Genomic DNA, 72,089 nt, shown 5'->3' with positions numbered 1-72,089 from the left:
ATGCTAAAGAGGATAACGTCGCCGATACGTTTACATGGCACTTGGCGTCAAAACAGGGTGTTTCAGCCCCGCGTCATATATTCATAGCGCTGCAGAATAGGGAACGATTGGGCAGTCAAGAACGCAGCCATATGATATTTGATCAATTAGGAGTCAGGGATGTTTCGCTGAGAATAAACGGACAACAGGAACCATCCGAGGATATACAGCTTAATTACGGCGACAACCATATCGCACGTGTGTACCATCGATTGCTGTCATATATGGGCCGTGATCAAAACGTCGACACTGGTTTGCAAATTTCACAACTTGATTTTAAAAACCTGTATCCGATTTATTACTTTTCGTTGGAACATCTTGATTTAACGAGACAATCCGTCGTTGATATACACTTCCGAGCTCGTATAGCCCCGGCTGGTGCCAATTATAGAGCGGTTGCTGTCATTCTCAGCGATAAATCAATGCTGCTAGAAGGTGTTGGTGGACGAATGAGAATCGTTGATGCGCCAGTGGAAAACATGTAATTGAAAACACAAACGCGTTTACAATAAAATGTCGTATAGTGTCGTCAGTGTAGAGTTGACTGATGGTCAAGTCAAGAAATTACGATCAAAGTCGGCTAAACAATGCGGGACCACAATAACGCTGAAGCCGTCACAGATGGCGGGTGGTAATCATAAGATATCGTTGACGGCGCGTCAAATAAAACATTTCAATGATGCGATGAAGAATAAAAAGGGTGTTCAAATAGATTTTTCCGCCGCAGCAATTAAAAACATGGAAAAGACCGGTGGGATATTTCCGCTGTTAGCTGCGATTCCGGCATTGATTGCCGCGGCGGCCCCAGCAGTGGCGAAGGCGGCGGCGTTAGGAGCCGTTGGTACCGCGGCGGGGATGGCATTGAAGAAGGCAACCGGGAAAGGCTACAAAAAAAAACGACCCGTAGCCGGAAAGGGTCTAAGACTACCGGGAACCCCGTATTCATGGTACTCGGGGAAGGGTCTAAGACTACCGGGAACCGTTTATTGACTCGGGGGTCAATGACTCCTGAGTCTATAACTCCAATGTCTAATTTTGATTTAATAGACGCCGCAAACGCGTTAGCGATAAAAAACTTCAGAGGTGTTTTTATGAGGGATCAATTACCGGCGGCACCAAGGAATATTGAAACCGGTATAATTAACCTCGATGGGTCCTCCGGAGCGGGAACTCATTGGGTTGCGTACGCGATTGATCCGCGTGCGATCGTCTATTTTGATTCATACGGGTTAGCCCCGCCGAAAGAGTTCATGCGGTATATCCGGGCGTGTTCAGCCCGGGTTTTTTATTCCACGCTGCCAACACAGCAGTTAAGCGACCCGCCGATATGCGGCCGTGAGGTATTGAACGTACTCGCGGCGATTTCATCATCGCGAAAACCACCTCATGTGGTTGTAAACGAATACACTAGTGGGGTCGTAGAGGCCCGGCGGGTTAATTAGAAACGCTGGTTTTTTTTACAATAACGATGATTGATATTTGGGGACGACCGGTTTCGGCGCTGAAAAAGCCCACGGAAACGCCCGCCACCGATGACATAAAAAAACTAATCGAGGATGAAATCGCTGATACGTTGAATTTAACAAGTGTTGACCCAGGCGAAATAGTTGTATTTCAAGACCGCCAGGGTAAATTGAAATCCAGTAATGTGTCGCTGGATGACGTTTTAATACGACAGCGTGATGCCGCCGAGGACGCTATCGCGTTGTATACCGGCGACGGACGACTCAAACCGGCTGAACATCTATCGACGATAACATTAATCCGAGACGGTTTTACAAGGTTGGATAAATCGGTGACCAAACTTGACGCGCAGGTGAAAAAATCTATCACCGATATACATCTCACTACCGCTAGTTTTTTCGGGACCCCGACGGTAACCGAACCGAATCTTGCGGGGATAAAAACTACTATTTCGGAGTTTACAACGCTGTCGGGTCAATTTTACACGTTGCGAAAAAATTTTAACAGGATCGATAACAACTTTGATAAATTCTTTGGTAAAAAAAATACCAAGCTGGATGAGATTACAACAACTATAAATGATATCACTGCGTATGGACAGGAAATAGTAACGCTCAAAACCGAGGTTGAAGCGAACAAAAAAAGTATAGACTCGCATGGACGGGAAATAGAAATACTCGCTGTTGGTACTGCAGTGAGCAAACAAAATATCGACGGGCACACACAGGAAATAAATACACTCATTACTAAGGTTACAGCGAACAAAAAAAGTATAGACGTGCATGAAGGAAAAATAGAAATACTCAAAATTTTTATTGAAGCGATTAAAGACGGACTACCGAGAGTAGAAGAGCAATTCAAAAAAATAAAAATCCCTCATAAGAACACCATCAACACAGTATACACAATTCAGCATGGATCATTCGATTGGACTCCTACACATAATACAGTAGATATCACCGCAACTGTTAAGGGCATTTATCGATTGACATTGATTTCGGCGATGCAGTTTAGTATATCATCGTCGAGTTCATCCGGGTTTAACAATACAGTGTCAACAATCATTGACAAGGACACAATTGAACGGTTTGTGATTAAGGCCGTTGATAGCAGTCTATTTAGGACAAACATCACATGGTATGTGGAATTTGTAGCGGATCTAAGTAATTAAAAACACTAGCTCTTTTAAAATAAAAATGACCACCAAGGAAGTTGAATCAGAGGTATCACCGACGTCACATCAATATCGATTCGATACCGCAAAAGAATTCTCCGCGAATTTGAAAACGCTTTCCGAACAATACCGCACAAAAATAAAAAAATACCGCAGAAAAATAACCACCATCGACGCGGTCGTGTACTCGGTATCGGGTATAGTAGCCGGTACCGGTGTTATTTTATCCACGGTAACCACGATAGCCCCGATCGCTGTTCCAATCGCTGTCTCCGCGATGACAACAGTTGCTGGAGTCGCCAACGCAATCACTAGGAAGATATCATCGTGTTTTCAGAAAAAACTCGACGAGTACACAGTAAAACATCAAATAGTATCCGACGCGTACTCGAAATTATCCGGGTTGATCTCGTTATTGATTGATAATTTGTTCGTATCCGATGTTGAATTCTCCACGATGGTCCAGTTGTATAGCTCCGCGATGTCAAAAATCGAGGATTTTCAACTGGAAGCCGGAACCACCTGGTTGTTGAAATTAGACACTAAAAACAACGAATAATAATAATGTCGCTGAACCCCGAAGGGTCTTAATTACTTCAGCGGATCGCGGAGAATACCACTCCGGTACAAACAAATATGATATCGATAACGTCAACGAAGCCAGAATTCAGTGTGAACTTCCCGTCGCCGGTTCCAGTGAAGGAAATAGCGCTGGCAAAATTGCGAGTATATCACAGTTGGCCTAATATCTGAGCGGACGCATTTAACGGACAACAATCTAATAACTCGCTGGCTTTTGCATGGACAAATAAGCCCGATGGGACCCCAGACTGGAATGAGGTTACAATACCAACTGGGTCATACCAAATAGAACAAATCAATAAGGAATTTCAACGCAGGATAAAATCGATCACAGGAAAGGAATCAAAAATCGCTATTATGGTTCATGAACCGACGTTATCGTCGACGATCGAAATAAGCACACCGGGGTATATGGTTGATATTTATAACAGTTCAATAAGAACCATACTAGGATGGCCTAAGGAAAACCCCGCGGACTTGCACACGAATGAGAAATCGTATCATGAAATTATTACCAGTTATCGAGATAAATTATTTATTATAAAAAGCACGTTATTACCCAGTTGGTTTATATTTCAAGACGGAAATGCCATGAAGTGGGAGTTTCATCATGACAAAACCCCTGAATCGGTCGTCACATTGACAGTTAATTTAAATGATATCACTGATATTTTTAGCGAGATTAATCGTATTTACCAATCACAACTAGAACAGCTACGGGAGACAAAAGCACGAAAACACGTTGAGGTGTTAAATCAACTTATATCAGACATGGAATATATCAATGAACGATTAGTTAAAATGATATCCGATAGAAGCGATAATGATAAACAAAAATTCCTAACCGAGTATAATATCACAGAAGCCGATTTACCCGATTTCAGGTTTCCAGGATACAACGCGCCAGAACTAAGAAAGTCTCTTAATGATTTTCTCGGTCCATCAACTTATATCCTCAAACACGATAACGGAGATGGTGGTAGGCATATTGCCCCGTACAACGTAAATATCGCATCGGTGATAGCAATCAATCTAGTGTGCGATGTTATCGAAGGGAGTTACCAGGTAGATACCAAACAATCAAATCAAGCTCAACAGGGGTATATCCTTTATTCATTTTCACCAACAGCCCCTCCCGGATTTTTAATAGTTGAGAGTCCGATTAATCCGGTCTATATGAGATGCCATAATCGGTTTTTAACGAGAATTAATTTCAGACTCACCGATCAGTCAAATAACCTAATTGATCTACAAGAGGAGGAGTTAGTGGTTACTCTGTTTGTAAGATCATTGTAAGCAGCAGAGGGGGCGATGACATCGACGCGGTCGTCGATGTGCTTACCGGACGCTGACGATGCTGGGGATCGGCGCGCAGAAGGTGTTAATTAAACCAAATGACGATTGGACGATCCCCCAACGACGTCGTCGTTTTTTTTTTACCGGGCGCTGACGACACTAGATCGTTGAGTGCAGAAAGTATTAATTAAGCCAAATAACGATTGGACAAAATGTCCGATTCGCCCCCCCTGCTGCTGCTTATATTTTTAGGAGTGGAATTAGGTTTGGGTGTAAGCACTCTTGCCCCTTTTCAGGGTGATAGTATATTTTTTGAAATGTGAATACCGGAGCCTTATACTTCCTTTTGATGAAAAATAGAAATCTTAATCATTGATTTATTTAGCATGCAAACTTTCATTGCATTTATTTACTATTTATAATTTGTGTGTGGAGAAAAAGATATAATTTTCATATACTATTATATTACGGGCACCTGCTGATGTAGGAAATTATTTATGCTTTATGTCATTAAAAGGTTTCTTGTCGATGTTCACGAAATTTAAAATATAAGAAAACTTCATTTTACTTGTTATGTATATTTGATTTAATTAAATCTGATTTGATATATATTTATTTCAATTTAATTGTTTGTCAGTTTTAATTTTTTATATTTTTCATTGCATGATACTTTAATATAAATTTGTTCACTAGAGATGATACTTTTTTCAGAAAATAGTTTGACCTTGACTGTTTGTTTTATTGACACCAGTTGTTGATCTAGATCCTGACCTTGATTGAAAATTAGTAGCGACCACGTAAACAAGTTCTATTTTATTTTGAAATGATTGGTTGTTGTCAAGGTCATGACTGGACTTCGTGTTTAAGATATAAAACAATTATTTTTATTTCTTAGAATCAAATGATTGGTTTTCGTCAGGGTCGCACGTGACCTTTAACAAGTACATAATTCTATGAGCTTCCAGAACATGATCACGTGACCCACTTTTTACGTTTAGAAGACGATATAACCTCTTTTTTGGAAAATTATTCTCAGTAGAAGCTGGGCTGTTAAACTGGAAGTTGTATGTTGTGCTGTTTGGACTTATTTTAAATTACTTGGATTCAAAAGGATTAATTCTGTTGTTTTTTTTTCTTCAGGAAAATACATGTTCTCATGTGAGATTCTTAATCAAAGACAGTTCTTATAAGAAATTTATTTTAATTTCAAAAACCGGAGTGATAATTCTTGTTTCTACATTTTGTTATTAGGACTTTAAAAGTTTTATTCTTGAATTATTTTGGATTCGAATGTATAAAACCGTAAGTTCATATTTTTTCATTTTTACATAAATTTTCCAAGGAAATAAATTAATTTATTTTTCAGCGCTTGTTGTTTTCACTCCTTCTTGTGTTACTGTTTATTCCAGCCTGAACACGTGATATAAGATACTTCATTATAAAAATTGACTTTTACTTAGAACAAATTCTTCCTTACATCTTGAAACTCGTGATCGTCGCAGCGTATTCTTGGCTAAAGTGAAATTTGCAAACTTGTGGTTTCATTATTTGGGTTATTTCATAGAAATGGTTTCAGCTATTGAAAACTAATTGTTAAATGATGACAATTGCCGTCTTTCTTATTTACGCTTAAATACGCAATGTACCACATGAAGACTTTTAACAGAAACATAATCAAGTGACTTTGTTTTAGCATAAAAAGTATTGTGAAAAATGTTTAGTTTATAATTTGTGTTCGTTTCAGAGAAGACAGTAAAAGTGCATAGCGGCAGTTAGATTCCATATATTTTCTTAGCTCAAATTTAGGATTGATACAATTATGCAATAAGCATATTAAATAATTAAATTTAACTACTTAAATATACACTATTCGAGTAAAAATTTTGTAAATTGGGACCGTTACATTTTGTGTTGACGACTGACTTAACTTTTTGTCTATATGACCTAAACTAAAGTGAGATTATTGATATTATAATTTTACGTTTTTATATTAAAACACCTTGACTGAACATATGCATATCTATTAAAGTTGTTGTATTAGCTTATATAATACTACTTCGGCACCATACAAACATTTTTTGGGTAAATTGAAAATTTAAATACGTTAGAAAGCATAACTAATCCTATTACATGAGCTAAAGATATAGATTTCTCGTAGTTTATCTCACAAGTTATTACGTGGCTCTTTTGTAAGAAAGGAGTAATACCTTAACTCTAGACTGGTACAACGAAATATTACTTACTGTGTTTGTAAGAAAGGAATGATACCTTAACTCTAGACTGGTACAACGAAATATTACTTATGGTGTTTGTAAGAAAGGAGTGATACCTTAACTCTAGACTGGTACAACGAAATATTACTTAATGTGTTGTAAGAAAGGAATGATACCTTAACTCTAGACTGGTAAAACCAAATATTACTTATTGTGTTTGTAAAGTCATAAATCAAATGAAATCAAGTCATTTATATGAGGTGAAAATCTAGGCAATATTTTTGATATATGAAAGACCAGACAAGCAATATAGTCTCGACAGTATAGTCTTCTTTGAGGGGCTTCGTAGTCGGCTATTGCAAAGTGGCAAAGGTTGTCAAACACGGATTAATTGATTGCTTTAAGCATAAATCAAGATATGACTGACGTGAAAACCAACAATTTTTATTTCATAAGCTACTTAATTTTGCTGTAAAATACCACGTTTGTCTTGGTTGTATTGAAAATAAATTTATAAAACGTGATTTGAATAAATGACATGAGTCTATACATAATCTCATAAAGAGGTAGATACGATGAAATAGAAAAAGGTAATATGCTGTGTGAAATATGTGGGATGAGAAATATTGACGACATAACTTTTTAATGTTTTATTATGGCGTGTCCTAGTATACTCAAATGCATGAGAGATTTATTCAACGTATATTTATCTTTACCCTAATCTGTATAAATTAATAATGTTATGTATGTCTGAAAACCCATTGAAAGTATTAATCTCAGAAATATGTTTATTATGCATACAAGATGAGAACATTTGTATGCTTAATTAAATATGACGATATTCGTTTAATAAGAATGAAATGTACCATGGTTTTTCTAATGGGCTTAATAATTTATATATTCATACGTTTTGTAAACCAAAACAATCTCTAAAAGCTTTATATTATCCGATAAACCGATAACAAAATAGTTACTTTTTTGAGAGTCTACTGTTTATTTGTTTCTTTACATTTCCTTTGCTATATGGACGATATATTGTGTAATATAAATCAATAACTGAGCTTTTGATCGACCAGCATGAATGCTGAAAATTAAACTTAAAACATGATCCTAATAGTCAAATTCAAAATTTAAATTTCGATAAATAAATTTCATTTTCTTGCTTGATTGAAGACTTCTATAGTCAGTGTGTATGCCATGACGTTTTAATAAGCACACTTTTACCATTATCAGGGAATATAACAATTGAAGTTTCATGCCAGCATATATGAATAGATCAATAGACTTTTATTTTATCAACTGTTAAATCCTTCGTGCGTACCAAATTTCTTTCCTTGAAAACAGATTGATAAGTTCCATAATAAATATTCGAATCAAGCTTTTATGCAAAGATAACATTTAGTGCTGGCGTAATTGATCAAATCGACTTAATATGGAGGTATAATTTCAAACACCTGAAAATTAATTAGGTTAATTGTTCCCGACTTTTCTTTAAAGGTGACCGCTATAGGATGGGTCCTTGTATTCAGTCACTATACAAAGCCTGAAATATCTCAACAAGCAGTATCCCATCAAGTAGCAAAAGGGACATAGTGGTCATTTACAAATGGTCAGCTCCAAGGTGTCATTTCCAAGATATCAAACATATTATCTTTGCGAAATCCCTGGTACTTTTTGTGACTATAATAAGCAAAGCGGATTTTAATTTACCTAGTAAATGCTTACGATCTGTATGCTATGCCAGTTAAAGTCATCATTAATTATTAGTACTGCCTAGATTGTTCAGAGAAAAAAATGTATTTTCTCTCCAATTTATTTTAATTTTTAAAAAGATAAATGTATATGGTCTATCTTTTCTTAAAACACATTTTGGGGAATCACAGGATACTTTGTCAAATTGAAAGTTGCACCATGTAAGTTGAAACTGCAGTCCTTACACGCTTCAGAATGCAAAAACAAATATTCCACTTGGTTTAAATTGTTCTAACTCAAAAGCCAAGAACCACGGACCAAGGGTAATACGGTTTTAAGAATATTGAATAATCTTTCTTCGGTACGTTTCTGAACTTAAGAAAGCTCAATAGATTTATAAATTATGAGGAACATTTATTTGATCTCTTCCAGGTAAATTATTTGAAATCTTTCAAAACTGTTGTTCTTCTGTATCCGTAATGTTCTACGTTTGAATTGTGCCATATAATCTGTTTCGTACATGTTACTGTGAGGAGTCAGTGAATACAGTCAATGGTGCAGTCATTTTATATTCAGTACAATCCTGGTTTGATTAAAATTAAATGCAATGATTAAATACATGACTTTATTACATGTCACCGAAACTGCATTAGTAGACTTTAAATCAAGTAGGAAATTCGATGATACAAGGCTGCAAAAAATTAAACAATGTTAGCTAAATCGTTTCATAGTGTGTTAAATTAAGTGCGCATAGTTTACTACCTTAAACTTATAATATAACCACAAGGACACATTAGGTGTTAAATTCGACATGGTCAAAGGGTATCGTGATAAGATGCATTAATCAGATCACTAGTAGAATTCCAGTTACAAGGTGTTAGCTGAAGGGATTGCCAATAAAGATGGGTACTTTATATCATTGTGTCACTTTCTGTCTAATGGATCCTTGGCGGGTCAGTTGTTGGAATGGAAACGCCACGGATATTAGTTGCAGTATCACTGCCATCACCAGACAATTACTTCCTTTACAAGAAATAAAAATATTCTTACCAAAATATATTCAAGTTGATCAACAGTCCTCGCAGTGATCTGGCTGCATCTAGTGGCTGCAGAAGGTAAATAACGCCAGGAATGATATCAGCAACAGAACATAGGCAGAACATTTCATCACCAAACCCTTTCTCACTTATACAGATCGTAAACACAAATGGCTGTCCTTTGCAAGATGCCAGAAAGAAAGAAAAAAGATATTTGTCAGAGATATATATATATATATATATATATATATATATATATATATATATATATATATATATATATATATATATGCGTGGGGGGAGGTAAAAGATCGATGCAATTAGGTCGAATGAGTAATCGAACCAGTACATACCTCTTATGAACGTCTGTTTAATTCCTCTGTATTATATGATCTTTGTTGAGTTGCATGAAACTATCAACTGACACTGCTTTTACAGAATATAGCAAAATCAAAGGGTAGTAAAGTTCATGTGGCTTCGGGTAAAGGATGTAGCATATTTATTGCCTTTGTGTGATTGTTTTCGAAGGACGTGTCTAGGAACAAACATTTTTTATGTTTTTCCCTGTTCAATAAAAACAAAATGCTATTGTTTTACTTTGAATAAACATATGCATCTAGAATAAATTATTTTTGGCTCAGGCTAAGGGAGGTGATAATGGTTGATCCAATCACAGGTGTCGGTGAAGTAGTTTCCCGTTAAATATCTCTCTCCGTATTATTGTTGTTACAAATGCGGAGTAAAGTTTGGTTGGTTTGTTTGCTTATTTTGATTGTTTCGAAACCTATGTACAACATGTAATTAGGTCTAGTTACTTGTAAAATGAATTGGCCATACATCGTAATTAGTATCCGATCGACGAACGAATAATATCTCAGGAATTTTGTAAATTAATTTCCAATATTATAGGGGTATTAAATCTTTTTCCTTACACAAGCTTACCCGTGTATATCTCATCAATCGCATGCAACAAAGCAAGGATTTTATCAGTTTGATATCAAGCAAAGCTATATACTGAATCAACAGCATGAACGTTGTTTCAACATCAACATTTCATATTAGCAACGAAATAGTCAGCCTAAAATGGCGGACTTCAATATGTATGTAATATGAAAACCGAAAGATATCTGAAATATTTCGTATAATTATAGCAGCATAGTACCAGTAAACAAAATCTAGAATTATCTCAATCCGAGTAATTGTCATATATCACTCCAAATACGGTATGAAAGGCTCTAATCAACTTACTTTTTTAGAAAGATCTCCAAGATTAATACGTAGCTAAGGTCGACATTTACTTCATTTTAAAGTGAAAAGTAAGCATAGGCTAGCATCCAAAACACACACTATAATGCTGGCTTTCAATTCCAGTAACTATATCCGTATATAAGGATCTTCCTTGGACTATATTGGAATATCCTTTGATATAATAATTTCAGATCAATAAAAAAAATGTATCCACTACTTACACTCTATTTCCTTCCGGATTATAAAAGACAGAGTTGCCAGTCGAGTGTTAACACCCAAATAAATATATTAAGATTGATTTCGGATCGTGAAAGAGTAGAATTTGTTTTCATTTGTGAAATTGCAATCTACTTAAGAAATAGAAGCTTCTCTGTTTCTCTGCGGCATCAGGTCTGTTTATGTTTCATCGAATGCATAAACTCCTTATACGAGTTTTCTTCCCGCCATGTATTAATTAGTTGTGTTCCCTACGCCCATCATTAAAATCTGTTTCTCCTGGTATGTATTTGTTTTCTAAAGTAGCTTTAACAGTGTTACTGATAATTATACGATGCCTGCAATGTGGCAGTTTATAGTGATGTCTAGTACTGGGGCATCACGTCGCAGAAATGTAGCATTTTGACCCACTCAGCCAAGTGACACCAGTCCTAATACAACCTCTTAATGCTAAGAGATACGCGAGGCAGCTGCTAGTACCATTTTTAAAAGTCTTTGGAATGAATCGGCCAGGGTTCGAATCAGCGACCTCCCGCATCCGTTGCGGACAATCTAGCCGTTGGAAACAGCGTTGCCAAAATAAATTTACGGGTGATTGATTTTTGCTTTTGGATCATTGGCCACAGACTTCAGAGCACAAAATGACCTCAGTGTACAAAACTGAAGGAGACGTTTTGCATCTATAGCCTACCATCACAATACATACATGTATCCATAAGTAAACAAAAATAGATATACAAAGGACTCAAAGATTTGCATAAGAGATGAAAGTTTTTCTTTAGTATACTTGCAAGAAAACACAACCCGTAAACCCTGTCTGAGCAAACGCATTCATATAAACGACGCATGCTAACAGAGGTCACAAGTAATGAGCTAATTATCAACTTCACATTTGAATGTAACAATAATGTCAAGGATACATGTTAATAAAGCAGAAATTGTGTAGTCCCTTGAATGTCCTTTACAGACAGATGTCACTGAGGAGCTATTCAAACATTCGCATTTTACTTAGTCGACACAGCATTTCATTTCCAGTAAGTTTCGTCGCTCTCATGTCAGTTGTTAAACAAAATACGACATTTTCGAAATGACGCCTATGCGGTAAATACTAAGAGACACGCGCATTTCGAAACTGAGAACTGCCCTGTACTGATGATTCGCCAATGCGTTTTGAACCTTACTTAAAAGTTATATGCACTTAAATAGAAGGGGATAATATGTCACATGATCAGTATGAGAAATTATATACCTTAAGATAAAATATACTTAAATGTTTATTTGCATCATTCTGAGCTCCCCTGTTCATTGCTACTAAAGCACACACACGTGAAAATGATGCCAATATCTCGCCACTCATTTGACTAGAAAAAAACACTACAAACATTTGCTTTACTCAGTTATGATTTCCATTTGGAATTCTAAAGGAAAAGATGCATCCCACTCAAAATGCTTGTGTTTATATTATCCTCTTTATTACAATTTGAAAAAGTGAGGGTGGCTTTGCATACATTTCTGAAGCTGGTGGTGTGTTTGCTATCTATGACCAACTAATGCAAATGAAGCTCCCACCGTAAAGAAAAAGACATGTACCTATCATCAGCGCCTTTGCACCCACCATGATCAATCCAGATGCAATAAAAGACAAATTGTATGAAGATCTGGACTCTTTTATTGCAGAAGTACCAAAAGCAGACAAGCTCCTCATCCTTGGCAACTGCAATGCTAGAGCTGGCACATATCATCAGACATGTCCAGGTGTCATTGGCAAAAAATGGTGTTGACAAATGCAATAATGGACTCCAAGAACTGAGGAAATGTACTGAACACGAGTTCCTAATCACTAACACAGTATGCCAAATCCCAACAAGACGCTTTGATTATCCCACGCTACAAGCACTGGTATCTTATTGACTACGTCATCGTATCGTAAGCAGAAGAGACCGGTAGGAGATCCGAGTGACGAAGGCCATGAGAAGTGCAAAATGATGGACTGATCACAGGCTTATAATCTCAGATCGCAACATCTGGACTCAACCTAGCATACCACCACAAGGCAAAGGTGCCCAAAAACCTTGATGCTGCTAAATTGGAAAGAGAATTTGAAACGGACATTTGCCTAAGAACTATGCGGCTGGCTGTATAAAATTGTAGAAAACTCCGAGAATGTCGAGGAAAGATGAGTATCGATCAGACATTCTGTGTACTCAACTGCATCTAAAACCCTTAGTACAACCACATGTAAACATCATGATTGGATTTATGAGAACGGTGCTAACAAATGGAGACTTCAGAATGAGAAACATCGGCTACATAAGGCCTGCTTAGAAGACATTTCTTTATTATCTAGGAAGGCTACATTCGACAACATTTTCAAAGTGTATTTTGCAGATGGGGTATTCTAACATATAGCAATTTTAAATTGATATAAGCTATTTTTCCCAATTAAATCCGTGGCATGTTATTGACGCTAGTACTAGCTTGCATCTGTTTGAGACTTGATTGATTATTAATGAGGTTTCGTTTGATACCTATGTCAGGCGACACTAGACAGGGGTGAAGATTGGGTTATATTTATCAAAATGGTCATGGGTTGAAATGTTACAGAAACAACGTTTGTACTTATATCAATATTTGTCATAAGTTGAAACTTTGAAGAGACTGGATTATTATATGTAAGTGGGGCTATGTAGAATTTTCCAAACCATAGATGAACGTGCGTCAATAATGGCAGTTACCTGAACCTGAGATATGACGTCATAGTTTGTACTGGATGCAAGGTTATGACTTGAATCCATTTAGCATTGGAGTATCTGCTTTGAAATGGGACACAGTGTTATTCTGAGTGGAATGTATGTTCTGTTCAAAGAGTAAGAAATGAGCAAATAATAATGTCACATTAACTTTATAAGGAGCATGTAAACACAGCTAAATATAAGTGACTGAAGGGCCAGTATAACAGTCTATTCGACTTAGAGATGCCACTAAAGGAGGTGTGACGCATAGGTAGGATAAAGGGAACCCGATAGTGTTCCAGTTCATGTCGACATCAAACAACAAGCTATTTTGATTCTGAAGAGTAAAAAAACAGTTACCAGGTCATGAAAGATATGCCTGACAATTAAAATTCAAAATACTCGCTCTATTTTTGACGAAATTTGCCGTATAAATATAGAATGTACTGCTAATTTAATTTTAGAACTCTGAGTTAATTTATTTTTCTGGCGGAGGTGCATCTAGCAATTGGTCCTTTACAATTTTACTTTTATTATTTTTTAAAACTGATTAAATTGTTATATTTTCTATACAGGGGACTCGTGTCATTCTGTTCTTTATCTCTGCTCAGATTTCCATTTATTCCATCGTTAATTTCATTTTAGTATTTTCTCGATATGGGCTATAACACCGTATTTGATCATCCTCTGGACAACCACCCAAAAAACCCACGACAAACATCAAAAGGACTGTCAGACACAGATTCAAAGATCTGGAGGACTCGTGGTTGAGCAAGAAAATCAGATGCAATTCAGTCTTACACAGACAGGAGTACAAGGATCTATCCGTCGACCTCTTGTACAAGCGGAAAGGCAACTGACAACTCAGCAATAAGCAACAAGTCATCACGTTGCTGTCAATAGCCAGTAAAATACTTGCCAGAATTATGATGAGTTTTCCTGCGCTTCACAGCGATTAAGGGATCTTGCCAGATAGTCATTGTGACTTTAGAAAAGCTGTGAGATCACATATATGGTGTTTGCAGCAAGTCAACTGCAACTGAAATGAAAATAAAAAGAACTCCAACCTGTACAGGACAATCATCGACCTGACAAAAGCATTTGATACAGTCGACAATGGAGGCCTCTGGCAGGTCATGGTTATGTTGCCTTAAAATGTCAACATAATGGTTCGGAAGTTCCATGATGTCATCCTTGCTTGTGTTGTGGACGACGGTGAATCGTTTGAACCATTCGCAGCTATCAATGGAGTCACTCAGAGTTATGTATTTACCCAACACTCTTCCGTATGATAATATCTTCTGTGATTTATGATACCATGACTATGTTACTTGGATCGACATGAGATATATGAGTCTTCAATGTAACGAGACTAGAGACGAGAACAAGGTTACAGGAAGCGACGGTTCATGATCTTTATTTGACAACTGTTCGATGAATGCCACATCTGAGCTGACATGCAACATAGTATGGAAAGTCTCTTGATCTTGTCTGTCATAATTTTGGACTCACAAGCAGTATCAAGAAGACAAATGTGATACACCAACATGCACCAGGGAAGCCTTATATAGAGCCTACCATCAGAAAATGGCTAAATCCTCATAGCAGTAGACAAATTCACCTATCTGGGCAGCATGCTGTCACGTGCATTTCAAAATCGATGATGAAACCAATGCCAGATTTGCTAACGCAAGTGTGGCATTTAGTAGATTATGTGCAAACGTGTGGGGAGCATAGAGGGATCAGTCTACAAACAAATCTTAAAGTCTACAAAACCACTGTTTGTCGATTCTGTTGTATGCTTGCAAAACCTGAATAGATTTCGTTCGTTATTTCGAGACCCTGAACAGTTTTCACATGGGCTACCGAAGAAACTGTAAAGATAAGATGGCAGGACATTACATGCATTCACGTTCTGCTGATAAAATCACAGTTATGACTGGCAGGCCAAGTCAACCGGATGTTAGATAAGCAACTATAGAATATCTTCTACGGCGAGCTGAAGGGGGGGGGGGGGGTAAGCGATCTTAGGGTGATCAGAAGAAACGCTCAAAGATTCCCTCAAGTCTTCCCGGAAAAACTTAAGCATTGGCACTGAATCTTGGGAAAATCGCACACAGGATCGCTCCACCTGGCGGAGTCTCATTTATATTGAGATACAAACATTTAACGGAAGAGAAATGCAGAGGCAGAAAACGTGTAGGCATCGTAAATAAGTGCAATATGTCCGGTGCATAGGAAGCTACATGTAGCAATTGATGTTGTGAATGGGTTGCTTACTTTACCTCGAAAGCAAGAAGGCACACTTCCACTTTGCTTTTCTCTATACCATGGTTTTATAAACAGGTCGAGCGATAAGGAAAAGCTGGGTTCCAGTCAGGGAAACAAAGAAATGATGAGTAACGTGTGTTCGCATTAACAGCAGAGTAGGTATCACCTCATCAAAATCAAAGCTCTGAGCTTGTTAGGCAGAGGTTGTTCTTGCAGGATGTTGGATGTTTGGAACATGGAGGCAACGAAAACGGAGATTATACATAAAAAGCTGGATACGATTGTGGAATGTCCGTATCTGATTTCCAGTGATTTCTGAAAATCTAGTATTTCCTTTGCTAAACTATGGGTTAATCTGGGCGTGACTTGAAAATCGTAGTAACGGATTTGGACTGATATATTATTTTGATCGTAAGAGAATTCTAATCAAACAGCTTACAGCTAGCCGTGTGCCAATGATCTCAAAGAACTAACTGAGAAGCATCACAGCTTGGACGGAGAATTATTCTTTTAAATTGAAAATTGACACTGTTATATATTGCAGAAAATTCTCAGTTTAAGCAAACAAAAGTTTGAAGGAATTTATGTATGTCTCTACGAATGTTATTAACATGTAAAACAAATGTAGCAGAGAACCTTAAATCGCTGTTTCCTTTCAATGCATCATACAGATGTATTAAAGAGGCTCATAAAAAGTTATTTGCCTTGTCAGAGACATAGCAGAAACATACTGACAAATTGATTCACCTGACAATGCTTTTAGAAAAGCAACTATGCATGCTTGGTGACGCTTATGAGCAGAAAACGATTTTAAATCTTTATAAAATTGTGCTATAAAATATTGTGCAAGGAAAAATGAAGATGCTAACGTTTAGTAAATCACCTGAATTTTCTGTTGAGTTGCGCGAATGTTCTAGCATTTGATGTATCATTTGATGCGGAGGAGATTAAAGAGAGGCGACGGATATCTATGTTCAACCGAATGATGAAAGTCTGTGAGTCCATAGATGTGGCTTTTGCAATTAAATAAGCATATAAAGTTCAATGGCATTGGGATGCAACAAATGTAAATGTGTATGTCTTGGAAAATACTAACTCTGCAGCAGAGCATGCCATTATGAATATTGTAAATCACATATACTGGTGTTGCATACTGAACTCGGTGTCTCGACCAATTTTTTAATGTGGCATCGGAGTCAAATCGCATAATCAGCTTTGCCGGACATGTGGATGTGTTCCTGAATATTATCGTGCGTGATTTCAGTGATTCGATGAAATTGTGATTGTACAAACACCTGTGACTACACATAGACCTAACACAGATTGTGACGGCTGCACGCATTGGGGTGAGCTTCTTCCAATATATATTAATTAAATTATGATGAAGGTTCCACCCGGGCTCGTGGGGTTAGAAAGTTAAATTAGTGACGAGGTAGATTTACAGCTCTGAGCCCCCAGTCGGCTAAATCATAGAGAACACGAAGATGAAATTCAATTAATAATAATTTAATTAATTCGATAATTTAAAACGATAAACTCTCAATCACCCGTCTTTCCCTCGACCAAGTGACAGCCTAATTCATCCCGTGATTTACAGTGTGAGTTCGATTTCCCCCCTCTCCTTGTCTACTCATCTCTTTCTTTCCCGCTAATTCCTTCTTTCCTTCCGTTCCTCCAACACCTCCTTTGACTCCGTTTCCCTCTCGACTATCTCCTCCTCCAATTTCGCTCCCAATTTCCTCTTCCTCCCTTCTCTGTCCTTTTCCTCCTAGACTTCAACTTCTCCTGACTTCTCTCCTTTCTTCTCCTTTCCTCCGTCTCTCTATCTGAGACTACGGGACCAAACTGTAACTGGTCTGTCCCTCAAAGCTTCCTTATTTGAAGCTGTCTGTAATTAGAATTTCCTGTTCTAAGATATTCCCGCCAATAACGAATGGCTGTTCGGAGTTACGCTATTCTCCTCTGGGCAGTCTTTCTAGCGAACTAATTCTTGCCGGAAGACGCGAAGATGTCATTCTAGCCAAATCAGGGTCTCTCCCCTATCTCGATTCTGATTGGGTGGCGCTGTGACCCTGTCCAATCGTCTTAGCGGCCAGTTCAACCTGGCTGGCTGTCTGCAGGGAAAAAAGTTAAGACACTCCCACTTCTTCGGGCAACTTCTTTTGATCTGGACAAACGTTTCCACATCTAGGTGATAACTGACTATCTGGCGGCCTCGCAGCTCCTAGGTCTGGCTCTCCACTTCTAGCCACGGCAATCTTACCTAAGGGATTAGTGCTAGCCTTCCGCAATGTTGAACATCAAACAATGGCTTGTCAGAATTACCTTGATTATACATGTTTCAAACTGGAGCTACTCTGGGTCGGGGTAAACGTGACACAGATAAAGAAATAAACAAACTAACATAGAGGATTAAAGCTATTGCAGTTCCGCAGTTTCTGATCTCGGTAAAATGCAAACATTAAAACAAATTACTGAGGAACTTCTTAATTAGCGGAGGCTTTCCCTTTATATAGGCTAACCAATTGTGCATCGCACAACAGTATGAAATACAACCGCCATCCCTTATGCGAAAATCTGCCGTTCTTGGATTATTGAAACCCATAGTTGCAACGTATTATCCTAGATACTCCACCATCAGTTGCTAACACGATAAGGGTACAAATCAAGCAGAAAGCACATGGGTGAAATATACGAATGCAAAGAAGCGCAAGAAAAGCTGACATACTTGCGACATAAGGTCCGTTTGGGGATGAGCAAATCCATCGTCGGGATGAACAAAAGAGTATTGCTACTGAAAATGTTCGTGATAAAAGATAGCGATTACAAGTACCTGAAATTAAATTGTATATACGTAATTAGTAAATCTAGTGGCGACAGCTGCTAACAAATATGATTCACTGAATCACAATGGTTTTACAACTCTGTGGTTACTCTGGAATTAAAGCAGTTATGTCACTTAACCAAAAGTCATTAGACAAGGATGGGTTCAAGAACGATTACTCCGTGGATCCACAGCGGTGCTCGTACAATTCTGAACTGTAAAGACACCAAGGCAGTGAATGACGATATTGAAAAAGATATTGAAAAGATTCTTGAGACGTTGAAAGCATACACCAATGCAACCTCAGGATGGACTCTTTACCGATGTCTACCAGTCGAGGTACATACCTCTCCAAATCAACTACTTCGTGGACCTATTTAGATACCAACACCAAAGGGGGTTCCGCCACTGTCAGTAATAAATAAGAAAAGAATTTTGATAAAAAATGTTTTGAATGTTCAGTCTGTCAGCATTATATCAGGCTAGTGATAATCAAGACCAGCCTCGAAAATACCGGCAGCACCTAGTCGAACTTAATTTTGAAAATATAGAATTTTCCGTCCAGGTTCCTAAGGCCATGCTGAACAAATTTGAAGCACTTAACGATAATATTGCCATTAATGTGTTTATCTGGGTTAAAGGCTTTCATCCGCTTGCGCTATCCTCACTGACATCATGGACAACATGGACGAATCCGGTTTGGCTTTATTTGCTTGTGAGTGATATGAAAGATTGTGTGTCATTCTCGTACAGTCTATGGATAAAGAATTTTGCCAGGTCGCTTAACCAACACAGCAAACAAACAGCGTAATGATTTTCCATGCAAACGTTGCGTGCATGTATTTAGCACCCAACAACTGTTCACTGACCATGATGGTTAAATGTGAATGGTATAGTGAAAACCGCAGCTAACAAATAATTCAAGAACCAGGCAAAAACATTCTTAAATACACTGCACTATAACGAAAGATGAAAATTCCATATATCATCTAATCGGACTTAGAATGGCCCAACTATTCAGTGGAAAGCTCTGCTTCCAACGACAATAACATGAAAAATAAAACAAATACAACATAAGTGGCTGAACAAGTCCCATGCGGATTTTATTATAATTTATTCAGATGCGAGGAGCAAACTGAGCCACTAATATTGTATCGTCGCAATGACTGGTTGGGGTGTTTCTTAAATCTCTCGAGGCTACCGCGAATTGAATTCGACAGCAGCTTTATTCACATGTTAATAATACTACGACCCGCTATAACAATCTTGAGTTTTTCATTGCAGAATCTGGGATGGTGCCTTTGAAGGAACTGAAAGTGGAAGTAAAGCTTTTCGAGTTCGTGATCACTCACGTCACTGGCGCGTAGAAAGGAGCCGCTCAAAATACATTTAATCTACTGTTGGGGATTTACCCAAGCAAAAATAACATTGCTGCTGTGCTTTACAACTTGCGTGGGTATGATGGTCACTTGATTATGAAAGCAGTATCTGTGGCATCAAAATCACCAAGATCTTTTATTCCAAACAACATGTTTTGTCAAGCGCTCACTTCACTTTGTAGAGGAATTTGAATGGCAAGCCACAAATTCGCACAGGTTTGCACGCGTAAACAACCCTAACATAGACGGATATGACCCCGCTGCCTCTAAGAGTTACAACATGTATCGAGATATAAACTATATGGTTGGGCAATGGTGCGATACTTAATTGTTCATGGGTTTCATTGCATTGAACCCACACACGCGGACCTACAAAACACATGAATGATTACAACAGCAACAGCTACCACGAATACTTCGTTAAGATGATCTTAAATATCCGGCACATTTTCATAATGTACATAACGAGTATCCGCTTCCACCAGAAACGATGTCGCTGCTGGTACGTGGTTGCTCCGAATCAGTGAGCAATCATGAATAATCTGTACATAAATTTGCTGAATGCACCAATCGTGGTTGGACCCAAGAACATTAAAAAGGCCAAAGGTGCCCCATGAATGGTTGTGTAAAATTATCTCTGTTACGACATGTACGGGGAATGTCTTCACACACGCGGAAAATATGATACTGTGTCAGAAACATCGCATGGGTGTTTATCGATGCACTAAAGTCGGTTTGTCATCACTTGATTCTAACTGACGATTGCTTCCCGATGGTGTCACCACCTACAAGTTTGACCATAATAATATTGTGAATCATCTCCCGGTTGACACATCAAAGCGATGCACTTGCGCATCAAAAAAGATCTTGGTAGCAGTTCTATATTTGCCGGGACAACTTGCAATTTCTATTGCACAAATATTCGGCATGGTGGCTTTGCTTCGCATAGGTTGACCGCTGAGGGGTTTTCAGGATCCAAACAGTAATGTGTTGGTTGTCTAGGAGTACCAGTTTGTTCCGAAATCGTAAGCACATCGACGGATCATACTGGGTCAGTGGTACGACGTTGGTGCACACATAAACTGAACAAAAAAAAAATTCCGAGTGGCTGCAACAATGCTTGCTGTGAAAACATTTTCTGTGTAACCGTAATTGTTTTAGCTAGTTGTAATCCGATTACATGTGTGATTTTTATTTTAGTGCTGTTATGACTAATGAAAGTCGTGCTGCACATTCGTAAGACCGCTGAGGCTCTATGAATAGTTCCTGTGCCTATTGATGACCAAAATAACCATTTCGCGAGTGTGCTATTAAATCGTTCCACCAGATGTAGTCTCGATGATATTTACATATCCAGCACAAACTTGTACTTAATGTATTGACAACAACGCAGCAACAAATCCGAGAAAGTATTTACTAGGATCCACTTGTAATAAGTGTTACCATGTTTGTGGTCCGCATGCATAAATGATGTTAACGTCTTGTGTTCTTTCTATCTGGTTGCAATATCGGCAATGATTAACGTGTTTTGAGGTGCGTTCATCGACATGAGTATGTGAAAGAAATGAGAGGTCATCCTGATGGACCTTGTTAGGCGTTTGGTCATCAAACCAACCTCGTGAAATTTGTCTAGGTACTGGCAGATCAATTTACCACAATGCTTGTTTGGCCAACCATGCTCGAGCAGCCTTACGAGTAGCTTCACCTGTTCAATACCCACGCGGTATATTTTTGACAATGTCCGGCTTATATGTCCATTGTTTGTTTCTTTGTATTAACATAATTTACTTTCAATGAGTGGACTTTTGTCAGTCACCCAAAACAATTTTTGCTTTCATACTTCCTTTCATGATCCATCTTGCGAATCGTTCTCCAGCACCTGGACCTGCAATCGCATTCAAATCATTCTTGACGTACATGAATATAATTTGATGTTTTCATAACAAGTTCATGTCGGTAACATGAAACAACGAGACGATTTATGAGTGACTCACCATAACTTAGCTAGCTGTGAGAATCCGTTTGTATATCAGGTAGGTGCACGAGGCCCACAGTAATTACATACAGGGATGTGTTTTTCACCAGGAAATTTACTCCATAGTGTTCTCGCTGACAATTTTTGAACCAGAACTTTTAGTTCTAAAAAAAAATTGACACTTCATTGCTCTTCATCGAAAACAAGGTACAGTAATCGCAGCTTGTTCATTACGTATTTGAACTCCAGTTGGTTATTCAGTAAGTCTTTTGTGTGACATTGTACAGAATATGAATACATAATTATATTTTCTACTGTATTATACAATGACATCACGAAACAAAATAGAACAGAAAGATTTTTATGATTTTTTGTCATTGACTTTTCCGCGCACGCAACACTTGAACCATCCAAGGATGGTGTTATATTTTTTAATTCAGTTCGAGTACTAATAACTGACATTGATGAATCATAAAAAATCTCAACTGTTGTATACGATTTTAAGATGCTTGTAGTCGGATCGGTTGTGCGTGATAGCGACGTCTGCTGGTGATAAACTGTGTTATGATGTTTTAAATCTTTTTTTTAAACGTTGATTGTTACAGAATCATTGAGAAGTGAAACTTCTACCGTCGAGTTCTTTTCAGTGTCGATGAACCACCTATTATTGACAATTTGGATGCAAAAAAAGCAGTATTGTAGTGTATCACGATGATCACCAAATATTTTAGCGAGGTCGACACAGAAACACGTACGGGATTTATTTCACTCAACGATACGCACATGGGCTTAAAGTGACTAGTGATAAGTGTAGCATGCTGATGATATTTACTGGCATTGATGCGCATGATCTTGCAAATATTCGTTGGACTTGGTGTGCCGCTTACTGCAAGGAGGAAGAGTTTCGTGACATGTTTGGGCGGATCATAACGTTTTCTCACTACTGATATGACTGAAACTTCCGGGTTCGGATAAAACAATTAATTAACTATAACAATTATACAAGAACTTCACTAGCAATGTCAGAAGAGTAAGTAAGGTTACCATGTAAAGCTGCTCTATAACACCAGAATTAATTCGTAACGTCATTGCAGGTTGAAAAATTGTCAAAGATCTGTTGCATGCGCGACAAATTGCACGAGAAGACCTAACGGTGGATTTTGAATAAACATTTTCACAGATGATTAAAACAACCATGGCAATTGCGGCACGTGCGGAGGATTTTAAAAATGCTGATAAAGCAGCATTGTAACATGGGATTGCATGGGGCTCTAAAGCTTGGAAATCGGCTGCGTCAATTAGTGACTCGAGTAACACCATCAAAAGAAACTATGTCGGCTGCGGTTAGGAACTATTAATCAAGCAACTCAACAACGACTTTTAAATTCGTTGAATGTATTTCAGGCATTGAGAAGTGGCTTAAAAATTGGCTCGCGAAAGGTATTAGACGAGGATTTAATGTATAAACAATGGCTCATTTCAAAGGAATATCAGATACCACATTTGACATGGGTGCGCTTGTAATGGTTCAAAGCACAAGAGGTTTTCAGTATTATTCATAACCAGCCAGAGACCCCAATCAATTAAAAATAGAACTGCAAGAGCAGGACAAGTCTAGGTTTTTCCTTCCATTTGTGGCTTGTTGCGGAATTCAGAAAGAACTTGTACCCGCCGACAACGGTAAGAATTATGATCCCAATATTACCACTGAAATGGTTAAAAACGGAATTATTGTGTTGTTCAACAGCGCATGCTATTCAGTCCATGGTAAGGAAATCTAATCAGTTTCTTACAACATTGATGTTGCTACAAGGATTGTTATACTTAGTAGATACAGCGATGATTACGCGATATCAGCTGATCAAACGGTAATGTTTCTCAACTGTATTTGATTAGGCGACCTCAAAACTATGCAATCTGTAGTCCTTTTCCCTAACACGATAACGATGAATACGTACAGCGTCAAGTACAAATTCGTGGATGCTCATTACGATTTTTACGCGCCATTCCCCTCAGTCACATGTTTGGGCTTTACAAAGATATTGGCGGGGTGGGGTGGGGTGGTAAACAGAGTCACATTAACCCGTAAGACCAACTGCAGAGATGCATTATAGTATGGTGAATGTGTTACTGATAGCAAAGTTTAGTTGTCAACTTTAATATTGTGGATGTCTGTGGTAACTCCTGCACTGACTCCATAATCCCGTTTGTTATCTTTTATGCAATCTGGAACTGCTTCAACGCTTAATTTCTCGCAGATACCACATATGCGCAACCGAGAAGTGATATTACGGGACAGTTTAGATGGCAAAAGAGTATCCAACATGGTCTTACTGCACCAAAACATGCGTTTGTGGCGTTTCAAAATATAAATCAAGACAATGGCCAGACCCATTTAGATGAGTTTGGACCATTTAGTCAAGCGCTCATCAGGAACCCATTGATAAAAGTTTGCCTGACATTGAAACCAATCAAACTGCACATGCATATCACACAGTCTGTTGTAGAATATTGAAGTCAAAAGATCGACAAAGGTCTGCAGATTTCATAACATGACTTCATGATATTATGCCCGATTTATAATTTTTTATTGGAACACCTGCACGTGTTGGTGCAACTCCAGCTGGAGGGTATCGATGTTATGCTGTGACACTTTCTGACAAGACGAGGTTGCTGGAGAATAGATTATTTAGAATGGAGGCCCTTGATGCTCCTGTGGAAATTTCATGATTGAACTTGCTACGTATTTAAATAATAATGCCCTATCATGAAAATAAGGACAGCCTTAGTGAAAAGAATATGGAAAAATATAAATAACACAAAATATTAAACAAGTGTGGGGTCAAACTGAAACTTTCTTCAACAAAATTGATCTAAAATGTCCCTGTGTGGTTTATACAAACACAACTCAATCGCCTTAATGCGGCCTAATGAAATAATACCTCAACTGTGCTAAATGTATCCAAAACGGAGATGATGGAATTGCAAAAGACAGGTGGTATATTTTCATTCCTTGCTGAAAAGGTTGCGGCGATAAGAGCAGTTGGAATTACATCAGCAATGGCTTGAAAAGACGGCTGGCAGTCGCATACGAATAAAAAAGGAAATATCCTTCGGTTACCAGAAAGAAGTCGAATATTATCTGGAAGAGGTCTTCGATTACCTGGTACAACACGCAGGTCACACCGTTGATGAAAGCAATGCTTCTCAAGCGGCCTTTGACCGCTCTTAATTTACTCAAAACGGTACAATCAGTTAAACATTTTCGTGGTGTCTTTATGCGAAATGAATCTGAAACTTATATTTGATAACAAGACCTGGCACTCACTAAGTTGCATACGTGGTGACACCTCCTCCATATCGTTTGCATTTTGACTTGTATGGTCCTGCAAAACCAGCTTTTGTTATTAAACGAGAGCAGTGGCGCCAATGTTGGTTGCCCTGGACAACAGTCATTCGACTATACCAGTTTAAACTTGATTGGATGGACCAATGTGCAGTTATTTGGTTGTTGAAGCATTGCTAGAACTGGTGGGAAGCAAAGCTTTCTCAAGACTTACCGAGCAGGCACTTGTTGATTTCACACTGAAGTGCGTTTGCAATTATATATAATGTCTGTTAACAGTTATGGACGTTACTCAGTTCGACGAGACGGCGCTGATGTTGATCTGCGCAGGTTTGTCAGCAAAACGGATTCGACCGAGTTTACCAGTAACTTTGTTGTTGGTGTAAATCCAGGTGATCTTGTGACTTTCCAAGATCAAATTAGTACACTGCAAACGTCTAACGCCGATATTCAATGTATTGCTCTCAAGTTAAGAGGCACTACCTAAAATAATTTTTCAGTGACTACTGAAGTCGGAGGAATCGAATACTCTGGCGTGTCTGTTGTGTTTACCAATGATTATCTTGATAATGTTGACGATACAAAAATTCGTGGATGGACAAATTATGAATGTGCCCCCACCAGTATACATAGCACATTCATTAACTAAAAACTGCCTACAAATGAAGTGGAAGAAAAACTGAATTTAAAGTAATGACTGGTTTAACTTTGTATAATGTGAACGGTTTTGACAAACCCAAATCTAACATCTTAACAGCCAGTGAGTCTCGATCGTATTCATTTATTATATCCGGTTATAATAATATATGGAGTCAATTAACTGTATTGATAAATAATCGACCTGGTGAATGAATAATAATACGCAACGAACCCGACACCGGTTATCCAAAGTCTTGTATATACATGTTAACAATATCATTGATAACAATGAAATTCCGTTTCATGCATTTCGCGCCTATGAAGTTGGCTATTTAACCGTCTCTGGTGTTTGTCTTCAAGATTAGATTTATTATTACATACAAGCAATAGATTCTGACCGCGGTGTTGAGATTGCATTTACATTCACTTGCATTCTTTTCCTTTTTTTTCTTTAGTGTTGATGCTGTAATCCAAACGTGCATTCGATGTAGTATAATAATATTGTTCACAGTTGCTATACTCGTACAGTGTAAATAAAACGAAACAACAGTTCAATCTGTTATTTCAAATATATCAAACAATGACCTCAAATCTGGTAAAATAGTATTTTCATAGTTCAGTAGCAACAGTATAATCAATCGAACTTTTACCGTTGCTTCCAACACGAGTATCTTTTTCAACAGTCTTGTTTCATCCTACTCTACCATTCAATGCACACACCAGTCACTTACAAAAATCAAGAACCAATGACCATTTACACTCGGCGGTGCTACATCTTTAGATAAGTGTTGAAGAACAAAATATGATATAAAGCCATCAGGGTATAAAACATTGACATCAATATTATTATCATATATCTTTTCTCTCACAATGAGGTATTTGCCGGTAAAAAAAGAACTATTTCGAATTGTAGAGAATGAAGTGCTTTGAGTGTCGCAGATGACATTAGTATTTCATTCATGAACCAGTTACTAAGGTTTCTAGTTTACCAGATAACTCCAATTCTGAATCTAACCGATTTAGTGTGCTGGTTATTTTACAATATAGGCCCCAATCATGTACATGATTTGTAATATTTAGTATACTTGTGAATCGATATTACTATTTGACCAATCATGATTAATATTGTTATCACTTGCTTTTTCTGTTGAGGATACAAAGGAGTAGACTTTACAAACGATTTTAATTCGAATTATGTGTCCTACGCCGATGGAAACTTGCTTCAAAATGTAGCAGAACATGCAATCAATGTCAGACAATTTAACACGATTCACCAAGAAAGGGGAGCAGCTTTTTAACATCAAAAACGGCATCTGGTCTATTTATTTCTTGCAATAAATGTATAAGATCCTTGTATGAATTCCCGTCTTCACGCCATTTATCAATCAATAGTTTTGTTGGATTAGGCTGACTTCCTAACCACTTTATATCCTGTTCACTGTAACCCATTTTATCTGCCAGGGCTTGCCAATCTCCAGCGTCCGAACACGCATGCTGCTTTGGATCCAGGAGCAAAATCAAATGCTGATACACTTGAGCTTCCGGTTCCTCGTTCAAAGCTCTCAGTGGTGATATTGTCTGAAAAGAACATTTTAGATGATGCTCCATTTTAGTCTGTAGAATATACGATTCAGACTTGTAATATTTTCTCATGCATATATGTATGTGTATGTGCATGTTTGCTTGTGTAACTCATCAAATCTACTTAAAGATCTGTTCTTGAATATTTCATTTTATACAGCTTTCTCTGAGGGTAAACTCTACACAAACATAATGGCTTTGTGGATATCATGCGATCTTGCACATTCATTAACAAAATGCGGATATTGAATGAACTTAGCAGCATGAGCATCTGGTATATACTACTTTGGCACCAATGTTTTAACAGAAGTCGTCCTAATATATTAAGATATGCTGTTTTTATTTATTAAAAAAGAAGCCAAATGTCTTCTACTATCGCAAACGAAGTATATCTTTTCATTCCCTTCATATAATACATTATTGTTTTCAATTGGTATATGAATCATGAATCATGCATTCCTAGGGATAGTACATGATCTTTTCCGAATGAAACATCCCAAGGGCATCAACATATCTGTGTGTATGTATGGATGGATGGATGTACGTACGTGCGTATGTATGTATGTATGTATGTATGTCTTATAGAAATAAGGACTATAAGGCGAAATTCAAAAGAAGGATTTCGAACATGTAAAAAACACGCATTGCACAAGCATTCGATGACGGTAAACCCTCTATTACAAATATAAATAAGAAGAGGGAAATTGGTCTCTAATATATTTCCAAAATTAATTAAGAGATGATATGTATATATCCATGTATTAGCAGCTAACCGCACCTTACAAATTTAAAGTAAAGTTCCAAACGTGTAAGCTCGAACAATAGAACAAAAATCATAGGATGGTAAACCATGCAAAAAGAATATAATAGCACCATGAAGGAAACATGTCTTCATTCTACTTGATTGAAGTCTCGGGGCCTGAGAGCTCTGTGGTAGCGAATCCAATACATTTTATTTGCTCTTCTGGTTCATAGATTCCAGTTTTGATGTGGGCTGCTCACGTCATCGAAATGTTTGCCAAATGAAGCACAAGTGTTCTGTACCTATTTATGTTTGTCAGCCAGATCTATTTAGAGCCACAGTCCTCTTTTATGTATCTGTCTCCAGCGCATATTGTATTCAACGAACTTTCCATTGTGTGTTTAGCGTGTGGTAACGCAGATGTTAACACCGTGTTTTCGTCCGTTGCTTTGCTGGATTAATCAATAGTTTAACAATGCTTCGAGATGTCTTGCATGTTTGTCCCCATACAGTTTGGAAGATAATTTCGGAGTATGGCTTGTTTGGGGTTTTAGTTAATCCCTGAATAGGATGTCTCTCAGTTATTTGAATCTGCAGTATGAATTAACTAATTTATTTGCACACAAAAAATAATAAAATTTAAAAATAAAAATAGGGTATATGTAAACCAGTATTGCTTTTTGGATGGCAAGAAAGAACGAATAGTACCTTTCGACAGTTCGATTTGTTATGTAAAGTATATGCATGCACATAAGTGTATATATCAGAGAAAATGAAGAATACTCGCAATACGATTGTAATAGTATTGCAAACCTTGGAATATTTGACTAACATTGTACAAATTCACAAAAGTATCAGAAATATTTATTTTAAAAAATTCTCCGCTTGTGTTTGCAATATTTAACCAATATTTACAAAACGTTTGCGAAAATTTGCAATATCTTTGTGAAACCTAAATGCATACGCATAACCATACTCTCTGTTTTGAAATGCTTCTTCAAAACCCACAAAAATAACAACCTTGGGATTTCGACTTTTTTAATGTAATCAGTTATGTCCAAGTAAGAGTCTATTATTACCTCTACTGGCACTTGCCATACCAATCGGACGTAAATCTATAATAAATGGAATAACTAGTTTTATTATTTGCCATACCAATCGGACTTAAATCTATAACAAAAGGAATTACTCTAGTTTTAATATTTGCCATACCATTCGGACTTAAATCTATAATAAATGGAATTACTGTAGATTTAATATTTATTTAAGATGTTGCTCAACCTTGTTATTAACAGTAAATAATTGTCTAGGTCTTCAATTTCTAAATCAGGTTTTTGTATAGATATGGGGGGGGTCCCTTTGTTCAGGATTCATGTAATTACGCTTTAGTTTATTTTGTTTAGTCTATTCACCATTTCAAAAGAGAAATTGATTGATTCAATATATATATATATATATATATATATATATATATATATATATATATATATATATATATATATATATATATATATATATATATATATATATATATATACATATATATATATATAAATATATATATATATAATTATTATTCCGGAATACTTAATAATCTTTTTTGTCGTGCCATCAAAACCATGACTTTTATTGACTGTCGTACATTACAAGCTTCTATGGTTATTTGTCTAGTGTTTAGAGTTTCTTTCTCTCTCATTTTATTGGGATAATTTTCCGAAATGAAATCTCGATAGTTTGTTCCCTTTATTTTATATCTTGCAAATTCTGAAATAAAAAATCTCTTCGCTAGGTATCCCTTTAGAATGAGTAATTATACATTATTTCCGTTAATATTCAGTTTATGTATTGCAATACTTCCAAGATGTATATGTTTTCTAAATTTGCAAAATATTGTGTATTCTTTTCACCATTTTCAATTCGGCGTACTTTTGATGGTAATATGGTTCCGCTAATGAGCTTCCAGCTGTATTTTCTTTTATTCTCTTTAATAAAGTTACTATTACGATTTCGTTCTTTATTCAAATAATTTAATTCGTTTTGTAACATCTTCTGAACATGTTTCTGTTCTACATTTTTCTTCCTCTCCACCTCGATTTATTTAAGAGAGAATTGTTCAGGTGCAAAACATTTCTTGTTTACTAAGATGTTACTGCATAGCTTATATAGATGACACAAGTGTTGATCGATTCTATTTTAAAATAGCAACAAGGTGCGAAAGACACCTAGCATAAACATTTTAGACACGATCAACAAATTAGTATTGTGTTATGAAGGCACATCGGATCTTTCCGCAATGCAAACTAACACGTCTGTTGTTAGCACAGGAACTTGAGTAAATTATTGAAATTGGCAATTCTGCTATGAATTAGGCAATGCTTCGTTGTAAAATGTTTTGCTCATTGATCATAGTCAAATGACAATTGTATTGAAGGACTGCAGCAATCAAATGAACAAATAATAAGAAACAAAATAGCTGCTGTGTTAAATTGAAGAGAAAATAGTTCGTATTGTTGCAGTAAAGGCCATTTTTATTCACGCAGAAAAATCTCAAGTGATTTGGATGACTTGGTTGTAATGCTTCTGGGAAGATCACAATGCTCTAGGTTTGTTATGCTTACGACTTTGTTTGTATTGGAAGTGATTTGTGTTTTTGTGTACCGTATCACTGACAGAAGGGTCATACCTTTGACTTATTATTGTATATCAAGTTTAAATGTGACATTAGCAACATTATACAGTGTTCTGTTATGTAAATCTATTTTTTTTTTTACTCCTGGTGCATGATTTTGTTTAACGTTTGTAATTTTTATTCATGATCAGAAATTGTAGGGATTATCGATATTTGGATTTGTTTAATGTTAAAAACAATAGGATCTATAAATAAATGCTCACGTACTTCTTAACAGTTATTGATAATAGAAATGTTAGTAAATATGTTTACGAGATTCTGCCTTTTTCTCATTCGACAGGTCGGTAAGGTGGTACTTTAGAAGGATTAAATTAATTCCTGTTGGGTGAGTTAAGTCACATGAATAAGTATTTTGAAATATTAGAGTGAGTAATACAATCTGTCACGTGGGGTATATTGTGACATATAATCGTAATAGACACCATGAAGGTATATATAATGAGAGTACTGAGCAATCGGATTTTATTTATATTTTGCAATCATTCTTATTGTTTGCGTTCCTGTTGTAACATCAAGTTAGACGTGTTTTGTGTTGTACTTATATATTGTTTGAGAGGACATTGGTTTGGACTGTTCGGTGGAAATAGAAACTGCTCAATTTGGGGCTATATTATCATTTCGGAAATATTGAGAATCATTGAAAGGAGTTCTGAACAAAGCCATTATGACAACATCACGATTCTTGGCGGACCAGTACATTTACGGTTCTGAAATTTATAAGGAACTTTACATTCTTTTAGTCTTTACTAGAATTTTTTCAAGATTGTACATAATAGTGTACGTGCCTCTCAAAGTTTCATTTATAACTTTGATAATTAAATTTATTTATTTAGTTTTACTAAACTTGTTGGTTTTGCTTCTTTCTGTTACTTAGTTTATCACCATATAATCGTAACTGTACGGTATGAAAAATGGTAAATGGATCGTATGAGATTATTGTTGTCTACTACCTTGGCCATGCTCTCTGCTATTTTTAAAACTGCTTTGTCTTTCCCATCCACCTGATAGGCTGCAAAGTCACAGGTTATGTATCGAGGTGGCAGAATCTTTATTGGTCTGAAGTTGAACGTGCAACTAGGAGATTGTGCATGCCAAACCGCTTCGAAGGATAACTCCTGGAATTTTGAATCAATAAATATTTGTAGTCAATTTGGCTAATATAGCAAAAGAGTTATGATATTGTTTAAACGTATTTGTGTTGCAAACAATACATTTGTAAATGTTCCAACAACATAATATTGCCTTTTCCATATAAAACTACTTTCAAATTGAAAAAATTAAGATGGCTGGCATATGTGCAAAAATTAATTTCATAAAAAGGAAACATTGTAATGCTGATATTGAAAGGAGCTATATTTATGATCCTGTGTAAAGTGTGCGTCATCTTACGTCAACATACTTCGTCTGACGTCGTCTGTTCTATTTCCATTTTAAATTCTTTTTTAAAGAATAATGGACGAAGTCAAATAAACATATTTGGATTTTTTAGAGAATATCGTGAGACATGTGCCTTTCCAAGGAAAATAAATTACCGATATCTCATCAAAAATGGCCACTTTTATTAAACACAGAAGGAAAAGAAGAAAAAATAACATTTAAATCTCTTCTTCTAAAAACAACACTAAACAGTATTTGACAAAATTGACATAAGTATTCTGACGTAAAGACAGTATCTGTTGGTACAAATGTTCCTAATTTCCATTATTTCTTTAAAGAAACCGCCTAACACGATCTGAGAATATTTGGCACAAAATGTCCTCACATAACACCTTTCAAATCGATATAAAGGATGCTTATCCGTCATCAAACACAAATACTACACTAGTAATAGAACAATATTAAACGGCTTCTCAAAAGCGCCCAAGGGAATTTAACCTAATTTAACCGAAATCATGAGGCTTGAGGTCTAATTATGCCGATTTGTCATCAACTTTGACAACCGCTTCTAGCAAAAGAAAACTTTTCGAAACCGTTTTCAAAACAACCTGCAAAAGAGAATTAAAACAAATTTGATAGACAATATTCTGGAACAAAGCCTTTTAATATTTATGCAGACGATGTTGACAGTTTATCTACAATGGAAGCCGTTACTAACAAAAGAAGAAAAACAGTAAACAATTACTTTCAAATAGCTCTGAGCATATCTGGATCTAATTTGACAGAAAGCTTCCTACAATTTAGGCTCTATTTTCAACAATAAATGCTAATCCGTCAACAATTTTGGCCTCTTTTTTAATAACAAGAAAAACCTGTAAATGATTTCTCAAAATCAGCCAAATAAAACTGGGCTAAAACCGACATAAAGCATTTTGGAATAAAGACCTTTCGTTTGCACACATAAAGAGCATCTGCCATCAAATGTAGCCGCCATTACTAAACAGAAAACCATTCAATGACTTTTTAAAGAAAATTCCCTCGAAAGAAGCCTTTCGAATTCTTGTAGAATTGACGCTGATTACTATGTAAGGTGGCCCTTTTCAAAAATTATCAAAGCCATTAAACGACTTATCAAATTAGTATCAACAGAATTATACCAAATTTGGCAGAAAGCGTGTATGATGATATAATATGGCAGCCATCACTAAACAGAGCACAGAAACTTAAGATGTTAAGAAAGCATTGTACGAAACCAGATTTCTTAGCCAGCTACCTCTCCATTTGGTTATTATCTAGATATTAGCCAAGTGAGCACATTTTTCATTCGACAAATGCTTGAAGAAGAAGATAACGACGAATCCTCTATCATTATGGTTCATTGCTTACTTATAAAATTTATGTTTAAACCTGCCTCTACATTATCGCCATTATTTTTCCAGTTTTCTGATAAACGGGACAGTTCCACCCGCACGTTATTTCCGTTATCATGGATAAAGAGTGGTACGAGAGAACCAGACAAACTCGAGTTCAGGTCATTATGTTCGATGGTTTTTAGTTCCTGTGAAAGAAATAGAGATTCGATATATAACAGTGTGAAGTTATATCGTGCAAATATCAACATTCCCAAGTCCAACTTTGATGTCTATATATATATATATATATATATATATATATATATATATATATATATATATATATATATATATATATGTGTGTGTGTGTGTATGTGTGTGTGTGTATGTATGTATGTATGTATCTATGTATCTATATGTATGTATATGTATATGTATGTATATGTATGTATATATATATGTATGTATATGTATGTGTATATATATGTATGTATGTATATACATATGTATGTGTATATATATGTATGTATGTATATGTATGTATAAATATGTATATGTATGAATATATATGTGTATGTGTATGTATGTATGTATATGTATGTATATGTATGTATCTATATGTATGTATATGTATATGTATGTATGTATAGGTATGAATACGTATGTATATATATGTATATATATGTATGTATATGTATGTATGTATGTATGTATGTATATCTATATATATATATAGATATATATATGTGTGTGTATCTATATATATATATATATATATATATATATATATATATATATATATATATGTGTGTGTGTGTGTGTGTGTGTGTATGTATGTATATATATATGGATATATAAATTTCGTGTAATTTGAGCAAAGTGTTTTGAGATATAAATATGTTTGTATAGATATTTCAACAAAAAGTTAATGATTTTGTCATAGAAAATGGTACAGTGAAGTTGGGGGTTCAATGCGAGAAAGTTACAAATGTTTTTAATCTTTATTAGATCCTGACCAGTTTTAATATAATGCTCACATTAAAATTTAGAGATCTAATTTTTTTATTTCGAAGTTCTAGTCATAATGTATCGATACACGAACCATTGTTTGCATATATCTGATATAATTTGTCCAAATTATGAAAAGAATGGTTTAGGATTTGTAGAAGATTAAAGACACTTTCTTTTACTGCGTAACGGATAGCAGAATCTCATAGAAATGTAACGTATATGTTCGCTTTAAAGTCGAGTCCTACTGCAAACTACACAGACCCAGATCTGCCGTCGCATAATGCGCCGCCAGTTATGGGTCTTGCAATATGTTAGGAGTAAACAGTAGAACAAACAAGATAATGCCTGTCACTTATGATTAAAGGGTTAATCTGTCCCGGTTTGCAAAACTAACCCATTTTAGCAAGTCCTTAAATCCGACGACAGTACCAACAAAGTGGATAATTGCTCGGTTTGTGAATTGCTTCACAACACTGATTCCCCATAATCAAACAAATTAATCGCTACAGGCGACATTCTTTCTTCCTCATTCTCACGAGCCCCATTGTAGGAATTTTCATGGGTGTCGAAATGTTAACGTTCACTCAGATCGTGTCCAGCATGGCTTCAATCGACTGAAGGGAACAGTCAGATTCGCATTATGACAGTTCCTTGTAATAAAGTACATGACATCACCAAGTATTATTGTCATTACTTCAGGTGTCTTCTTAGCAATCCGCCAAGGTCCAGTACACTTAACTAGCGGTTTAGATGAAATCTCCCACGTTATCAGCGTTAGTTTAAGCATAAAGCTTGACCATAAACCTATAATAGATTATAGATGACCTTCCGATGCCTGATAGTGGTGCCAAATTTCTCTGCACTTCGTCCCTTGCCGTCCCACTCTGCCTCCTTCTATTAAGGCATAAACTCTGCTGAGTCTTTAGGACTTCGTCTGATCTTTTGCCCGCCACAAAATCTAAAGGAAACGTTGCTTCTTGTCCCAGGCATCAGCATGATCAGTTTGAATTTAGTACAAGTTTGTTCAGGCGCTTGGTACGACACATTCGGAATACGCAGATACTGGTTCCGGTTTTTCTTTTAATTTACTTTCAACGTATAATTCAATCATCTGGCAGAATGGTAGGTTACGTCGTTCCTCCATCTTGTTAACTGAGGATAACAAAAAGACGTTTGCATTTTCTCAATTCCTAACATTACACACAATTCTTGAAATAAAACGTTTTCAGACTGTCAGCATCGATCCGACAAAATTATTTGAGGCACACCAAATCTACAGATAAAACGTTGTGTAATGACTGTTGTTCCATTGTCAATCATGCCCTTTCAAGTTTATATGTCGTTGTAAGATACCGAGATCAGTACACGCTTTAAATTTTCTACATGAAAGATACATTCTGGGAACTTGCCGCAGTCTCATCAAAGTGACTTACGTAGCGCCGATAATAACTGCAAAACCCAGTGAATATCTGTATTCTGTACCACATCTACTTTTCGAGGTCTGTTGCAACTCCTTCAGCTGATATTATATGGCCAAGATACCGCACCTCTCATACACAGCATTCATTTGTTAAATTGCATTGTCAGCACAGGTTTCAGAAGACACCAAAATGCATTTCCTTGTTCTCAAAGAAGTGGTCTAACATGCTAAAAAATACTACCGTATCTTCACTCAAGACCAAGAAACTTTATATTGCAGTCCGGCTAGAACGGCACCCTCCTTAAGTTCAACTATCAACCAAACGATATCACTTTGAATTGGCATAAACCCCAATTTCCTACTTGCAGTATCATGATACAATATCTATGTCCAGAACTAGTCCATGCCCTACAAAGAATCAAGATAATAAGTGCTTGGAATAGGAGATTGTGCATCCTTTTTGTAAGCGAGCGTAGAGCTGTGTAGTCACCGCGAAACAGTTTCTTCCCATCGTTCTTGTTTTTAGTAACACTAGAGAATGGCTTACTCAATGTTCTTTCACTCCCTTCTTCGACATGTCATTGACTTTTGTGCCAGTCTCCTGCCACAGATTAAACGACAACCTTCCGTGCAGATCCGGATCGGTGTATCATTCCCTATCTAAACAGAGTATTATATTTAATTTGTTCTACCAGGTCACCATCGTCTGTGGCAAAAACTGGAGAATTCAATCAACTGGGCATTATGGACATCAGCTGAATTGGATATCAAACGACTGCTTTAGAGCTCGAATAACTCACACAAATGTGATGGTAAATTACCTTTCGAACCTTTTGTTAAATAAGCAAGCTTTTGCGTCGATAATTCTGCAGTGTTGTGCACAAAACTGTAAATCTGTTTTCATTTGCAGTAGAATTCAATAACCATATTGGCACTGCTCTACGTTTTTTTTAACAACTGATTCCACAATTAGTATTTTCGTTTCGCACCGAATTGTGGACAGATACGTCAGGAACGGTTGTACATGCAACCTTCCACAGCCAACGTCCGTTTCTTTCGGGGCTTTAATTAATGTCCTTGTCAAACAATACAGAGGCACCCGGCCTAATCTGTAAAACAGAATCCGTTATAATTATTACATGTAATTTTTTAAACGTCTCTGATTTTGAAGCTGATACATTCGTGTCATAATTTCCCTCTTTTAACCCAGTAGTTCTAAATGTGATATAGGTTGGGTCATCAAGTTTAGCGAGAAACAAAACCAGTCTGACAGAAGATGTTTCTCAAAAACGATGAAAAGAAAAGTAAATATCGCAAAGCTATCCGGTGTTATATCGCTGAAACTGGAAAAACCTTAAAAAAGGTTAGTGTTGGGGAAAAAGTATCCCACCCTAGTTTTTGAATATTTTTTCTTTCTTCCATTTAGTACGATTTACCAGTTCGCAGTTTGATGCAATTGACCAATGTTTCATGCTGGTTAGCAGGAACCAAACCCCAAACATATAATAGATATATATTTCTTAATATATCTACTTACTAAAATATTACAGGTGTGAATATCCCAAGATATCCTTATTTTCAGAAGTTTGACCGAAGTCAATTTATGACATTAATGTGTGTGTGTGCAAAGTATAGTGCATTTATTTTCTTGTTTTACCTGGTATTCCTTGTAATCGTTAACACAATATATCCTGGTGGTAAAAATCTCTTTGTTACTAAGGCCCGGTGAAAAAGCTACCATTTTGACCGCCTTTGCAGCAATTTGTCCTTCCTTGGATTCTCCAACCAGGGTATACAATGTAAAATGATAAGGCTTTAAGCATACTTGTGCGGACATCATGGTCTTTACTATAGCATCGTCAACACTGATAATAGACCATTCATTTGCATCTTCTAAAGCCCCTTCCCTTTTAAAAACACTAGTGTTCCAATTTTCGAGATTGAGAGCACAATGCGGGAAAGTCAGTTGTGGAGGACGTTTAAACTGAATACCACTCGGTTGACATAGTACGATTGGGCTTAACAGAGCTTGTCGCTTTGCTAACTTTGGCTGGAACTTTTCGTCCCAAATAATTCCCACTGAAATAACAACCGAATCGTCTAAGGCATCTCTTGGAACTTTGAGATGAACTCCAGATATGACAATTTCTCCTCCGCCTTTTCCAATTTTTTTATGGGCGAAAACGCCTTCTTTGTAATGTGTGTATGTCATCGTATTTGACGATTCTGGTGTATCTATCAAAAACGACGTTGGTCTTCCACTCAAAGTATTGTCATCAAAAACGCCAGAAAAAACTGTGTTTCTGTCAGTGTCATCACAAGAATTTATGTGAATTTGGTCAGCGGGAACTATTTTTGTTGACTTCTTTTCATCCTTGTAATAATTTTGAGCCAAAGCCACCATCTGGGATGCTAAAGGTTCGTGTCCAAAGATATTCGCGTATTCTCGTTCAATCTGTATGGTGCATCTTGGTTTAACTCGCATAGCAGCCTTGTTACCTTTATCGGATCGTCTCATTTCAACGTTTTCTATTACGTTTACTTCATTTACGTCTATAGCACTGTCAGTCAACGCGCTGTTAAATTTTGATGAAGTTAACTGTGCGTCATGATTAGTTTGTGTTTGTCTGGTCTCCGCCAATTGTTGAAGATTGAGAATATCCTCTTCGTGTTGTCTAAGCTTACGGTACAGAAGATAAATACAAACGCACGCTATGGCAAGAATTATAGAGGTGAATACTAAGGAGACAGTCAGCCCAATCAACCAGGCTTCCTGAAATGAAACGAAACATCGATAAGTTTCCATTGCTGTTTCTTTTTTATACATTTTAAAAATGAACCTCACTCCCGTCAGTCTGTCTTTTTTATCAATTCATACACCTAAAAGCTGAACTTTATGAATCAGTCATTACAAATGTTCGTTTTGCACCAATGTTGCTGAAGGTCAAATAAACATTTACAGTGTCATCATAGGAAAGGTTGCACGATTTTCAACCAAATGAGAATAGAAGATGGTCTAATCATGGCTTACAAGTTTGGTAAATTAATATTAGTGCTGACAAAAGCATGAAGTGTCTCATATTTGTTTCTGCTATAATGAAATAATCCATTATTGCAATTCAAATTTTTCATCTTGAAGTTAGTAATTTCTTGGATTTAAAACAGAATTCGTTTGAATTCATCTATTTAGTATTCCGCCACTAATCAATACCTGACACTATAATAAAGCAATATCAAAGCACATGGTGAGCAGCGTGAAGACAATGGAGTTCGACAAATATTAAAACAAATTTGTGGTATACTAAATCCAGTAGATTTGGTGCTGATGCAAATCCGGAAGCAAAGATCCTAACAAACAACGACCTTATATGGAAATAATAGAACCCTTTTCCAATCCACGAATTTAGGTGCCAAACGAAATATCCATTTTTCAACAAGATACCAAAATTGACACTCACAAAAAAACAAAAATGCACCCTGCATGACAACCAGACTGTCATTTTGTTGAAAATAGTTAGCAAATCAAATTCGATAAGTACACTAGCTTCTTTATTAATGTATTTGCCTACTTTGTTTGTTTTTACAGAACTGAAATTTAGAAAGGCATTGAATTAACAAGAATAAAACCAAGCTACCCCATGGTTGTTTTTGTATGTATGTAAGTTATGTGTCATGTGACGGAGAAGCCCTGACATTATAACGTATATTCCTTATTCAGATTTGAAAGCCAATCAAGTGCTAAGTTTAATTTTGACTTACCTGTGAAGCCATCTTGTCTAACTGTTCGATCGATGAACATCAACGGGATAACCTGCTAAAAAAAGAGTGTTAAAGCATTGAGAGCAAGTTTATGATCAATTCAGTTTTAAAAGCAATACCAAGCAATTGTATATTGTACATTTCAACGTTAACAGAAACACTAGTCAGTGGAATATCTAGTACATTTAAATGTTAAAAGCAACACCAGTCAGTGATATATACGTATATACATATATATCATTAATCGGTGATACACGCGATCCCATGCTGGATCCAGTTCACTTGAAAGGACTGTTATTTGAAATATTATTTGTATTCTTACATATATAATTTGCATTGAAAGGTTGACCTTTATCCATGTCTGAGTGTAGGAATCAGACCTAAATGGTATCGCTGTATCAATTGTTTTTCCATGGACCTCAGTTCAAATAGTTTGTGATATAAATATACATTCTATCATCCTCAGCATGCATGTCACACACTGTCATAGAGAACCATGTTAGATTGTAAATATGACAAGGACAAAACCAGGTACTCCATTGCATTTAAGAGAGATAATTCTGCTAGAATTAGACAGGTGTAAGAGTTATCTAGTCACAACAGACATATGTCCAGCCATGTGTACCACATTTTTTAAACATCATACAAAATACAAAACATGATCTAGTTATGAATTAACATAATTTTACATGTTGCAAGTGTTGTTTATTTCTGAATACTTCCGCCCTCCTGTGTTTGTACAATTGGTACCGTTATACCTATAGCCAACCTGATTTTTTTCAATAATCTGTGATATAGCTCTGGACTGTACAAGTAACAAGTGTGCTTAGTCTCGCTTGTCAAAAACAATTTTATGAGGTGCCAAGCTGTGTCTTATTTTAATGTGTACGTAATGGTCCTTGAACTATTTCAGCTGCTGTTTTCATATTTGTGCTTTACTACCTAACCACATACTGAGAATAAAATGAATCGTTTTAACCATGAGATGTGTTTTATTCATATCAGCACTTATTGAACTTCACATGGCTTGTATTGGATAGATCACATTATGTCATATTATGTAATAACTAGGTCAAAGGTCAATATACCAAATAGTGTCTACCTCTCCTACTTCAAAAAGTACGGTTCACCTAAAATAGAGGACTTAATATTTGTTTGTTAGATGCAGAACTTAACATCAAAAACAGGTGGACATGACCCAATCTTTTTACAAAGTATAAGCTTTGAACACTGTACAGTGTCTGTCTGCAGATACATGAGGTCACTAACCCCCAGTACTCACACAAAGGTCTACCTACCCATCCTCTTTGTAACACAAATAAAACGCTTCCCTCCTTTGTGTTGTGAATAAAATTGATTCAGTAAGCCAGTCAGTCACCAAAATATAGTAAATCACAGCTGCTAAGTGGTTATGTTGGATCTGGGGTGAAAATTGGGGAATAAAATACAGAACAATGCGAAATTTAAACAATAAGTACAGTGAGTCAAATGCAGTTAAAAACAAGAGGAAAGTGTGTATCTAAAAGGTAGATGTAGCATATTATCACGGAATTAAAGGAAGTGAAAGTTTGATGACCTTACCTTGGATAAATATATGTGGACGGGGCCCCATAAGTCCAAGGACAGTCCGAAGGCAACTGTGCTATTGCATCCTTTACAGGCACCCAAATTTCATGCCCATCTAATATAAAAGGGTGAATAATTTAGATACTATAGATACATCTACATAAGAAATTAACAATAATAGGCTTCAGTTAGGCAGAAAAATACCTAAACCAAACAAAACATACTTTATCAGTTTTTAAACTTGTAAACTTTACTGTGAGAAATTATTCAATTGCTTCTACTTACATTTGCATCACGATCGCGAGCTAATATAATGCTTCACAAATCTCCTCTTTATTTTCATAACCAATCACTGAAAATGTGACTTTTTATTTCTTGAAATGATATGTCTGGTGTAAGAGAGATAACTGAATTATATGCATAACGTGAGGTATTTTTATTTCCTCCAATATAATATCCATGTAACATGGACCAGTTGATGAACGATATGCATTAACTTCAATGCAATCTACTTATCAAAAAATACATTATTGATAAAGTGAGAACCTAACATTCAGACTTGTATATGTAGTGGAAATCTCAAGAGGGATGAAATTTTGTTTGTCTGAGATGAGGTGCGGCTGTTTTATATCGCATAGTTCATGTTCTCTACAATGCCGGCATGTGGAGTGTAGCCTTCCATAACCATGCAGATTTGACCCCGTGCCAGTTTGGACTCTTGCAATGGGAAGAACAGTTTGAAGAACAGTGTGGACTTGAATGGAAGGAATACGAAATATGTGACTAAAATAGTTATCACTCTGTAATGTTGGACCTAATATGGAAAATCCACAAGAACAGCTGGACAGAAATAAATAGAATTACTTGAAAGTCATTAGTAGATTATAACTGAGCTTATACAAGTGTCAATGGGAAATGCTCCCTTGAGCAAACTGCTCTTGCCTGTTGGTATTCCCTGCTACTTCAGCAAAAGAGAATTCAAGGGAACTTAACTAAATCAAATGCAGGAACAATTTAAAGGCAGGATAGTGTACAAAAATGGACAATTAGAGCAGGACAATTAAAATCAAAGTAGTGAAAGAATACCATATATTTAATAAATTACCTAAAATTACTCATACCAGAATATAATACATGATACAAGTGATCTATCTACAAGTGAACCTAGAATGTTCTCTATCCTGGTTTATGGCATGACTTAAAAGAACAAGATAGCTGTTTTTGTACACATGATTTTTCATCTTTTGCAGGTAAAATAGTCAATATTTGGCCAAACTTAACTATATTATCTTTACATAACTTATTTTGTTGCATGTATGCCAATCTTGAAGCTGACTACACAGACTACACAGACATAAAGCCATCAGTTTATGTCTGTCATAACTAGAGCTACAAAATGCCCCATGCAAAGCCAACTTGAGCTATTTTCTGAAGACTTCATGCATTTTATTCTTAAAAGACTGTCAATATTTGACCAAAAATGTTCAGCATCCATTTGTTTTCCAACATCAAACTAGTACAGTTCATAAATGCCGCCCACATGCATGCGTTTCTATGGATGCACTGTGAGGCTGTTCTTCCCTATAGGTATCACGGTACCAGTTGTTTTTTCCATAGACCTCAATGCTAATGTTTTTTTCTAAAAAAATAAATATACCTTTTATCCTTCCTCAGCATACATGTCACACAATGTCATAGAGAACAATGTTAGATTATCAATTTGACAAGGACAATACCAGGTACTAAATTGCAATAAGGTAGATAACTCTGCTGAACTAAACAGGAGTAAGAGTTATCTATTCAAGATAGACATAATTCAGCCATCATTTTAAACCAAAATCATAAAAAATACAAAATATAACCTGGATATGAATTAACATAATCACACATGTTACCAAGAGGCTCAACTTTTTTTAAGCCTTACAGAAAGTACAACTCTTACATAATGCACCAATCACAGCTAATTTTGTTGCTTATTTCTGAATACAATGTTCCCTACACCTTAAGTTCCGCCCACCTGCGCTCGTACAATTGGTACCGCTATAGCACATGTCTAGTGTCATGTACAGAAAACGTGTTTATTAAGTTTGGGTTACAGATACAGGCTCGATACTGTCCTTAGAATTTTCCAGAAAAAAAATTAGTTTACAGTTTTTTTGAAAATTTCTATTAAGATGACTCTCATGGTCGTCTTCAAATTGTGTTTTGGGATTTTAAGTTAATTTTGATTCTATTAAAATTACTCATTAACATCGATCTTAGTGGAATCATTTATAGTTGTGTTGAGTTCAGAGGATTTAATTTATTTATGTTCAGTATTCACTGGAATTACAATGTGCTCATTGACGTAGAACTAAATAGAAATTATGATCAATTCATTCAAACACATTTTGGATTATATAATTGACATTGATCAAGACTGTTGGCACATTATCACTTTCAAGGCTACTGACATAACAGTATATTCCATATTGTAATTCATTTGGAAGCCATCAAGGAATTCATTCGAAATATTCTATACTTTTGGACTTGTGATATAACATTTAGTACTATACAAGATTTAATTCACAATATTAAACGTTCTTTTTAAACTTTCACTTTGCATTCTAGGGAATTAAATTATTTGCTGCATTTTGAAAACATGTTGGGTTTCGCTCTTTTCTTTTACATTATTTAAGACCATCTAAGCGTAACCACAAACTAGGAGCTCTTCTGGGGTCTGAACTTTTCTAAAATATTTCAAAAAACTTCAATTAGTTTTTGAAACTTATTTTCTCGTTGTTTCTGATAATTTTAGTCTCTTGTGTATTAGTTTGAGAAATCTTTACTGAAACCAACAAACTTTCACAATGGCATCTAAATGTAGAAATTTATTTTAAATCCTACCCAGAATGAGCTAGAGTCCTTGACTAAGAATTGTTTCAGCTTGCCAGACAATACGATCTTCCTGAAGCGAAGTCTTCTTTAACGAAGCAAGAAATAAGAAAATTTTGGTCCAATGGTGGAAAAGATTTGGATAAAAGTCATCTGAAATAGAAAGTCTTTATCTGACTCTATAATGAAATTTAAAAAATATAAATAAATTTAAAAATCAGATATTAATAGAGATTATAAAATTCCATCTTAAGAAAGAAATGATGGAAATCCAAAATCAAAATGTGGAAAGAGAAACAACCGTTGCTGAAACAGGAAATGGAGAGAGAGAGAGACAAAGACATGAAATCTAATACAAATGCAAAGAGAAAACTAGGAAATAGACGTACAAATGAAGAAAGAAAAGAGAAATGCAATTCAGATTCAAACAGATAGAACTGGCAAGCAATACCCACCTTCCGTTTCATATAAAAGTTCACGTTTTGGTGTTACGAAAAATATTAAGTTGTACCCCGTTTCAAAGAAAAAAGGTAGATCAATATTTTCCTCATTTTGAGAAAATTACTGAAATTTTGAAACGCCCAAGACAGCACTGAACTTAAGTATTACAAAGTGTACTTCCTAACAAAGCTCGTGAAATCCACACGTTATTGTCGGAACAACAAAGTGTTAATAATGATGTGGTCACTGAATGCAGCTTGGGAGGTTAAAATTTAAATTATGAGGTATAAAGACAAATGGTTTAGAAACTGTAAAAAAGAAACTGGAAAGACACATGTTAAATTTGCAAGAGAAAAAGAAAAACTATTTCATTGGCGGTGCTCAACCAAGAACGTTGAACACAGTTATGACACTTCTGACAGCTCGTAATAGTTGAAGAGTTCAACATTTGTGGTCATAGTGGCGTAAAGATCTACCTGAGCAAAAAGATCGAAACTTTAAGAAAGGTTCTTGTACAGCTGATGAATACTCCTTGACACACAAATTTTCATTTCTCAATAGGTCTTCCTCTCAGCAGGTTGGGGAAGTGGACAAAAAGAATCCGTCTCAGTCAACTTTTAGCAGTCAACTGAGTTTTTACAATTGCTCTCAAAGATGAAATCACGGTCACGTATTAAAGCAATACACTGCCTATATCACCTTCGCATGGGTTCCTTTGAAGAGTTCCCCTTTATCACTTACTCTTGGGTTATCGTTACAGACGATCGTAACTTCGTGCTCTTTTTATACTCTAAAATACCAGAAACTGAAATTCGCGTTCCTTTTCGAACACAGTAATAACCATGGCGAAAACTGATATGTGGGGACAATTAGTCGCCTGCCAGCAGAATCTAAATAGCCTAGATCTCCATCTAACAATTAAATTTATACTCAATGTGTACATACTTTACCATTCTAAATTCACTTAAACTATATTTATGTTTAATGTTTTCAGTAATTTACACTTTTTATGTGAAATTCACACAATAGAACATTTTCGTCTGCTTTTAAGCAAACCGTTGCATCCAGGGTGGGTAAATCATAAACCATTGATTCATGGTACACCCTTGCACGCGCTCAAGTACTTTTGAATCAGGTGTGTTCGCACAAACGCTATAATAGTGCGTTAGCGTAGATAAACCCTATAATCCAAATTAGGTTCCTTACTTTACACCCCACCCCCGTGTTACTATAACTCGTATAGATAGTATCAAATAAATAATACTTGTACTGAACAACCATAGAGTGCTTACCATTACTGACCATATTAACCCTGCATATATGAAATAGTAAGATACGCATGAATATTTTAATCGTTATTACCAATTAATTGCTTGATATGCAATGCATTATTATGTATTGGTATGCTTCTGGTATGTTCACTTGTATTAATTTGAACTACATATGTATGCAATTCTTTACTAATAGCTATTAATTACATCATTGTCTTACCAATATTTATAGCCAACTCATTGTGCAACTAAATGATGCTGTTTGAACTACGAATGTGTTTTCTAATCATGTAATCACTGCAATACTTAAGTCTTACATTAGCACGTTACCATTCTAAAACACTTCATTTACTTGACTTACATGGTTAACCTTTTGTTATTGAATATTCTTGCGTTTATTTGATGCCTGCGCTCGTTAATTGCACCCTTTAAATAAGTTTATATATTCTTAGGTGAACCAGAAGCTGGGGTGACAATACAAACCCTTACTGAATGTGTTGCCCATATATGACGGTCGACGTGAAAAAATATGGTGGAGGTAGTGGGATTCTATGAGTTATCCTTGAAATAATAACTTGTTTGGGGCTGAGTTGTCTCCCTTCTGATTTAAAAGTACAGTTGGCGTATGCTACCTACTTGCATTATATCCCTTTTTAGATTTAATTTGTGAGAGGATTAAATCCTTTTGTCAGTGGTACACTTAAGACCCGTATATAGGTGCGTTTTTCATCCAAGGAAGGTTGATTCAGAGATCACATTTTAAGAAAGATTATGAATCTCCCCTTGAGCAGGAATGCACATTTAACGCTTTTGAAGGAAACTTATCTGATATGCAGGAGGCTTGAAAGGTAGGGATCGTAACATTCATCACATATGTAACTGTATAGTATTTAGTCAAGGATTGAAAACCTGTTCGTCTTTATATGACAAAGAATGGATGAGAAGTACATAATACACAAGAAAATGTTATGCTTTTTACAGGCATATTTTTCTCTCCTATGGGCAAGAAGATCTCAGATATGAAGTCGTAGATACAGAGTGTGCGTTTGACAGTGACCAGACCTGCGGAGGGTATCAAAACTAACATTCTGAGTTGAGGTCTAATTCGAGGTTACAGCAGGTACGTTCTAGCAGCATCAGAGCTGGTCCTTCTTAAATCATAATTTTGGCTTCGAATGAGTTATATATAAATTCCAGTGATAGCACTGAGTGTATATATGTTAGGTTTTCAACCTTCGGCTATGTGCCTGAAGATGATTCATATCAGCACCAGAAAAGCAAGACTTAGTGAAGTCTTTAAACGCGATCGTTAGGTTGGGGTAAGAATATTCTTATGTAATAGGCGCATATCTTCTAACACCATCTGTAGTTCCTCGAAAAAGAAGCGTTTCCACGGAGTACCACTAACTGAAAGATGCTATATAGATGGATAACCTTTACCAATCAGCCAGGGTAAACACAGGAAGATATCACACAGGATCGGTGGCGCATCTTTCTCAACCTTCCAGCTCTCCAACCACATACATATATTGCACCCAGTCATTTGAGAGATGCTGGTCCAGGCTGTATTGCTGTTTTACAAATGGCATCAATAGTCTTTTGACAAATGAAAATCACGTGTGGATATAATTCAGGGTCTATTTGAACATAGATGATAGAATGGGGAATTTGTTATCATCAAATGACCACTTGGCAGGATTGGTGTTACGTTTGTTCTCTCTTACAAAACGTAACAATAAAAAAGTGAATTCAACAAGCTTTGTAAATTTAACAAATAATTTATTTCCCTAGAAAAACAAGGTACAAATGACAAAAAGAAGTTACGGTTTTAAGAATAAAATCCCAAAGTTAATCCAAGAATTAAAAAATGAAGTCCTAGAAATAAAAATCCCTAATGAAATCCAAAATAGAAGGTGATGACGTATGCTGTGGTCAACGTCGTACTGATGTTTCAACAGTTCTTTGTTGAATCACAAAAAAATAATTTTCCAGCGTTTGAATTCTGTGTACATTTCGATAACTGTCCTTGTCCAAGAATTAATTTAGAGCACAAGTACTTTCAGGGGGCAAAAATCTCTTAGAATCCAAATAATCTGAAGAAGAAAAAAATTACCGCAAAAAAACAGGTCACAACATTAAAAAAAACGTTAGCTTCTCAAGCGTTATGGCAAGAATAACTATTATTTCTCAAAATATCAATAATAAATCTAGCCACAACGCAAAACAGGTTCCCGGATGTGGGTCCATCCTCTGGAAAAACCTAATTGATACATGTTATTTGTCACGTACTCGATTTCACTTTATGAATCCTACTCTGAGAAAGATTAAAAAATGTTTACTACAACTCTTACTGATTCTGAATCAAGGTCAAGAACTAGGTCAGCATTAGATACAAAGTTTATATTATTAGTTGTTTACAAAATAACGGTTAGGTCAAACAGAACTGAACTGATTTTCTAGACAGTGTCAAATGCTATCAATAAAGTTACATTACAATAGAATTTTTAAAAAATAAACAAACAAACAAAGAACTAAATTAATCAAATATAAATTAAATAAAATTTACGTAACAATTGATCCAATTAATTTTGTTTTACATCTAGACATATGGCAACCATTTTTAAATTTGCATTGGTCCAAACATCTAAATGCATGATCCAGTAAATGAGGGAGACATACCTGTTGACGTTGCCATGCAAAAAAAGCCAAACAGCTGTTGACTAATTACAGTTTCTGGTTAGGTTGGTTAATAGATATATTCGTGATCCAAGTCTAGTAATGTTGGTACACTGAACAGCAGAAAAAGTACTAGCAAACAACTTTATTAACAAGTTTTTGGGAGAATGGGATATATTTAAGAAAACCTGGTGGCACCTGGCAAACCTACTTGCTGTGCTTGTGGAATGATACCTGTAATATTTCAGTTTCCTGTCATTGTCATATTTTATATTTATTAATCTTACATCAAGACAGATTGATATAGATGATCGCTGATTTCGGTATTCTGATGCAGTCTTTTATATCTTTAATATACAAACCCATTACTGTTATATGTATTAAACACTTTTAACATATTAAATCTATAGAACAAATTAACTATGTTTCACTTGAAGAATGTTTGGCTACTCAATTAATGTCAGCTTTAGCATGAGTGTTGACACTGTAGACTCCTTAGTGTACACATTCTTGGTGCTACATTAAATAAACACTTCTAAAATATTAGATATTTTAAAAATCCATTCTTTTCAATATGGAGGAATGTATAAATTATTTAATGTACAAATCCTTTGCTGCTACATTAAATATACAATTTTAACACATAAATACATAAAAAGTATATTTTCTATGCTTGGAGAAAATGTGCTTGCAGATATTATGTCCCTATAGCATATATGTATAAACCCTCGCTTTCATTGGTAAGCTAGTAATTGTCTTCATGATTTGGCATGTAATACTTGGAATGTTTAATATATTTTAAAAAATATTTGTTTAATTGCAGTTTGTATTTAGTTTACCTCTAATGAATAAACATCGATGTTTATATCGACTTTCTCTTAAGTATTTTATTTATTCTGATAACTTTATATAGTTTTGATACAGTTTGATTCAAAGTTCTAATCTCCGATACTCCTCGTTGATAGACTTAAATTAATCTTTTATTTTTTTTATTATTTTGGCACGTATGGAGTGTTTTGCAATATCATTATTTTTGTTGACATTGAATACTAAATATTTACTAAGTATACTAAATCTATATACAGACCGCTCCGTGAACTAGTGGTTACAGAGTCCCCTTCGGATGCAGGAGATCGCGGGTTCGAACCCCGGTCGAGTAATACCAAAGACAAAAATGGTGCTAACAGCTGCATCACGCTTAGCATTAAGAGGTTAATGTTAGAACTGGTCAGGATAACGTGACTAGGTGGGACATCGTACTGCGTGTCTGCGGCATGATGCCCCCAATGCAAGACATCACTATAAACTGCCACACTGCAGACATCGTAGTGATACGGCTGACAAAGTGTTAAAGCTACGTTCAAAATCCAGATCACGCGCACACACACAAATCTGTGCACATTGAGGGGAATGATAGAAAGGAATATATGTCTGATTAGTAAAGACAGAATAAAGTCAGATTTGTATGAGAATGTTGTTACTTAATATTAATACAAATAATTTTTAATATGTAACTGGTAAAATTTAAATTTATATGGTCTTAAAGTGAGCACCAAGCACTTCCATAAAACAGACCACCAAGTAGCATGTTCAAGTATTATAACTTATTTTGTACGTAGTTACTTCCACAGAACTGATAACCCTGTAGTCTGTTCAGGTGATTGCAACTGGTTACCTGAGGACACTTATTAATTGTAACTGGTTACCTGAGGGCACTTACTGGGGCCGTAACAAGACAGACCTTAATTACAAATTTTAGAATTTAATTATATGTTTTAGGTTCTCTGCAACTCGTGATGGTACATTATAAATCATGTCACTACAGTAAACGATGCAGCAAAGAGGAAGCATAGAATTTTTAAGCCGAGATTAATTGCATTTCACTCCGGATTTAAATCCCCGAGCAATACAATTGTTTGGGTTTTTTTCAAACCTTTCTTTGTGGTATGTATGTGGAGAAATAGGTGTTTCAAAAGTTTTCTTTAACATCCAATGTAGGTAATCCTTTGCTGCATGCTATTAATCACACAACTGTTCTATAAACATGTATGATCAAGCGTTGTGCTATTAAATGATATTGTTTGTACTTAAAATGGTCTTGCTCATCATGTCTTCCATATCCATGCTTTAAGTTGTAGATAACGATGCAACCACTTTAAAAACTTTTCATGAACTTGATTTGTATTCTACGCCACATCTTTGCTAGCCAAGGTTACGATCACTCTATCTACACTATGGCATATCGAACATATATGTCTGTGCTTCGGGTCTGTGAATTTCATTGGATGCGGCGACAAGTCATTGAATTCCTGATTTCACTGATGTAATCAGACCCATGTTTACAGAGGTTTGAGTGGCTATTCCACTTTAAACATTGACTGGCTCAGGACACGTTTCAGGTTCTGTAGAATGTTGAAGTGACAAGAGTGTTTTTGCTGCATCAGCCTTCTTCTTTTTTCACTGACCTTTCCAAACCTCGTGAATAACTGGAAAGTGGATCACGTGGTGATGTCGAATTTAAAAGTGTGTCCCATGTTAGTCGATGGTGCCCAGTCAGGATCTAAACTGTCATACAGTGCTGAATGTTTACCTGAAATTATTTGAAAGTGAGGAACATTATTTGAATAAAATATTGACTTATTGTAGTTTGTCACAGGACATTATTGACCTGCATATTACTATGTAACCATATTGATAAATCTATAACGACAATAAAATTATCAGCTCCATTTGCATCTGTTAACTTAACGTGATAAATAATGTCTGTAGACAGATAATAAACTTTACCATTTGAAAGACAGTAATATCAGACATTTGCAAGCATAAAACTGAAGATACATTGCAAAGGGAGACTAAGCGTAAAACGTGTATCATTGTGAAATGCGTCATTTTAGTTTCAAAACTTCATTTCATGTATAAATCGAATTCCTTGTATGTGTGTGAGAGAGAAAGATTTATACTAACCAGTGATAAAATAGGCTGAGCAGACTCATATGATCGTAGTCGGTTGGTTTGAGATCAGCCCTTGCGATCTTAGCAAGAAATTTATTTCTTCTTTTTTCCGAAGGTTCCTTAGTTTTATCCTCTTGATGCGCTATCAACTTAGGCAATCTATAAAATTACTTTTTATCTCTATCGTGCCTGTTTGCAGATTTAAATACCACACAAAGGGAAGGCACTGTGTTCAAGCTTACTTGCTTAATGTACACGCTGTCGCTATTTGCGTTGTCTACCGTGATGGATGCAGATATTCTTGTTGAAGTCACGCGAGAACTCTCCGCCGATGTACAATGCACAACGCTATAGGTATAACAGTACCAATTGAACTATCCCAAGTGGACGGAGCTTAAGGTGTAGGGAAAACTGTATTCAGAAACAAGCAACAAAATTAGATGTGATTGGTGCATTAGATAAGAGTTGTACTTTCTGTTAGGCTTAACAGAAAGTTGAACCTCTTGGCAACATGTGAGGTTATGTTAATTCCTATCTAGATCATATTTTGTATTTTTATGATTTTTTTTAAATGTGGTACACATGGCTGAAAATATGTCTGTTATGACTAGATAACTCTTACCCCTGTCTAGTTCCAGCAGAGTTCTCTAACTTAAATGCAATAGAGCACCTGGTTTTGTCCTTGTCAAATTGGCAATCCAACATTGTTCTCTGTGACAGTGTGTAGCTTGCATGCTCAGGTAGGATAGAAAGTATATTTATTTCACAACATATTAGCATTGGTGTGTATGGAAAAACAATTGTTACCATGATACCTATAGAGAAGAACAGCCTCACAGTGTATCCGTAGAAACGCATACTGTGGGCGGCATTTATGAACTGCACTAGTAGTTTGATGAAGGAAAAACAAATGGATGCTGAACATTTTGGGTCAAATACTGTCAGTCTTTTAAGAACAAAAATCTTCAGAAAATCGCACAAGTTGACTTCGCATGGGAGCTTTTGTAACTATAGCTATGACAGTTATAAATTGATGGCTTTATGTCTGTGCAGTCAGCTTCAAGATTGGTATAAAAGCAACAAAATAAGTTATGTAAAGATAATATAGTTCATTTTGGCCAAATATTTACAATTTACCTGCACAAGATGAAAAATCATGCATAACAAAAATCTTGTTCTTGTAAGGCATGTTATAAACTAGGATAGAGAACACTGGGTTCACTTGTAGATAGATCACTTGTATCATATAGGATATTCTGGTATGAGTAATTTTAGGTAATTTATCAAACATATGGTATCACATTTTTGTACACTTTCCTGCCTTGAAATTGTTCATACAGTTTATTTAGATAAGTTCTCTTGCATTCCTTTTTGTTGAAGTGGCAGGGAATACCAACAGACAAAAGCAGATTCTTTAGTTCAATATTTCCGATTGACATTTGTGTAACCCAATTATAACCTACTATTGATTTTCAATTAATTCTATTTATTTCTGTCCAGCTGTTCTTGTGGTTTTCCATATTAGGTCCAATATGGCTGAGTGATAACCATTTAGTAATATATTGCGTATTCCTTCCATACAAGTTCACACTGTTCTTCAAACTTTGCATCCCATTGCAAGAATTCAAACTGGCATGGAATCATATCTGAATGTTTACGGAAGACTGCACTCCACATGCCATCATTGCAGAGAACATGAACTATGTCATATTAAACACCCGCCTCATCTCAGAAAACAAAATTACATCACTTTTGATGTCTCCACTACATATGGAAGCCTGAATTTTAGGTTCTCACTTTATCAGTAATGTATTTTGGGATAATTTAATTGCATTGTATTTAATACATGTGTTCATGAGCTCTTCTATATTACATGGATAATATATTGGAGGAAATAAAAATACCACACTGAATATATCTCATTCAGTTATCTTCCTTACACCAGACATAACATTTCAAGAAATAAAAACTCACATTTTCAGTGATTCGTTTTGAAAATAAAGAGAAGATTTGTGAAGTATTATATCAGTCCTCAATCTTGATGCAAATGTAAGTAGAATCAATAAAAAAAATTATCACAGTAAAGTTTACAAGTTTAAAAACAGATAAAGTATGTTTTGTTTGGTTTAGGTATTCTTCTGCCTAACTGAAGCCCATTATTGTTAATTTCTCATGTGGAAGAAATATAAATGATATGCATCACCCTTTTATATTAGATGGGAATGAACACCACTTCACCTGAAATGTGGATGCCTGTAAGGGATGTTATAGCACAGGTGCCTGCGGACTGTCCTTGGACCTATGGGGCATTGCCTCCATATAAAGTCTAAGGTAAGGTCATCAGACTTTCCCATCTTGTTTCGCTCATTGCTGCATTTGTATCCTTGAATTCCGTGATCATAAGCAACATCTTCCTTTTATATGCACACTTTTCCTCCGTCTGTTAACTCGATTTGACTCGCTAAACTTAATGTTTACCTTTGGCATTTTCTGTATTTTTCCCCAAATTCCCCTCCCCCCAATCCAACATAACCACTTAGAAGTTGTGATCTACTATATTTTGTGTCATATTGGCTTATTGCATCAATTTGATTCACTACACAAAAGAGGGAATCTTTCTCCTTGTGTGACAAAGAGGATGGGTAGGTAGACCTTTGTGTGAGGACTTTGGGTTAGTGACCTCATGTAACTGCAGACAGTGTAAAGTGTTAACAGCTTGTACTTTATAATAAGATTAGGTCTTTTCCACCTGTTTCTGATGTAAAGTTCTGCTTTTACCAAACAAATATTAAGTCCTTTACTTTATGTGAATTGTACTTTTTGAAGTAGGAGAGGTACACACTAGTTGGTACATTGACCTTTGACCTAGCTATTACAAAATATTATATAATGTGATATATCCCATATCATCCATGTGAAGTTCAATAAGTGCTGATATGAATAAAATACAACTCATAGTTATAAACAATCCACTGTATTCCCAAAAATGTGGTTTGGTATTAAAGCACAAATATGAAAACAGCAGCTGACATAGTTCAAAGACCATTACGTACACATTAATATAAGACACGGCTTGGTAGCTCATAAAATTGTTTTTGACAAGGGAGACTACACTTGTTACTCGTACAGTCCCAAGTCATATCACAGATTATTAAGAAAAAAAATTAAGGTTTGCTATAGATTAGTTGGCATTACGTACTAAGGGAGTCATCACATGAATAGACGTCGCTTGCAGAAAACTCGGTACTAATTGTATGGAAAAATGGGAATCAGCCTGAAAATGGGTGAACATAAAATAGAGTATATATGAGTTTGGCTGACCAGGATTGGTTAATAATGTAAGTTACGTTTTAGGAAAAAGAATCTTTTGAGAGCTTATCCTAGTTGTAAATGAAAAATTAGAGACATTGTTTTATTGATGGAATTCCAGTCATTTAACAGTCTTGAGTTTGTTACACTTATTACTAAAATCAGCACCTGACTCTTTGGTGCGGAATTGAAAGCACATATTTCAAACACATGCAGGGCCAGAAAATGCTGCGGCTCATATCCTTTCATCTACACAGAAGCTGACATCCAGGTTACATCTATACTGATAAATATAGGTTTGATAATGAGCACTCAAGAATTTTAAGTCATTGAATTTTCAATATTATGGTGTTTTCATAGGTTTACTATGGGAACTGAATAGTATCCCGAGTCCTATAGACAGCCACAGCAATAAAGTGACACCACATATGCAAGTGTGCAATTAACTTTACTATAAATACAATCATATGGTTATATTTGTGGATAACAAGCAAAATTAATACCTTTGTAAACCACATAGTGACTTTCAGTGGAATATTTAACGCATATTCAGATATATCAACTGTTGCCAAGAAGAGGGGAAGGGGAACAGTATATATATATATATATATATATATATATATATATATATATATATATATATATATATATATATATATTGTATACAATTTACCATTTATAGAGTCATTACAGTAAGCAGTATGATGTTTCCTATTTGTGTTTTGAAACATAATGCTTCATATATGATCACTAAGGTCTCTTCCACCATGCCTAATGGTGATAATCTCTTATGACTTTTCATCCGACTAATTTCTTTCATTGAATGTTTTGAAAGTTCATATTTTGCATTTTAATGGACCTATGTCTACCTTACTTTAGTTTTAATATATATGTCTTCTGGGTAATATTTTAGGTAATTTTTGTCATTTGAATCTCTTTTTTTTTCTGTAATAATACATGTACATATAGATGGTCACCTTGACCTTTTACTCGTTAATTACATAATATGACAAGACTGGTAATATATTTCAGCATTAAATTGCAGAGCGATAAATGGTGATATTAAAAAAAGATGATTCTTATTAGGCAGCTTTATTTTAATATTTTTTTCTGATTTTTTAAATAAAGCTCAAATATTCAAATGTTGCCTAAAATGCACCATTGGTCCTTAAGTGAAGATGAACTTGCATTATAATGTAATATTCACTAATATAATCTTAGACAAGCAGAACCATGCACATTGCTTACTTATTTATTGAACTACTATTCCTAGGGCTGTCAAGAAAATCAAGGGTGATAATATACTGATACAAACAGGTCTGATCATGAGCACTCAAAACTTTTAAGTTCTTGAAATTTTAATACCATGATGTTTGCATAGGTTTACTATGGGAACTGAATTAGTACCGCGAGTCCTGGAGAAAGCACCGCCATGGACCTTTTCGGTAACCTAATTATCTTCCTCTCGTATTAGGTATTTGCTACATTATTAAGCCGTTGGACATGAAGATAGCTGCTATCATCACTAAAACGAATCCGTCCTTGCCAACTGTTTTGTATATAGCTATGTTAATCATGACGCACGAGTGATTTCTAGCCCCTCTCATAGCATACAATTAATATGTGGGAAAGTACTGGGGAACTACACATGTATACAGCGACAAAATGAAGAAAATCTCTCTCTCTCTCTCTCTCTCTCTCTCTCTCTCTCTATATATATATATATATATATATATATATATATATATATATATATATATATATATATATATATATCTGTGTGTGTGTGTGTGTGTGTGTTACGTACAAAAATGCCGTTTTCCTCAATATTAAATAATAATTACCAGACCGACACTGGAGAACCATCACTACATACAATTTTATGCAACTAGTATACCTCACACTTTTTTTGCACGCAAAAAAACAAAGTAGATAAACAATGTAATGCAAATTAAAATATATAAGTGGTCATTCCTAACACAAACACGAGATCACATGATTAAACAATATAGCATAGTCATATAACACACACACACACACATTGATGTTTTACAGAAAAACAAACACCCACACTTTGGGGAATACGGAAACTCAGTGAAGCCTTTACAGTACCCACAAATTAAACAGTATACAGCTCACCGTTTGTAAAATAACTAGTAGGTATGACTAAAATACGCAATGAAAAATTGGAACGAATAGAAATAAAGTAAACAATGGAATTTATTTTTGTTATTAATATTTTCATTGAAAAAATCAAAAGAAGTTTTAAGTCATCAGATGCATACATATCTGTTTGAATTGCACAAAAGAAAATATAATTAATTTTCAAAAACCGACGATAATAATTGTATGAAACATGCCTTTTTGGGAAAGTATGCAATCGTCGTAAGCAAATGGAAACAATCACATTCAATAATGTTCATTGCCCAGTTTTGGATGGTATAAAGCTTTAAAGCTATGGAAATAAAGTACACATTGGAAACTATTTATTGTAGGTTCAAATGATTTGTTTGATTAAGGAAGTTTAACAGAAGGATTTCATCATTAGATGCAAATTCTAAGTGTTTTGCATAATATAGAATTTAATTATGAATAAAGGTTCATAATTGACTTACTTAAATAAAATGCTGCTTTCAACACTCAGTTTAACTGTAACTGGTTTTTTATATGTTCGTATTGTTATTGTTGTTGATTTACCATGGAATTTGGTGTTCATTACTTTATTATTTCCAAATTATCTTCTACATTTTTAAAAAGAAAACATTCACTTGCAAGTATCTGAATGTGGACCAGCGGCAACAACAGTGTCTTGCAGTGCACATCCGCGAGAAGAACCGGAAGTCCACAGCTAGAACCACTGCCAAACATCCACGCTGAGAACCAATTCAAGAGTAATCTACTCAGCGGCAATATGTACCGGAAATGCTTTTAGCGCAACCTCCATACACTAAAGAGCTCGAAAAGAAAGGGCAAATAATGAAGTTACCGAACGAGGCTATAGCTGTTCGACCTGCCAAGGTGTAGATAGGGTTATCGGAACCTTGGCTTGTGAAGATGGGTTCACCATTCTTCGCTATTAAATATTATTATTTGATGCAACCGCTCTTTAAATGCACCCTTTGATTACGTTAGTATATTCTCTGGTAAACCAAAAGCAGGTTAATAGATGGACCCTTACTGAATTTATAGCCGTTATGTAGTGCGACGTGAACAGCGCTTAACGACACTTCAGCACAGTAATGGCCAAATGGTATTTACACTAAAACAAATATTTGCAATTTTGCTATAAATTATGGCGCTGGTTACATGACAATACGTAATTGGAGTGTGGGTTATCTTTATACAACTGACCGTGTATCGTACGTAACTGGTAAGAAATACATTCTTCAATGGTCTTCAATGGTCTTGCATGTATAACTGAATTTCACTTAAAATAGTTCTTATATTGGAAATCAAAATTGACTGCTTTGGCACAATCTTATTTTTACTGTTTGTGTTGTGGTTTTAAAGGCATCGGTCCATAATTTGAACCTTAATAAATACCAACATTGCACAATTCTTGACAACTGTATTAATCTTGGTTCCAAATGAAATTACTCAGATTTGCTAAATGAAGTTCATTTAAGTGTGGTATGCAAATGAAAGAGTTTTACTAAAATTTGGCACAAAATAATGGTCTAACCAGGCCTCAGCCCCCTCCCCCTCCATGTTGGTCAAAATCAGGTTGACATCTTCTATGGTACATTTACTTACTTTAATGATAATGAACAGATAGACTGCAAACCTTATGAAATGTTACATGTGTCTTTTGCTTAATATAGTAGTTCCCAATCCCCAGTCTAATACCCTAAGCAGGGTCGCGAGGACATTCTGGAGGGTCACCAAGATTTTTTAGGGTGACAAAACTGATATATACCTCAGACCGATTACCCTTCAACAGCGTGCATCAATATACCTCGCAAGCCAAGCGTATTGTTGTTGAAATAGATATTATGTTTTCACGTTTAGTCTGTAACCCCAGTTGATAAAAAGAACATTCATTCATGTTATTTAACGGTATATTATGATACCTGTGTAAGAGAAGATAATTATGTTCTATTTACCTTGGTTCCGCCTGAAATTTCTCTCTTCACGTATCTCTGAGACAGTTACGTCTGACAGATTTTGTCACACTATAATCTTTGTATATCGTGTTGATTGAACTCGATAATCGTTGGATATAGCAGTCTTATTTGAGGATCTCAACGCCAAGCCTACCTGTTCGTTGCTTCATGTTCATTGTTTACCAACAACCCACACAGCAGTTTCTTAACGCTTGATTGGACTCAGATCGTTTCAAACTTCCTGATTTGCAATACATAAAACATGACTGTTGGCGCTTGGCCAATGTAAAAAGATTGAAAAGTGCGTTCAAACGATATATAAGCACAACGTATATATCCTTCCTTTTAGAGAATAAAAGCTTGAATACGGATCATATGATCACGTGAAGTATTCCAATAGCAATATAATAAGTCAATGGCGGGATTGGCCTGTGTGAGTTTGTTTGTGTTTTGTTGGTTTTTGTGTTGTTGTTTTTTTTGGATGATTAAAAATTAATTTCGGTGATAATAAAAGACTGAAAAATATATTATGTTGTCATTGAAAGGATAAATAACGTTTAATACAGCCATGTATTTTCATATTAGTGAAGCAGTTTTGATAGCGGTTTTGTTGTTGTCGTTGTTGTTTTGTGGTTTTTTTTACAACAATAAATAAAGCAAGCCATTCGCTGTGATAATATTACGTTCCAGAGCATTATTCAACTTTTCATCCCTGGTCAATTAAAAAGCATGTCAGAATTTTTCTAGATTGACTGGAACCTAACATTAAAGTGTGTTCAGTAATCTAGGCTATCATGTAAGGCCTATTTAAATTAGTTTTTATACAATATCTTTGCCAAAAGAAAGAAAGGTTTTAAGATGTGCTTATGTACAAATTAATAAAGTTGTCTTTATCTCTAAAATCACTTTACCTAATCCGTAAACAATTGGAAAGGAACTATGGCAGCAAAGGTCTTTATACAGCGCTGACTCGTCAGTCGTGAAATCTGAAGGGGATAATAAGAAAAGGGCCTATACAGCGTAGGCTCATCAGCCGTGAAATCTGAATGGAATTGTGTCAGCAAATGACCCATGATAGCATAGACTCATTAGTTGTGACAGTTATTTGAGCTGTTTAGAATTTGTAATAGCTCTTACAAAATAAATGTTATAAAATTGTATGGGTCCAATTTGCATCTGGTACACCATCTCTTGCTCTTGCTCGTAAAAGCTCGAGTTGATTGTGAACTCTAGTTTTTAGTGAGCAGATCTCAAGATAACCTCAACATTTGCGACATCAGTATGTTTGAGAGTGACCAATAAATCTAAGCATGTAGGTCACATCAACTCAGTTTCCGTCTGTGAGATAACTGATTTCCAACTTGTACTCGGCATGCACGTTGAATGGTATTAAGTTTAAAGGCGTCATAATTCCAGCACATACACCATTTATATGTAGTGTTCAAATTCCTGTAAAATGAACAAATTGTATACAACAAAGAGAATTTTAAAAAGCACTCAGCGCTTGAATAATAGCCATTATTCAAGGGTTGCCTCATTTAAAAGACGTAAAAGGAATGGTATGAGGTGCTATAAAACTTACTTAAAAAAGAAAGAAAAAACAAATATGGCAGGCCAAAGTCATGTGTGTGTGTGTGTGTGTGTGTGTGCGCGGCCGCGCGCGATTTGGATTTTTGACGTAGCTTAAAAAATTTCAGTCATATCGCTACGGTGTCTGCAGTGTGGCAGTTTATGGTGTGGTCTAGCACTGGGGCATCATGCCGCAGACATGTAGCATGATGTCCCACCCAGTCACATTATCCTGACACCAGGCCAACCAGTCCTAACACTAACCTCTTAATGCTGAGCGCCAAGCGAGGCAACTGTTAGTACCATTTTTATAAGTCTTTGACGCGGCCAGGGATCGAACCCACGACCTCCCACATTCGAGGCGGACGCTCTAGCCACTAGGCCGATGGAGCGGTCCCCAAGTTGGTATAAAACAGTTTATTATGCTCAGATTCAAGGTCAATTCAAATATAATAACAATTTGCAGTATAAACAGGTTCAAACACATTTTTCATCTGGATGTATTAAACTTAGCAACCGGTTTCTAAGCCTCCAGAGGAACAACTGTTGTAGAGAAATGTGCATAAAAATGTTTTGTTTTGTTTTCTAAACAAACAAAAAAAACAAACATAAAGTTCATTTAAATCGCCATAGTGGTATTTTTATATATATTAAAAGAAAACGTTGCCATGTAGCCTATAATAAACAACACTGATTAGATCATGTCATTTGTAACCTTTCCTGAACGTTTCACTACTTTAAATCGAGTGGTTCTGGAGAATACGTCAGAATTATGTTTCTCACCTCTCTGCCATTGAGACCAGTGGACACATTATTTCTGTCGATGAGAGGCCCAAAAAATAAAAACCGGTTTAAGAGACCAAGTTATTATGTGTAGCAGCTGACCATCGAGTTGTTCAAACACATCTACCCGCGGCCAAATGCTTCAAACTCGCAAAGAAAGTCCTACTCAATGTTTGCGTTTTGTGAGAAAGAAATAAGATCTTTATCCCATATTAAAACTATCCAATAGATAGATGGCCAGACAGGATGATATGTGCACCGCGCAACAAAAAGAAAGGTCTTACAGTTTGGTTTTGTTTTTCTTAAATAAATGGCCATCTCGGTTACAGCAAGCTCGCTGACAGTAAAGCTTTTCATATGCCAGCTAATCGAAAGAATATAAAAATGTGTTGATATGCTCCAGTCAGTCTCTATCCATGCAGTCCTGCCACAAACCCTAAAATGGTTACATTGAGTATACATTAAACGGGTAGCGGCTTTTTAACCAATTAATCCACCACATTTTAATATTATTTAAAGATAAGGCAAACCGGTTTACCATAAATAGCTAATAACATGACAGGAGCACCGGGTTTAAACATTGCTTATTTTATTTGGTCTGATAAAAATAAATCCTAAGTAAGTCTTTAACCTTCTTTGTACTAAATTTAAACAAGGAAGCATTGTAAAGACGTGTGACGAAAACACATGGCATATACAAATCAGCCAACTCCATTTATGCGACTTTATAATCAATTTCTAAGGAATGTTTAACACTGGTATATTCGGGGTTGTTTTATCTGCTCCACGGATGGTCCATTTCAGAACATTGTCGGAATTAAAGTTCATAACCAGAAAATTATGTACTGAAATCCAATGTAACGAAGCTCATCCCACGCCGCATTTTTCTTAGCGCAGAAATCGCTAAGGCCACCCACGTTTCGGCTGCCAAGATTGATTTAGAATGTTTTTCCGTCGCCTGGACCAGGACTGTGATACAATATATACTTCTTCGTCATCCCGACTACTCTACTAACACGCGGCTACAAAGAAAACTGCACGCAAGTCTATCAAAGGCAAGGCTCCAAGGAAGGAACTGACTGCCAAATAAGTATGGTATTTGCACAGCCCTCTTCAAAAATCTCAATTTTCTTGCACTGACACTTATATAATTTTTTCGCTTTTCTTTTTTTATTTTGTACCTTTATTTCTGGCTTTTACTCAAGTCACGCTTTATCGTGGAGGTGAGTAGAGCTCTGAAACGTTTCTGTACATATTTATACGTAACGTCTTGAGGTTTATTGCGGGATTTTCATCAGTGCAATTGAGTGTCCTGCTACACTGTGTGTCTCAGGATTGTTTTCAAATACTGTTATAGACAAAAACGAATTCCGTCTTTCCTTTTTGTCTAGACTTTGCCGGGGGGGGGGGGGGCAAATATATATTTTGCCATGCACTTTTTTCTTGTGATGCAGGCTTTGAAAGTTTTGTTTAGCTGGTTTTGCTTAATCATGTCTTGCGACTCATTTTGCTTGTGCAAACATCTGCCCAATAATCAGTTTCTTTTTTTGTTTTTGTATGTGCTGTGTCAATGCCTTACGCTCTGCCTTTTTGATCAGCAAATCTTTGCCTAGCTAGTTTTGTTTTGTCATATTTTTCTTTCGTGCATGTTTCAGTAGAGTCTTTTAGAGACTTTTTGCTTCTTTATTTTGTAGTTATTTGCAAACTCTGCTGCAAGTCTCTTAAGAGTCCCTTTTCGACCTTTGCCTATTCTTTGGAGCACGTTTAAAGATTTCCAACATAACAAAGGATAGTGTTCACACGGTGAAAAGGATGTCATATGCAAGATAATATTCTCAATATACATGCAGCGTTAAAGATGAAGGGAGATAAAGATGCAAGAACCCTTCTGACCAGGAACATTCGTTTGAGAGACTCGAATTAAATTACGCGGACATTTGTTTTAGACAAATTTGATTTTGTAAATACCTTCCAATAATGGACTAAGTTACTATGTACTAATATTTTCTCTACAATCCAAATTAACGAATCAACAACTAAGCTTTAAAAATAGGGAGATCAGTGAGACAAGTATCTATGATAACATACGTAATAGCTTTTGAAGCACTATGCTATAAAATAAATCATAACAGGTACATAAAGGATATTAAATCACCCAAGCTGAAAGAACTAAAAATGCATTAACATGCCGACGATTGTAAGACCACTCCGGTTTAAAATATATTTGAAAAGGACTCGGATCTAATATAAACCATGATAAAACTGAAATTTAGAGCGTATAGAAGAGAAGGACAGCAATTTGTATGTGGCACAATTAACTGAGTAATTAACACAATCCAAATTAGTTAGAGAACAATGTAAGAAGCAACGGCTCTTGAACTCTGAACATTTTTTAATTATGCGGAGTATTTAAACATTGTGGAGTATGATTCATCATTCCAATGGACTTCTAGTACAGCTAATTGTTGATTCATCATTCCATTGGACTTCTAATACAGCTAATTGTTGATTCATCATTCCAATGGACTTCTAGTACAGCTAATTGTTGAATTGTTGATTTATCATTCCAATGGACTTCTAGTCAGCTAATTGTTCATTAAATGCATACATTTGAAATAAAATATAAAAAATAACAGCTTTCTTAATTTTGTGCACTTTTACACACACAGATACTCTCTCTCTCTCTCTCTCTCTCTCTCTCTCTCTCTCTCTCTCTCTCTCTCCACATAGGCGCTCAAATAGATAATATTATTCACATTTACAAAAACCTCAGCAAATCGAAAACTTATCTAGACCAAAAACATGCGAGGGTCCTAGTGGGTTTCAGTTTTGCAGTTTGAGGGGTTTCACTCTGTGCGTGTGTATGTGGGTGTGTGGGTGTGGGTGTGAGACACGAGTTTTAACCGACGCAAAGTAATTTGAGAATTGAAAAACAGGTTCTATGGTGGAAAACCATACTAATATTTTGTTGGAAATTTTTCAGTTGGGAGACAAAGAAGAAAAGCATTAAAGACAATCGTTGTGTATGCATTCAGCTGATACATATGCATTGGAAGCTTATGTAAATACATTACATTTTAATAGCTTTGACAATATAATGTGCGCATCTTTTTTATAAGAAAACTAATTATATATGTGAAAAATGTGGGAGGTTCAAATTTGTCGCCCGCCAGAAATATAGCTAAGAACTCTCTCTGTCTATTTTTCTCTCTCTCTCTCTCTCTCTCTCTCTCTGATTTTGTGGACCAGGTTAACACAAGAAAAGAAAGAAAATAGTTAACACAAGAAACGAAATTCCGCGGGTAGACAAAGCATTAAGAACCAGTGTAATGTACATGTGTTAGAAACAAGCAATACAGAACCGCCAAAAATCAAATAAATAGGAAAAATTTCTCAACGGGAAATAATTTCATTCACAAGAGAAATATTGAAAAGTAATATATGCATTAAATGCAGAAATTCGAACGAAATGCTAAATTTAACAATATAATTTCGACTACAAAATATTTAAAATAAAATAAGCAGTTGTGCATTATCCGTCAGTATATCAACCACTATGGAGGAAATAAACAAGATACAGAACGGGTTGTAATTGCTCAGACTGCAGAACAGCGTCCATCTTAGCATAAACATCTATTGCGCCCTCTGACGTGTGAATGTTGATTAAAGACGGAATTAAAAGACTGGTCTAAAATTAAGCGTCACGCGATATGCGCTAATGGGATACTAGAGATTTCGTTGGATGGACCAATGGTTCCCATATCCCTGCACGACCAGGAGTTAAAAAGAAATGTTCGAAAGCCTGTTAGCACTGCTATATTATTTTTTATCTTGTAATTTGGACTTACTATCTCGTAATTAGGTGATGTACACTAAAGTTTAAGTTCGTGTATTGCGGGGTCATTTAAGTATTTGTGAAGTGTACGATCACAAATTACTATAAAAAAAGGTTTTATTTATTACTTTTTTTAACTTTAAAAGAAAGATGCTTTAAAAGGGGATTTAAACATTCTGAACATGTCCTGCTGATAGATGTGTTTATTTTTCTTTCCAAATAGTAATAATGCATGCGATTAAATGACCACGGATCCTTCTGTAGTTCGAAAAAGAATTTAGACATATCATTTAGGCATTCAAGCGGGATTACTAGCAAGCAAGCGAGCGAGCGAGAGAGAGAGATGTTGCAAAATAAAAATAAGTCGTCGTCTTAAACAGGGTACAAAATTTGAATTCCATGCAAATATCACTTTTATTAAATTAGAGACAATATCCTGACATAACGAGAAAGTTTACGATACATAAAAACATGAGAATTATTATGCTTGAGTTGACTTTTTTATTTCTTTAAATGGAGATGAGCATTTTCCTTAGAACAAATGCTAAATAAATTCAGAATAGCATCAATAGCGTGGTCAAGGCGTGGATTGTGCATCATATAGTCCCGAACAACAATCAAAATTGCTCAAAATGACAGATATGTTGTGATGTACTGATTTCAAATACTTAATAGTACACGTAGTTAACGCAAGCCAGATTTACATTGTTCAAATAGAAGTCTTTTGAGAAGAATGTGCAAAACGGTTTGTACAGCACGACCAAAGTCCGTCTAATTTTGATTCTATAAAGGGACACGTACATGTACGATAATATTTTTGTGCTAAGGCCACCTATATGCATTTTTCTTTCTTAGGGTTCATAGGGCTTCAGTCTATTCAAGTTGTCGAAAGTATAAAAAGAATTTGTCCACTCAACATTATCAAAATTAAACACACTACCATAGCAAGGACATTTTGAAGTGCTTATATCTTGTGAAACACTAAAACATCCACAAACATAAAACGGCGATCAACACGGGGAACTCTATATATTTGTGTGTGTGTGTGTGTGTGTGTGTGTGTGTGCGAAATCGGATTTCTATAAAAATGTAGTATAATTATATTTTTTTAATATATTATCATTATTTTGTTATATACCGATGACGATTATTTCTAACAATAAACCTCTAAATAGTTCATTTTGATGTGTGAAAACTTGAAGGTCATGGCTTAGAATGAAAAGGACCAATAGATTTTCCCTTTCTTTAAAACTTCGACTGAGCAATGTCCAACTAATATACATGTATGTACAAAGTTAATCCTCTCATCCATCTCCAGCGTGAGAAAATACTATCAAACCCACTCCAAACTGTTGCCAATGATCCAGGAAGAAAGAATTGTCCATATTTCAGTGAGTATATACATATTTATATGTTTTGTCTGTGCCACGCCGGTATCTGATGATGATTTCCGTATTATTGTCATGGAAGGCATCAGTAAGGATAGCAGAGAACATCTTGAAGAGGACTGAGGTCAATACACAGCTTTGTTTTACTCCTCAGGTGACTGAGAATAGTTCAGATTACTCTCCGTCGTCCACGACGTGAGTGAGCATGCCAGTATGGAATTAAAGAACTATTATTACGACGATGAATTTCTCTGTGCTGCCAAATTTTGTCATGATCTTCCAGAGGCCCCTACGACTGTCTGTGTCAAAGGTTTTTGTTAGGTCAACAAAAGTTGTGTACAGGGTTGCTCCTTTGATTCTTCCTTCAGTAGACCAGCTGCCGACACAATGTTTACGGTACTTTGTCCTTTCCCGAAGCCACACTGACTCTCAGGCAAGAGCCCAAGATCGATGTGAAACACAAGGCTATTCAGCAGAATTCTAGCGAGGATTCTGACGGTTATTGGCGCCAAGAAGATGTTTCGATGGTTGTTGCAGGATTGTATGTTGCCTTTCTGCTTGTACAAGTGGACGATGCGTGCAGTCATTTTATGAGCCATGCGTGAGCCTCCAGCCTTGTAGACCTCTACTGCTACAGCATCTGTTCCTGGTGCTTTGCTATTTGACAGCAGGCTATTGCTTTCTCATGTTCAACTAGCGCTGAAGGATCAGCAAGAGTTATGTTGATTTCCACTTGTAGTAGTTGATCAGTTGATTTCTCACTTAAAGCTGGCTATTGATTGGGGATGTTGCTGTGCAGTGTTCTAATCACCTTTGTAGTATTTTTTTTTTGTCAGTATGCAGTTTGGTAACGTAAGCGCTCAGTATTAAAAAGGTTCCTGATGGCTTTGGTTGATAGATTGCCCTCAAAGCATCGATTAAATTCCTCATTTTGTTCTTATCTTTGTAGGATTGAATCACGTCATTCTTGTTGTTAAACCATGAGTCGTGCAACTCTCTGAGTTTTATGGACAGCACTCTTTGTGTTGTTGAAGACTGCCTTTTAGATGTTGAAGTAATGTCTTCTCAACATGCCTTTTGGGACCGATGTTTCTCGCTTAGTAGAATATCACCATCGGTCTTATCAAACCAAACGTGCTGTTTACTTGCCATCTCAAGCACTGAAGAGACTAGAATAAAACTTGCCTGCCTTCTGCGATAAAATAATTTACATGTCGTCAAAATATTTTTCTTTGATATCATATGGGTTGGTCATGATGTGTTCATAGGCAGCGTTGATGATAGTTGTATGTCTTTTTTTTCTTCGAAAAAGTGATGAATCTCATTTGCATTAGTCTGTCATTCAGGTCCTGTTGGAAATTGGTATGCTTCCTAATTAGCCATGATTTTATGGCGAACCCACAAACAGGTCCACGTCGCACTTCCTTTCTTCGACCACTCCAAATCGATTGATTGACTGATTGTAATTTTACGGCGCACCAGCACTGTTAGGCTATTTAGCGCCATACAAAAGGTTACACGTATGATCATTCAAAAATGATAAAAGGTTTCATATAGACCAGCGATATGAAAACTAAATAGCTGAAAGTAAAACGATTAAATGTTAAAGGTAATATATAAAGCTTCCCGATCAACGATGAATGTAAACGGTGTATGTTAATAAAGACAAATGAAAAGTTATTGAAAATAAGGGACGGTATATACATTACATAAAAATTCTCAAGGTGATGGCATAAAAGGTATTGCTTAGAATAAATGTTTACTTCTTTCAGAAATTCTATAATGTTTATTGTATCAGAACGTTCTTTCAACTCATGCATATTGTAGTACTGATCGCGCGTAGGTTGCAGGTCGAACCTATCATAAAGTGCTTAAAAGTGAATGGTTCATTGTAAGAAACGCACTCTGGTGGGTCTTCGCCTTTCAGTTTGTGGGAATGGGTTATATAAGTATCACCAATTCTATTTCTTGCAATGACTACCTCCTCCCTACGGATGGTTCTGTAGGAAGGAGTCCATTCTCCTAGGGTTGGCTTGATGGCATGAAGTTTATTATTCACTGCAACATTCCGTGATGCCTTCCCCTTTTGACGTAAAGACTCTTTGATACTAGGTTTAAAATTAGTACACGGTATTTTCAAATCAGATGGTTCTAGGTATAGTACCATTTTAGCAGCGCGATCTGCTTTTTCATTACCTTTAATACCAATATGGCTAGGTAACCAACAGTATACTATATTGTGAAAGTTATTCAGCTCAGTATTTTTTATGAGAATATTGGTTAATAATGGGTTATCCAGTTTTCTATTTTGTAGTGACTGAAGTACTGATAGTGAGTCAGAGAAGATGATGCTGTTTAAAATACGTTTGTTTTCGATATATTGCAGAGCAAGGTCTATTGCTTTGATTTCGGCTGAAAAAATTGATGTACCATTTGGTAAACGAACTTGTGTGTTTTCCACTAACGAAGGCTGCATCAGCCTTTTCCTCAGCCTTCGATCTGTCAGGATAAATTATTGTGTAGTTTTCAAATTTGGTGAGGAGTTTATGATAAGAGTTGTGGAAGATGGAATGGTTTGTCTCAGATTTTTTTCCATCGTGTAGCGTAAAAAATACTTTTGGTTGTTTAAGTAGCCAGGGAGGTGTTTCGGAAATGGACGTTTTCAGAATTTTAGAAAGATCAATTATGGTACTGCCCCACCAGAAAACTTGTGACTGAATCCTACTTCAGAGCCTTCTTTCCTCCGCTTGGCGATTTTAACTCTGGGCCGCTATCTGAATGCTGAATATGGCAAGTTCTCTACCGACTAAAGCTGTTATTCTGTCTGGTCTAGGGGCCCCGAGTGGCCGAGTGGTCTAAAGCGCTCTTCGTTACGGATCACTGCCATCTCACCTCTGTCTGCGGCGGTTCGAGTCTAAGATTCAGCCAATGTGGGCATATGAGAAAGCTTGCCAGTAGCTTCTCGTGGGTCGGTGGTTCTTTCCGGGTTTTCCGGGTTCTTCCTCCACCATTAATACTGGCCGCCATGTATAGCCTATCGTGCTGAAAAATGGCGTTAAACCCCACAACAACAACAACAACAACTGTCTGGTCTATCTCATAATGTAAGCCCCTTAGTATGCGCACATTTCAGTCACAGATGGTGAGTGACGTCACCTTTGTTTTTAAGTTTCACTGTCGACCGCTAAGTTGGAATCCCCATCAGCCGCGATATGTTAACCTGGTTTAAGGTGAAGCAGTTACTATTTAGGGCACCTTTTCTAACCTCTTTCTCGAACAACGGAAGTAAGCAGTGGTATCCTAAAAGATCCGCTCAGTCGCACGTGGGGCCGCCGAGTTCCACTGGGTTTAAATGTATCTGGTGGGTTGTGATTAAGCGATGAAGTTGCGCCGAGTCACCCTCACTCTCTCATTCAAGTACGTCTGAATCCAATGGTACTACAATGTCGAGACATCTGCAGACGAGTCTGGATGCAGTGAATGACCATCAGGTCTTACGATTATTTATTAAGCATGTAAAACAACCAATTAGCACCCTAGCATGAGATCATAATTTAATGCCACGTCATCATTATCATTCAAGCAATCAAAATCTATTTTGATTTAACTTGTTATTGTTAGAAGTAATTTAACCAGTCTTGGTTCTGTCGACTTTTTTGTAATAGATACAGATTTTCCCGAAATGCGACTTCTTTGTTAGATCGGTAACGGCAACTCTAATAGGATTACACTTTTGTAACATAAGATTTTCAAGATAAATTCTTCCATCGTAGCATTCCAGCATCTGGAGATAAGATGAACTACAAGACCATAGTAAACCGAATATTTTAATATGTCGAAACATGGTTCCAACCCCTATGTAACATGAACACTGTGGCAAAGATATGTAAGCAGGTATTTACTCTTTCATATGTGTATCAATAAAACTGCTTCAACTTACATATGGAATAGCACTTGAGACCTACCAGGAAGTTTCTAGCACATCTAACAGTTTTGAGGCCATCATATGGCAAAAGAAAATTTGCTAATGGTAAATAGTTCTCAAAAGATATTAGATTTTATTCAAAGACGTGACAACACAGTTACAGTGAAAGAAAATTTGGAACGTGTTTTCATTTGTTAGTCCTTTAGAAATTTAGTCTTGATTTATTTAGCCTACACTTGGACTGCCAAAATCTTTGACATTTTTCCATGTCACCTGAACGGTCTGTCCTTCAGATTTCCAGTTTTTGTTGCAAAACTTGTATTCTGTTTAATGACACGTTTTTAACAAAGCATTGTCATACACGCCATGTCGGCATATCCACATGCTAACAAATGCACTTCTTTTTTATCATTACCTGCACCTACCTTTGTATCATTGGAGAATACAACAGTTCAGGTATAATCCCAGCATTTTCCTTAGCAGTTCTTTTGACGCACCTGATGACGTAATAGGTGTTCCTCAAGCCTATAGCTAATATTTTCAAAACTGTTGTAGGATAGAAATAAAATAATACTCCCTGGGCATTCAACTACCTTTTGAAGTGATAGACTTCTCCAAATGTTGCAATCTCTCTCTCTCTCTCTCTCTCTCTCTCTCTCTCTCTCTCTCTCTCTCTCTTGTTCGCTTGCTCGATCTTTCTGTGAAAGATTTCTTTTCTCTGTATTATCGTTATTGCAGAACTTCAGATAATTTACCATGTCTGAATACCATAGTTCGCGGAATCCAGTAGAGTGTGGACATGTATCGAGAAGTCTTTCATGCTCAGCAAACCCTTGTGTACGTTATGGCCACTGCACTACTGAGTGTTAAATTCTCTCAAAGACTACAATCAGGCAAAAATCATTTTGCTTTTTCTTTCTATCAAAATAATTGGAGTTTTTTCATTGGATTAATTTTAAAGCAATTAGATTAAATTTCAGAGGTTTTCAGTTTTACCACGTATTCCTTGCTGATTATTACACCTGGTTCGGGATGTGGGGTCATTAATGTATTGTTATATTACAATGGTTTACATACTCTATACAGGTATTTTATTACTTTCAAATAATTGATACAATTATTACGTATCAGGGGTGATTCTGCTACATTAATTACGGCTCCATAGCAGCTCCAATTTCTGTTGGCGACCCAAGATGTTTTTCTTTTAAATATCCCAATCAAAAGTTAGAAATAAGTTAGAAAATTATGCTTACAGTGATTTTTGCCTTGTTCATTCATATGTATGAGATGTTACTGGATCAGAACCGTAACTTTATCGTTTTCCTTACCTTAGGTCACC

General features: G+C 36.0%; 1 protein-coding gene across 4 annotated transcripts; it reads right to left on the bottom strand.

The window, feature by feature from the left end:
- Positions 1–26,249: 26,249 nt before the first annotated feature.
- Positions 26,250–59,467, bottom strand: LOC149774977 (UNC5C-like protein). 4 transcript variants are annotated; one of them, XM_089944578.1, is made up of 7 exons: positions 59,251–59,467; positions 41,640–41,739; positions 40,059–40,113; positions 37,957–39,072; positions 33,928–34,074; positions 32,090–32,254; positions 26,250–27,705 (listed from the first exon to the last, which is right to left on the bottom strand). In XM_089944578.1, the coding sequence occupies exons 3-7, from the start codon at positions 40,068–40,070 to the stop codon at positions 27,388–27,390; spliced, it is 1,758 nt and encodes a 585-aa protein (XP_089800704.1). In that variant the 5' UTR covers positions 40,071–40,113; positions 41,640–41,739; positions 59,251–59,467; the 3' UTR covers positions 26,250–27,387. The 4 variants fall into 4 exon arrangements, with proteins under 4 accessions (XP_089800704.1, XP_089800705.1, XP_089800706.1 ...); XM_089944579.1 differs by having other exon boundaries at positions 40,059–40,110; XM_089944580.1 differs by lacking the exon at positions 41,640–41,739 and having other exon boundaries at positions 40,059–40,110.
- Positions 59,468–72,089: the final 12,622 nt, after the last annotated feature.

This window comes from Sinohyriopsis cumingii, unplaced genomic scaffold (assembly GCF_028554795.1).
Source record: "Sinohyriopsis cumingii isolate HCF-2022 unplaced genomic scaffold, ASM2855479v2 utg000059l, whole genome shotgun sequence".
In the NCBI taxonomy this organism is placed as follows: Eukaryota; Metazoa; Mollusca; class Bivalvia; order Unionida; family Unionidae; genus Sinohyriopsis; species Sinohyriopsis cumingii.
Note: the sequence above shows the minus strand (reverse complement) of the source record. Positions and strands in the feature narration are given on the sequence as shown.

Excerpts from the sequence above, each read along its gene's own strand:
- LOC149774977 (XM_089944578.1), bottom strand. Across the intron at positions 32,255-33,927 it reads ATAATGGCGATAATGTAGAG|GAGTTATCCTTCGAAGCGGT; the intron begins GCAGGTTTAAAC and ends TCAAAATTCCAG. Across the intron at positions 27,706-32,089 it reads TAGCAGAGAGCATGGCCAAG|ACAATATCACCACTGAGAGC; the intron begins GTAGTAGACAAC and ends TGTTCTTTTCAG.